At 42.9% G+C, this 72,089-nt stretch overlaps 1 protein-coding gene across 4 annotated transcripts; it reads right to left on the reverse strand.

The window, feature by feature from the left end:
* Nucleotides 1–12,850: 12,850 nt before the first annotated feature.
* PRDM1 (PR/SET domain 1) lies at nucleotides 12,851–35,488 on the reverse strand. 4 transcript variants are annotated; one of them, XM_046006554.1, is made up of 7 exons: nucleotides 35,145–35,488; nucleotides 33,297–33,536; nucleotides 26,596–26,715; nucleotides 22,990–23,242; nucleotides 16,806–17,905; nucleotides 16,219–16,347; nucleotides 12,851–15,840 (listed from the first exon to the last, which is right to left on the reverse strand). In XM_046006554.1, the coding sequence occupies exons 1-7, from the start codon at nucleotides 35,184–35,186 to the stop codon at nucleotides 15,268–15,270; spliced, it is 2,457 nt and encodes an 818-aa protein (XP_045862510.1). In that variant the 5' UTR covers nucleotides 35,187–35,488; the 3' UTR covers nucleotides 12,851–15,267. The 4 variants fall into 4 exon arrangements, with proteins under 4 accessions (XP_045862510.1, XP_045862511.1, XP_045862513.1 ...); XM_046006555.1 differs by lacking the exon at nucleotides 35,145–35,488 and adding an exon at nucleotides 33,840–33,930; XM_046006557.1 differs by lacking the exons at nucleotides 26,596–26,715; nucleotides 33,297–33,536; nucleotides 35,145–35,488 and adding an exon at nucleotides 24,339–24,482.
* Between the last annotated feature and the right edge of the window lie 36,601 nt (nucleotides 35,489–72,089).

Consider the following 72,089-nt stretch of genomic DNA (forward strand, 5'->3'; position numbering starts at 1 on the left):
GGATTTCTAAGACCTCCTAACTACCCAGAGAAATTCCAGTGTTGACATCAATGCTTTGAGGCAGGTCCTTTGCCATCAAAACGGGAAGAGTGTTGAAGGCAAGTTCTTTGCCATCAAAGTGCTGAAAAGACCGAACTCACTATGTCTAGGAAGAATACCCAGATTCACCTAACCCCAACTAATAACAGCCTTGTCGTTGGGTTTATGGGTTGGAAGTCAACAACCAAATGACACGGCACCAGGGGCAAAAAGGAAGGATGCCACATGGCACTGAAATGCAAGGATCATTTGAGGAGCATTAATTATCCACGGTGGTGGATGGTGAGGGATGGAGGTTGACACTCCTAAGCTTGAGTAAAGTGTCCTGGAATCTGAGTGGTTGTAAATGGTCTACATTTCAAGTTCCTGCCTCACCCCAAAGCTCCGGCAGCTCACTCATAACAAGGCCCACCTGGGCACCTGGAGCCCTGACCCACAGGACAGAGAGCCACGTGCCGAGTCATCAATAAATACTTCTCAAAGCTCTGGGCTAAGAGCTGCAGGGCAACACCACCCTGTTTTCCTTGGCCGCCCTGACCAAAACACCCCAGTAGGCAAAGTGGCTAGAAGGGTGTGACACCAGCTGAGGGTTCAACAAGACCTTTAATGTCAATGCAGCCTTATTAAAATAAGCTACATGCTTTTATATTCACTGATTTGTAGAAATGGACGTAGAGGGCATCTGGCTTAATGACTGCATTTTACAAACATGAAAATAGACCTAGAGAGGTTACACTCCTTGCTAAAGTCACCCAGCTGGCCAAACCAGGAATAAGCCCAAGTCCCTTGATGACCTGTCCCCCATCTACCTGCCCCTGGCAGAGTGTTCTTTGCATGTTATGATGCCAATAACTTCCCTCCCCCTGCCTTGTTGTTACTGTCCTGGGAGTAAACTCTTCTGAAATAAAATAATGTCCCAACATCATTTTATGAATCCTTGTAAGGTACTTGGGTGATTGAAGATAAAACCCAGAACGTCTCAGCACAGAGTATTTTTTCTTTTCTTTTTAAGATTTAAAGTCCTGGGATCAAGCCCTGCATCGGGCTCCCGGCTCAGCGGGGAGCCTGCTTCTCCCTCTGCCTCTGTCTGCTGCTCTGCCTATTTTGCTCTCTCTCTCTCTCTCTCAGTCTCTGCCAAATAAGTAAATAAATAATCTTTTTAAAAGGATTATTTATTTATTTTAGAGAGAGAGAAAACAAGCACACAAGCAGGGGGAAGGGAAAGGGGAGAGGGAGAGAATCTCAAGCAGGCTCCGACTCATACCACTGAGCGTGAACCTGATGTGGGGCTCGATTTTACTACCCCGAGATCATGACCTGAGTGAAAATCAAAAGTTGGCTGCTTAACTGACTGAGCCATCCAGGTGCTCCAGCACAGTATGTTATATAATGTTAAAACAAAACAAAATAAAACAAAAACAACCATGACTTAGAGCTCTTTTTGTTTATGATCTTATTAAGAAACACATTTCTGGAGATCTATATTGAAATGATACTTTAGTCCTATTTCAGGATCTGACCACTGACTCCTAAATTATTACTGATTTATAACAAAAATTTAGAAAACTTTCCTTGCAGGCATAGCCAGATTTATCAATGAGTTTTGTTGATTTTCTGTTTTATCATTGCCCCATGGGGGCTAGTACAAGTATAACAAGAGGAACGTGGAATTTTCGATTGGACATCCAAACCCAAATAAAGCCAAAATTATACACTCTTCTTACTTAAATAAACTTTTTAAGCCAAAGGTGAATTAAATACAGGAAGACGCCCCAGATACCTATAGACTTAAACACTACAAAATAAAAGCTAGGAATTATAGTTTCTATTTCAATTTGATCCCTCTTAGCAAATAATAGAAGTAATTTATTTAAAAGGGGCCAGTAATAGTGATCAGACTGTACATAGTTCTCTCTCTCTCCGGAAGCAGGTAACTCTATAGGCTCTTGGTCTTATTCATACCTGAACATCACCCCCAGCTTAGCCTGATATTGGAGATACAGAAGGCAAGCCATAGATGTCCTAAGAATGAATAAATGAGTGAAAGCATGAGTTAAAATGCGGGATTTATCTTTTAGTGTTAAGATGAAAACCCCACAATATGAGACCAAAAAACTCCCTACAAAACTCAGAATTGGGGGGCACCTGGGTGGCTCAGTGAGTTAAAGCCTCTGTCTTCAGCTCAGGTCATGATCCCAGGGTCCTGGGATCAAGCCCCGCTTCGGGCTCTCTGCGCAGCTGGAGGCCTGCTTCCCCCTCTCCCTCTCCCTGCCTCTCTGCTTACTTGTGATCTCTCTATCTCTGTGTCAAATAAATAAATAAAATCTTAAAAAAAAACCAGAACTCAGAATTGGTATGCTGGATCGCCTATCTGATGAATGGATTTAAAAATAAGAGGAACAATAAGGAAGATTTTCTAAGCATTTTTTTCTTCAAGGGAAATGGGCCGAAAATACAGGAGACTGTGTGAATTACACCTACAGAGTCTTCGACAAGCCCCCAATTCCACAGCTAGTACATGATAACGTGGAGTTTCCGGAACGTCTTGAGACCGATCTGTCTTATATCTTGTGGACTAAGGCTGCTTATGCTGAGGTGCAGAGAGAAGTGACGGCCATGGTTCAAGAAGGCTCAGGTCATAGTCATTAGCTGGGTGGCATTAAGCAAGTTACGAATAGTTAACTGTTTTGGAAGACTGTGTGCACTGGGTCAAAGTGTTTTCCTGCATCATGTAGTTTATTCGATCTCCCTGGGTCTCTGCTTTATTGTAGGTAAAACAGGGACAGTATAACCTACCTCTAAGGGTATTCATGAGGATAAAATGAGAAAATGACCCTAACAGGGCATCATAACCTATACAATATAGGCCAAATACAAGGCATTATTTTCATAATTATGAATGTATTACAGAAGCACCAAAGTTAGTATTTACCGTACATTTTTACTTTCTGTTTCTTCTGTTGGAACAATGCCATTTAAAATGAACACCATAGAGAAAAGATAGACATGACTCATGAATCATATGTTCTTTGGAACCTTAATCTGTAGCTTTCTTCATTTATCTCACGAAGGAAATGAACTGAAGAAGGAAAAAGTCAAGGTAAGAGTGAGAGGAGACAAAAAGTTAGTCTAAGAAGTGACCAGCTAATTTCTAGAAAGCTTCTTATCAGCAAAGAGCATGGTCAAATCGTTTGGTGTCTTTTAAAGTGTCTGTGTGATGACTGGAGTATGATTCGTAATCTTTCTCTGTATTTTATTCCCCTGAATTTCGCTGCTCTCAAGAGTCTCCCAGTAAGAAGTACATCATGAGGCCTGGAAGTTTTGTTCTGGGCAGGAGAAAATGGATCTATGGAAAAACAAGCCAACCTTATTCAGGCCCTTGAAGCTTCACAGTGTCATTTATGGAGTGACAGAGTCACGCTGTAAATGACTAGAGACATTCCAGAGTTCATGGCTGTTGTGTAACAAAACACTTCAAGGGTGGCTGCGGGGCGGGAGGCACAACAGGCAGGCGGGCCCTCTCCATGAGCTGAATGAGGAGGAGCCACTCCTCCTGGAATGTGCCCTTGCTCAAAGGCTGGCCTTCCTCCCCATCCCCACCACCAAGTGCTGGGGGCAGGAACTGGACGGACTGGAGGGACGACTCTATTTTCAGGGAATGACAAATTGATTGAGCTGATTGGGTGAGAGTTCTTACCCGCCTCCTGCTCCATTTCCAAGGACAACTTGCAGGGAGGATTTGTTTGGAAGCAAACGTGTATGAGGAAGTGTCTCGGGGCCACGAGAAGCCAAACAACCTGCTCCCGAAGATGACTGCAACCCAGGTTCCATTAGAAAATTGGAGACACGGGGCCTTCTCCTCCTCATGTTCCTCCAGCCACCACGTTGCTGGAGAGGACATTCCATTCCACTGAGAGAGAGAAGGAGACAAGATGGCGGCTCTAAATTACATGTGCAATAGCCCAGGAGGCTTGTAAACATTTAAGGATTTGATTGTTATTTTCATTCCTGACTGGTTTGGTGGTGCCAATAACAACTCCATAAACTGCTGAAGCCCCGCTGGAGTGCTGAGGACACGCATTTGGGAACGTGATCCGAGGGAGTGATGAATATTCATGGCAGAGTGAATCTGAACTGCTCCCCAAATGGGTTGGCTGGCGCGCCAACTCCAGACAGGGCTTGGTATGGAAGTCAAGCTTCCAGACTGAGCCAAAGAAGAGCACTTGTGACTTCGTAGCATGAGCACGGAATGTCACTTCTCAGGGGCCAAGGGGGCACTGGGAAAGGGGAGCTATCCCAAGGGCAGAGCCTCACCTTTGCGAGATGAGAAAGTTCTAGGGATTGGCAGTACCACAAAGTGCATACGTAGTTAACACAGCCGAACTGTACGTTTAAAAATGGTTAAGTTGATGAATTTTATGTTATTTTTTTTTGTCTTACCACAATTAAAAAGGAAAAGGAAAGACATGTCACCACAGAGACTTCCCTAAAACAGCTCAAAGCAAATGCAGAGCTGTGCTCTAACCTTTCCCCTTATCCTTCCAGTCCATCAGGACAGGTACTAAGAAGACAAGTACAAGCTAGTCTCAGGCTATACAGAGGTCACAGTGGCCACTCTTCGGGCTTCCCAAAACCACGGAGCTCTTGAAGTGAATATTCTTTCCTATGTCTAACGATCCCTTCCTCCCTCACCCCGAGATGATCAGGGGCATTAAAGATATGCTTTGCTCCTCTACGGATTGGAGAGCCCGGCCAGGGTGGGTACCCTGTGTAGGCCAGAGAAGAAACCTTAACTCTTTCTCCTGGTCTCCCCTCTCCCCACCACCCTCCTGCGTGGCCCCCAACACCTTCTACCCCCACATGCACCATCAAAAGGGACTTTCCCTCTCTAACCACCAGGGTCTCCAGTGGTGAGCAAAGAAGATGACAAAAGACGTGATGTGGTTTCTACTCAGTTAGAAGCACAGGAAAAACTTTCAAACACCCCTTAGAAGGGAGAAAAACCCAAGTACGGAAGGAAGTCTGTACGCCTTGGGTACAGGCTTTACCCTGCTGCTGCTGCTGCTGCTGCTGCTACTGCTGCTTTTTTGTCTTTCAGAGATAGATGCCTCTCTTGTGCGGGGATAGATGTCTGCCCCCCCCCCCCCACGCCCAGTGGCCCTCGGCAGGACCCCCAGAGAGCGGGGGCTGCAGCTCTCTCCCCGCAAACACCCGTCTCCACTCTATGCCTTTCAAGCTCTCCTTTTTCTGGTGTGAATAAGATTTGAATCTGAATTTGAAAGATGCTTCTTTCACAGCTAGTTTTAAAAGATTCCTTCCTTCCTTTTCTTCCTTATTTTTTTTTTCCAGTCAATCCTCCTAAGAGCATATAATTCTTCGGGCTCTAGATGAGCCATAATATATCATGCTCTTACACTGAAGCAGGAGGGAGGGCTGAAGCAGCTGGGACCTATCTACACCGGGCTGAACGGTTTGCTTCAGATAATGCAATTTTCAGTCTGGAATCCACGTGTAGGTCAAAGCTAGAGAGGACAAGGACTACCGATTTGAGGCAGTGGGACTATAAATCTTGCAGGGTTTCTGTTGGTTGCAAAAGCTGTACGGCAGGTGGGCGCAACACCACTCTTCAGAGAGTTCCTGGAGGAATTGTGCCTTCTGGGATGACATTGCCCGGAAACAAAAATTTGGAGCAGGCTGGTCTCTCTCAACTTTCCTCTCTGCCTTTGGGAAAGCTGGTGGACTGTGTATGGGCAACATTTAAAACACAGAGCATACCTGTGTAAACTCAGAAGCAATAAGGTTGGTTTTTGTTTGTTTGTTTTGTTTTTTAATGTGCTCTTGAAGTAGAAAATACGTTCACTTGTATGTTTCCTGTCTTGTAGAAAACATGTTCTCTGTATTTAGAAGCGGGATGAACTTAAAGTCACTTTACCCCAAGGAGCATCTGAATTTTTGCCATTGTCCGATGCCTTCTATCCAAGGATCACTGTGCCCTTCAGCTGTATTTGTCATGTCTCTCTGAGGTATGCTCTGATAGATGGGGCGGGGGGGGGGGCAGCTCGTGCCTCAGTTTCCTCTTTGGAACCCTGGTGACCTGAGGCTGACACAGAACTGCTAAAGTCTGACACCTACCCTTCTGGTAATGCACAAGGAAATGCCAACTCAATCTGGCATTTTGCAGAGGAAATGGCCAAGCCCAGGGTAATGAGAACCATCCAGGAAGGGGGCATCAGGAAGGAGGCTGGCTTCAGAGACTGAAATGGCTGTGTGGTGTTCAGAGTGGGACGGAGACAGAAAAACAGTGGGCTGTTGCAGGCACAGGTTTCCAAAATCCCATCTCTCCTCCTTTCTTTCCTAAAATGTCTGCAGAACTCGTTAAGAGTCAAGCTCCGGACAAGGCAAAAGACAGTAATTTAATGCTACAAAGCTGTGCTGTTCGGGCAGCCGGGCCTGAGTCCAGGCAATATGAGGGGGTCCTGTGGGCCCTGCCCAGCTCACAGAAGCATCACTGGAAGCAGAGTCAGGAAGCCGGGATTTGGTTTCCAGGTCCGGTAGGAACCTGTCAGGCAGCTTGGGTGTCTCTCCTAACCTTCTATGCTTTGATATTCCATTTCCCTGAAGGAGAGACTCGAAGGCCAACCCTACCTACCTCCTTCGTGAAAAAATCTCCCAAGAGGAGAGAAAGAAGGTTGCCTTCAAGCCTCCAGAGCATGAGGCCAGTTACCTTTTGCAGCAACAGCAGGAGCGAACACCGAGATCTGTGTGGGGCTTTGAGGAAAACCTCAGCCCCATTGGCCAGATGCACTGAACTGCTTTCTTGCCCTGGTTATTAAAAATGAAACATCCATTAAAATTGGACCTCATTCTTTGATTGTGCAGCAGCTGTGTGCATGGGCTAGCTGCTCCATGGGTCACTTGGGTCAAATGTTCCCCCGGGGCTGGCTTCCCTCAGCCCCCAGAACACTGGCAGGCCTGCCTCCCTGGAGTCCGCCAGAGACAAGGGTGTGCTCAAGTGGGGTGAGTGTCCCCCTCATAGAGCACCCCCACTCAAATCATCTTGCAGTGTATCCCCCCCCCCTTCCCCACCTCCTTGCTGTTGGAGCAGATCATCAAACATTTGCCGCCCGCAGAAGGCTCTGATACAGGAACATGTCCTACACGAGGCATGAGAAGGAGGGGAGAACTTGCCACTTTGGAAATGGCCATTCCTCATGCTGCTGGATCTGTCTTCTGGTGCGCCCCCCCCCCACCGCCGCCCTTCTTGGGCTCTCTTCCGGGAAGGAAGCTCCGAGGGAGGGGTTGCCCTGGGTCAACTGGTTCCTCCTGAGGCTCCCATGCTTCCTCAAGGATACAGGGGAGGAGGCCTCCCTGCTCTGATGGCTCTTCATTGGCCAGCCTGGAGCCCACGTGTGTCGCAGGGAAGGGTATTCTGTGGGCTCTCGACACACACACAAGACACTTGTGGGAGGGCCACGGTGTCCCTGTGGGAACACACCACCAGGAATGACAAGGAGCGCCCAGAGCGATGTCACGTTCTGATTTCCAGAAAAGGGCAGCGGCGGGGTGAGGCCTCGCGAGCATCCTGGCTTCTCCTTCCTTCTGAAGAAGAGCTCACCTTTCCCGCACCCCCCACCTCGGCTCCCCTTTGTCCTAGATGTCCTCCGGAGGGTCCCGCCCGCCCCAGCGTCAGCAGGTTGGAGAGATGACCAAGTCGTGTTTTCTGGGTTCAGGGCGGTGAGGTGGCCCACGGGCCCCTGGGAGGAGGGTAATCACAACGAAACTGACACTCAAGTAGAAAGCGGGGTCCGCCCACAGGACCTGCCCTGCACCTCGGGGCTCAGCCCCCCGGGCGCCGCTCAGGTCAGCCGCTGCCTTCCACGAGCTCGTGATTCAGTAATAACTGGAAGCACAAGGGCTTTTTCACTCACTCGTTTTTAACGGTTTATTCATAAAGCAATTTTTCACTTTTCACTTATTTTCAGCCCCTTTCACATCTATCGACTCACGGTTTCTGTCTTGGTGTAACCTTTCCCTCTCTCCTCCTCCTTCGCTCTGCTTCATTTTTCTTTATTCCCTTTTTTAAACCTCCAACCGTTAAAACAGTCTTGAGGCCTCCAAGGCTCTGCTAACCAAAAGGTTTCCTTTTCAACGTCTTCCTGGGTTCTCTTTCTCTCTATGGGGTTCTTATTCTCTTTTTTAGCTACCAGTGTTTGGGTCCCCCTTGCCTTCTTGTGGGGAGAGACTTAAATCCTTCCCAGTGTTCTTACATGTATGCCTTTGGTTTAAAAAAAAAAAAAAAAAAAGACGAAAACGAAGGAACAAAACCCCACAAAACTAAACATCGTAGAATTCATGGTACTTTACTCTAGCAGAGGTTTGCTTTAAGCACAACCCATTATTTCCATTAAAAGAATCTTGATTCCTTTCAGATGAGTGTATTAATTCCTAGGGAAAGTTCATGGTTCTCACAAATTAGCAGGACCTTTGCGAGCCCAATCTTTTTGCCAAAAGAAGCCACAACAGTGGTTTCCATACAAGCCTGCCCCTCATTTCCATTTTCTAGGACATCTGTTCTCTAAATTACAAATATCTGCCTATAGCAACAATCAGAGTTCCAAGGAAAACAAACGAAAAGGAAGTAAGAGAAAACGATGGAATCTTAGCATACATAGAGATATAACATTTCCACAAGAGGGGGAGACGCCCCGGGACCAACTCCTTCATCTTGTGGGTCAGGAAACTGGGGCCCAGGGAAGCCAGGACCCTGTTGAGAGCACACAGTTAACCAGGGGCTGACCCTGGCCTCGAACTCAGCGTCTCCGGTCCCAGTTCTTTCTACCAGAGTGGGCGCTCGTGATCTCAGTTTGGGTCTAATTTTAAATTCTGGCCTGGGGAACCACGGAAGGAGGAGTGACATTGTTCCATTAATGATCTTCATTAGTTGGTCTCCCACCAAGTCACTACCAGATTACTGGTACTAACCTGGGGGGCAAGAAAGGGTTACATAGAAGGGGAGGGTAGGGTGTGCCCCACCTCCTTTGCCTGCCTGGGTGAAAAATAGTACTCAAGGGAGCCAAGTTGTGCTGATGGGAGGAGTGGGAGGGGCTGGTCCCTGCTCTTCCCCAGGGCTGCTGGCCTGGAGGTAGCTGTGCAGAGTGCCAGGTGCCCAATGAGAGAGGAAATGTGTCTCGTTCTCCCCTTTCAGAATCCCTGAGAAGAACTAACTGTGGAAGGTATTTTCAAGTATTTTACAAAATAGACAGCACATTTGCTTTCATGGTGTTGTGGACTCATCCTCAGAATTCGACAAGCTCTCCAGATCTGCCTTCCATATATATTATATATATACACACAGATATATTATGTATACATATACATATGTACATATATACATATATATGTATAGTAACATATACACGTAGTGTGTATATATATGTATATGTATATAAGTGTGTGTGTGTGTATACATGTATATATATAGTTTCCTAGGAGGCCTCAAGATCATTAGGCAAGTCAAGCTCTCTACCGAAACCTTGTATCCATCTTGTTCCCAGTCATTCAGTCATTTCTAAGGTCAATAGACATCTCTGAAGGGCGCCTGGGTGGCTCAGTCGCTAAGCGTCTGCCTTCGGCTCATGTCATGATCCCAGGGTCTTGGGATGGAGCCCCGCCTTGGGCTCCCTGCTCTGAGGGAAGCCTTCTTCCCTCTCTCCCACTAACCCTGCTTGTGTTCCCTCTCTCACTGTCTCTCTCTCTCTCTCTGTCAAATAAATAAAATCTTTAAAAAAAAAAAATGGATATCTTTGAATCTTAGACCCAGAAAAGGTTAGCAAGAGCATCTTGGGCATCCTGCATTTTCAAACAAGCTGACTTCTCTCTGCGTCCTCCCAGGAAGGAGATTCTACTCCTTCCTACCCTTGGAAAGGAAGCTTTGTGAAATCAAGCCTAATGGAAAGTGTTAGTCTCTGTGATTTAAACCCAAGTCCCCTCTGCTCTGGTTTAATGGATTTCCTTTGCCCTGCTCCTCACCTGCAGCGGAGAACTGCTGGTTGCTTCCACAAGCAGGCGAGTTCTTCACATACCTCAAGGTGGGAACGTTGGCCACAATTCCATGAAAACAATCACCTTTCATTCATCCGCTGAAAAATTTGTTATGAAAATTAACCATTGGCACTTATCTGTCACGTCCTCTTTCTTCATGGGGGCAGAAGAGAACTACAAAGTGACTATGTTCACGTTTATACGAAATAAAAGCTTCTATCTTAAATTTGGAGAGAGGGAAATGTACATGCGGTTGACTCTGGTTCATCACTTGTCAAACCTGGAAGGAAGAGCACACTGGGAGAGGGCTTGTTAGTTTACGGTATTTTGTGAAACTGGGCATGGAGAGTATTTGCATAAATCAGGTTAAAAATAAATTTTGGAATCTTGCTGTGGTTTTTTTTTTCTGCCTAAATGCCTAAATTACATAATTAAGGCTGTATTGAGATTAAAATCACTTCTCATTTAAGGAGCAGCTGTCAGCAGTGCTTTGAGCAAATGGACTGGGGGGTTCTGAGGACTTGAAGTTTGGAAAAGGAAGTGATGGGAGAATTATCTGTGAGTCCTGAAACGTTTCTTGCAGCTGCTGTACACCCAGAAGTGGACTCCAGAGAGGTAGCCACTGCTCAGAGTGATCTGATTTCTTCTGGCCGGAAGCTGAAAAGGAAATGGACATGTTACGGACAAAGTTCTCATGGTCTCCTGAAGGAAGTGCAAGCATCTTCTGGACTGGTTCAAGGATCACTTTCTGTGTAACTTCTCTCCTGTTCTTTGGTTGTTTTAAGCTGCCACTCTCTGTGGTACACCCTTCCTTTCTAGACCAGATTATCCTTGAGGCCTGGTTTTACATCAGAAGTCCTGCACCATGTGCCTCCAATTACTTTCATTTCTCTGCTCTGGCCTTTGCTTATTATCTCCTTTTAGAGGAGGCTACACACACACACACACACACACACACACACACACACACACACACACACGAATGAGCTCGCTTATGCAAACTTACGGGTCCTAAATGGATTTCCTGTCCCTCAAGGGAAGAAATAATCCAGAAATGTGCCCATATACTCCCATGGAACCATATATTCTGTACATTCCCTTATGTTGGGGGGAATTGAATGTGTTATTTCAGAACAGAGCTTTTATTTTAGGGTTAAGTCTCAGAAAAAGATTACTTCTTCAGTCTTGCCTTGCCCTGAAAACAGCTGCATGAAGCCTTGATCCAACTGTGTGGATGTCAGCTGGGTAGACTTGAGCTCCTAGTGAATATTATCTTTTCATGTAATGTTTCATTAAACGGCTAAGTCCACAAGAGTTCCCAAGATACATAAGTCTCAAGAAAAAAGAGGCATGCTTTGCCAAGTAAAGAGCTATGATTTATGGTAGTAACTGTTACACTCTGAATCTTACTGGGCTTTGTTTTGAAAAATTATTACCACAATGGTTCTGTAGAATTTAGTAGTGCAACCAGCACCATTTGGCACATTTATGACAATAGGGTTCTGGTTTTCTTAACTCCACAGTTACATGTTGGCAGCATTTCAAATTCTTGGCACAGATGTGACTATAAAGAAGAAACATGAAAAAAATATATCGGGCAGTTTCGAGTATCCAAATGTAAGGAGCATTATTCCTAACATGCGGCTAGCATGGATATGGAACGATGAACTTAGTAATAGAGGACATGGCAAGCACAAACATTATTTGCAAGGGACGTTTAATTTTTTTTCATTGAGGGCACTAACAGTTTTCTAAAAGCATCTCCTGTTCATATCTACCAAACGAGAATCAAATTTGTTTTTGCCTGGGGCACCTGGGTGGCTCAGTGGGTTAAGACTCTGCATTCGGCTCAGGTCATGATCTCAGGGTCCTGGGATCGAGCCCCGCATCGGGCTCTCTGCTCAGCAGGGAGCCTGCTTCTCCCTCTCTCTGCCTGCCTCTCTGCCTACTTGTGATCTCTCTCTGTCAAATAAATAAATAAAATCTTAAAAAAAATTCTGTTTTTGCCTGGAGACAGGTTAGTTTCTGGATCCTCCACGGACAAGCAAATAAACCCTTCCCGCCACCTAACAGTTGGGACGGCATGACCATACCAGCATGTCTCTGGGTTTCATCCTAACAATGTCCAGCTTCTGGTAAAACAACAGCTGTCTTGAAATTCATTTTAAATGAACAAGTGGCAGACCTACCTTCTGAGCTAAGATGTAAAGGGGAAAAAATACCATGGGATGTAGAACAGGAAGCCTGCAAAAGCACCAAAGAACTTACTCCTTATGGCACAGTCAGTGTTAGCTACTGAAGCAAAAACGTTGTCCTCACTGGGCAGTGTTGTTCCTCAACCATTTTCCTCAGTGTCCCTTACCCCTGAGTCAGTTGGGTCTACACACACACACACACACACACCACATACATGCTGTCCTGAGGCTAGGAAGGCTAGGGATCCAAGTCTTCCTTACCTCACCACCTGATCCCCATCAACAGAGTAAAAGAGACAGACAAAATCCATTACTAATGTTTGAAATGCTTTCCTTAGAGAACACTTCTATAGCTCATAGTTGAAAAATCTTAAACTGTTCACTTCTGAGAGAAAAGAGATCAACACTTCAGATCACGCCCACGTGTGGTCCCCGATGGATGAGGGACTCACTGCTGCTGGGGAGGGTGGGAGGGGCAGGAGAGAGGCAAACACTGTCATGTTCAAAATTGTTCCCTAAGAAGATGTCACTTCACTGGCCCTTCACTGAAGACACTAGACAAGCATCGGTAAAGCATGAACATTTATATTTAATTTACATTTTGACAATTTGCACATAAATAACAATGTAAACCAGTACGTAAACATAAGATAATCTGTTGTTCTAGCAAAGTAAAAAGCCAGTAACTTTGGTCAGTTTTAACTTTGATTAGAGGAAAAAATAAAACCACTGTTGATTGTGGGCTCCACATTCACATGTAAGAGGCCTACAAGGGAAGATCAAATGGCAAAGAGAATCATGTCTCGAGCCACGCAGGTCTTGGTAAAAACTCCCACAAATAAGAAAGCACAAAAGGGAAAGAAGAGAACAAGTGAGCAGAACCGTTAATGTTTGGTGTCAATGTCAATGTGCGATGCTTTGGTTTACCTACAATTAAGGACTGTGTTGGCCCAGCACTGATCCATAAAAAATCGTCAGTTATGCCACTTAGAGGAACAGATCAGTAAGGCTCTGAGGTTTCTCTGGATTGTCCTAAGTTCGTTCTTTACTGCAGGCTGACATAGTTGCCATCAGTAAAATGCTGAATGTAGAAACCAGACTGATAAGTGATGCATCAGTTAGTGAGGAAAGAAGGAGAGAAAGAGAGAGAAAAGTTAATAGTGGTAAAGGGAGTGATGGGACTTTATTTCCATGACTTGGGTGTGACCACATAATAAAAATAAAGCCATCTTAGACTGCCCTTACTGGTGAAAGATGGTGCATCTCTCTCTCCCTGGTTGTTATGCAGTTTCCATCTTTGCACCAAGGTTTTGGGATCTCGTACAATAACAAGGAGGTGCCCAAGCTCACCAATATCTATGATGATGAGGTCCTCAAGTGTTAAGCAAAGCCTCAGAAAGGATTTTTTTCTTTTTGTCCTTAGGAAAAGTAGGTTCTTTTACATGGTTTGGCTCACAATTTAAGTGGTTATAAATATATTATATATACACATGGTATAGTGGTATAAATAGATTTATAAATATACATCATTCTTTGCTACACCTTGAATGCTGACATGTAATCTTTGGGCTTAGCAGAGTGAAAGACAGAATGGCACACATTCTGTCCTTCTGGAGCACACTTGGTTTCTCCTGCAGAGTAGCAAATCACTGCATAAGACATCACTTCCTGCACTACTGGACGCACTCAATGAGGTAATTGTTGTTGAACAGCTTTGCAATGCCCTTTCGTCTTTAATTAAATTAACCATAAATGTAAAAACACAAATACTGAGGAAAATCTGAGTTTTACAGAACAAAATACAATTGATGTGTCAGGGATAGGAATGTGCATTGCCTGCTTTTACCCTAAGACAACAAGAATACCCGTTTTTCATTTTTTTTTGTTTTTGTTTTGTTTTTAAAGTGTGGCCTGAGCCTATCTACCTCAAATCCTTCCTGGTAGAGCACCATGTTTGTGCAATTTTGACATAACAACAACAACAACAAAAAACCCCAATAACAAAAACAACACCCAGACTCAAGCCCCCAAACCTCACACATACAAAACCACCTGTGCTTTGGGAATTTTGCGGCGGTTTTAAACATGGCAGTTTGTCTCATTCACATTTTCAGATAATACACTGGGATGCAAAGGTCACGTGACCACTCTGAATGGCCATGTGACTTTGGGGTGGGGTGACCCTGCTTTTTGGAGAGGAAGACAGGTTGGCAAAGCCTTCTTATCTCCTTTCTGGTAAATCTGTGGCTAGGGGGAAAAGAATCTGAACTATCTACACAAACATACAAGATTCCCTTTCTTGCTTCTTCTACTGAAGTTATTATTGGGTAATTCTGCACACATTCCCCCCAAGGTATACAATGCTGTTCAAGTGAGATCTTATGAGTTAACACATCAACTGTCTAACTTTGGCAAAACCAAACCTCATTTTCAAACCATTATTATAGAGGGAGGTCAGCTGAAGTAATGTATTTGTTTACTAAATCATAGGTACTTAGACAGATGTGCAGAAACTATCTACAAAGAATAGCCACAAGACAAAAATATAACATTTATAACTCAAATTACAAGGAATTTTTCCAGTCATTGTAAACTTTTTTAATTATTGCTTTTTGAATGATAAATTGTATAATAAATTATGAAGGATTATCATTGAAAAAATAATTATGGCTAGGCAATAGTCTTAGCAATGGGAAGGCTATGCAAACATATCCACACAAATATTCAAAATACACAGGTTCAAATATATAGATGGGGGTGTAAATAAGTATATATAATATGTATATATATATTGTCTTTGTCTCATTTATGCCCTGAGATTTCAGTAACTTTGGAGTTCCTTCTTTAATTCCAGACAGGTGAGGGGAAACCATCTGCCGTCAGGAGAGCTTCGCAGAACTGGAATTATGTACAAGCATTTGCTACAGGCACCCTGACTTGCCAAGTCATAAGTTAAGAAACAAAACAAAACACTTTTTGTTTTCTGAAAATCTTAAGGATCCATTGGTTCAACTGTTTCCTGTTTGACCTTTACAGGCCCCAGAGGTAGTGGGTTGCTGTGAGCCAACTTCATGAGGGATGGGTCTGATGACTCATAAAGGCTACACCCTGAGAGGAGTCCATTCCCCATGTTTCTTTGCAAAGACACTTTCAGGCCAGTTTCTTCTTTCTCTTTTCTGACCACAGCCAGAATTTCTTTCTCCACCACAGAGGTCACATCAATGTTGTCCTCCATGTCCTCGAGCCGGTCGGCGTTGTCGCTGATGTCAAACTTCTCAATTTCTTCATTGATCCTGGTCAGATCCTCCAAAGGCATCCCTGTGGCTGGGGCCACAGGACAGTTCCCCTTCAGGTGGACCTTGAGGCTGCAGAGATGGATGTAGCTCTTGTGGCAATGGGCACACTTGTGGGGCCGCTCCCGGGTGTGTAGGCGCTTGTGGAGTTTCAGGTGCACAAACTGGGTGAACTTGGCAGGGCACACCTTGCACTGGTAAGGTTTCTCTCCCGAGTGGAGTCGCAGGTGGGTCTTGAGATTGCTGGTGCTGCTAAATCGCTTGTGGCAAACCTACAGTGTGGGGAAGAGGGCAGAGATGGGAGGAGGAAAGACCAGAAGATTAAGAGCTGCCGGTGGGAGGGCACGCTTACATACCAACGCCCAGCAACCTGTGAGTTGAGAAGCCTCCCCGTGGCACCTATGGCGTGGCATTAAGCAAACAGGGAGATGTGGGCACTGCACGCGAGGTGTTTACTTCCCCCTGCCATTTTCCACCCACTGGAAGCCGGCTGTGTCATCCCCTCTGCTCCTTAGCAGTTACAGGGCTATGAGACGTGGCCAGGCAGAATTCTTGTGCTGGTTTAAACTATGGGGCTATAGGACACAGGGAGACCGCTCCTGACACAGTCTTTACAAAGGTGAAAATTTCTACCGGAAAACACTGCCCACCTGGCATTCATGTGGCTTCTCTCCCGTGTGTACCAGGTAGTGTTTCTGCAGGTGGGCAAGCTGAGTAAAGCCCTTGTTGCAAGTCTGGCATTTGAAAGGCCGTTCTCCGCTGTGCACTCTGAGGTGAACCTGGAAAGAAGCCACGTGCGTTAGCCCTGCTCTCGGTCGGTGGGAAGACCTCACATCTCTGCTCAAGGGCTCAGGCATTTATGATGCAGACACTTTAGGAAACCCATCACGTGAGAACTTAAACCGAACAGACAGCCCCAGCGTTTTCAGAACGCTTCATTTTGTTTGAGCCAAAGGAACAAAAGCCGCGGGCCGAAAGGACTTTACACTGATCTTCTAGCCCAAACCCCGCATTTTCATTATTCAGAAGGAACGCAGCAGAGAATTAGTCTGAAGTCACAGAGCCATAAATGGCCAAAGGAACCCCACCAGCCCCAATCCGCTATTCCCGCCTGTCTCACATGTCGCAAAAGCGCCTCGGCACCTGCGCAGAACGAGCCACACGCAGGCGCGCAGGCGCACAGTGCGGCCCCGGCGCGCAGGCCGCCTACATCCCCCGTGCTTGCTGCGTGGCCTACCTTTAGGTTTGAGAGTTGGCCAAAGGTCTTGGCGCAGACGTTGCATTCATACTTTATCTTGCCATTCTGCTTCTTTAGGGGGTAGGGCAGGGTCTTGTAGCCTGTCATGTTTCTTTTGTTTTTAATGAGATTCATGGCTTCGTCACTGCCAGGAGCCGCAAGCGCCGCTGAGGTAGCTTTGGGCTGCACCACGTGCTCCGCCGAGGCGGCCGTGCCGGCTGTGGGCGACCCGCTGGTGGGGCTGCTCGCCCTGTCCTTCATGCTGGCGGCCGCCCCGGGGAGGGAGAAGGCACTGTGCGGCGCCGGGACGAGCACCTCGCGCGCGTGGTCGGGCTGCAGCGGCCTGCGGGCCCCGTCCGAGGGCAGCGAGCTGGGCAGGGAGGCCGGGCTGAGCAGGGGGTGCGGCAGGCCGCCACCGCCCAGGAGGCTGCCGTAGACAGGGTACAGCCTGGGGAAGAGGCTCAGGTTGCCCACGCCGCCCATGTTGCCCACGGTGCCCAGGCCGTTGCAATTCACGCCGTAGGGGGGCAGAAGGAACTTGGGGTAGTGGGCGTTGTAGGAGGGGATGAAGGCCGGGGGCAGGTGCGGGGCCGGTGCGTACCCCGGGTAGGAGCCCAAGCCTTCAGGGCCGTAAGGGCCGTTCAAGTAGGCGTACGAGTCTCGGTGGTCTGGAGGGCAGGGCGCCAGGGGCGACACCGTGTTCCCCGGGCTGCTGTGCGGGCTGCAGCTTTTGAGGCTTTGGTCGGGGCTGCTTCTCGCCGAGGGGCTCGGGGTCGCCGAAGACGGGATGGGAGAGTGAGTGATGTAGGTCGGCCTCTCCATCCCATAGGCTTTCAAAAAGTCCTCGGGCAGAGGGGCCCGGATGGGGTAGACAACCCGAGGGTAGAAGGGCATTTCGGGGCTCCCGTTTTTTCGGAAGTCGTCCGCCTCCTTTTCTGAAGCGAAGGGTGAAATGTTGGAATGGTAGCAGTCCTTTCCTTTGGAGGGGTTGGAGTCCAACTTCAGGATTTCTTTCACGCTGTACTCTCTCTTTGGAACGCTCTTGGGGCACAGTTCATTTTTCTCAGTGCTGGGCTGCTTTGGATGGCTCTGGGTTTGTGCTGAAATAAAGACAGGTCGGTTACTCAAAGGGTTATAGAGAACTGAAGTGAAAATACCAAAGCTGCTCTCTCCTTGAGGAAACCTGAGCGCCAGCTGGCCACAAGCGAGACACACCTGGCTTCTCAACGCCCTCTCATTCTAGAGGGCTCGGGGGCCACTTGCTCAAACGCACCGCTCCATTTCCTTCTGGGCAAAACGGGGACAGTGACAACACCTCGAATGAAGGGCACTGTCTGGATTATTTTGTTTCTACTAGTAAAAACTGTATGATGGAAAAGTGCTGTTCAAGCTAGAACGGGAGAGCTTCCATTAAAATGGGGTGGAAAAATCCTGGTGTGGGGGTGTCAGAGGTTAATAAAAGTCATTCTGATGTTCACAGTGTACGGAAAGGAAATCAGCACACCCTGCAAACTAGATGTGAAAGATTAAGACTCATTTCAAGTAACAAGCAGTCATCAGTTTTCGCCTTGATTCTTGTTTAATACGAATTTGATAAAGCCCTGTTCAAACTGCCTGTGCCAAATAGATTAGCAATGTGGATGCCACCCCTTCCCCTCAAGTTGCTGACAACACAAGAATGGCACCAAGGTTCTGTCTGGTCTAACCAGGCTCCCAGCAATGCTGTCCCCTGGAATCACAAGGCGTGACATACTCATCTCTGCCAAACCACAACAGGCACTTCCCAAGCCAGTTCAATTACTTAGAGCACCAAAGAAAACAGGCAGCTAAGATGAAAGCATTTATTCTGTATTATTACTCGATAAATACACTATTTAGGAACAGCAGCAATGAGGACAGTTCCAGACTCTGCAGGCCATCACCAGCCCTGCCCCTCTAAACACACGAAACAAACGATGCCTTTGGGAAAACACCAGTCAGAGCAGGGAACACCAAAAACTCCAAGCTCAGCCTTCCCTGGAAATCAAAAGTAAAACAGATGCTGCTTCGCTGGCGCTCTGGTTATCAGAGGGCAATCGCTCCAACTGAACAGCTGCCCCCACAAGGAGGAGTAGGTTGAAGGCGTGAGCCAGCCATGTGTGTGGATGCCTTGGGAGGCAGGGGAGCTTTGGCCTCGGTATCAGAAGGGGACAGGTTGGGGACCGTGCTGAAGCCTCTGTAAAAGTATCATTCGCCGTCTCAAAAAAAAAAAAAAAAAAAAAAAAAAAAATCCTTTTGATTTCACTCAGAAAGCACTCCAGGCTTGATATCTGATAGGTCTAGAAATGAAGTCTGTGGAAGTCCAGATTCTGAACTTTTCAAATCCATTCTCTGGACTGTCAGGCTTGAGGGATTCGATTCCAGTTTGAGAGGCCCTCGGAGAATGTTATCTCCTGCTAGCTGTTATCAGTTACTCCCGGGTGAGCCAGCAGCCCCAGAATAAACACAGCCAAGACACTATCAGGGAAGATGCTGATGGGAGCAGTGATGGAAAGCTTGCTGAGGGAGAGGGATTTCTGAAGCCACTAAACCAAAATAAATAACCCCTTATCGGGCCAATATCGGTCTTTCAGTGAGGCCCAGCAGGCAGGAAGTTCAAATTGTCACTTTTGTTTTTTAAAGCTGAAATGGTAAAGAGAGACAGCTAAGTTGGGAAACTGATAGGTGAGGCATCTCACAGTCACAGGAAGGAATTTTATGGAGGTGAAAAAGAACAATCTGGAGACACCCGTGTAGGCCCACATTAAAAAAAAGATGGCACCCTCATAAAACGTACAGAAACTTCACCATTTTCACATGGCAAATTATACCCCAGTCTCATAATTTTTCCAGTGACTTCAATACTCTCTTGGTTCTAAAGTTCAACAGATTGAGACCATAAGCAAGAAACGAGTGTCCATCAGCAGCCCTGTCCCTCCTATTTAGTTAGATGTTCTCACTAGGTACCTTAATAATTCGGTTATTAAACTGAAAACAAAGCTAATGACTGGGCCAACAAACAGGAAAGTCAGAATCTATAATTTTCCATGTAAAATTCTTAGCACAGGGCCCAGCACATAGTAAATTCACAATCAACGTTTGGTCTCTTTTATGCCTCCATAGAAAAAAAAATTCTATTTTCCTCCAAAACAATATCCAGAGGGAAATGTTAGCCCCCTAAGATGTTCTAAGGTGGAAGTCATGGAATCTATGTGAAGGTACATTTTAAAAAATCATCCTTCAGCAGCTGAGTAATCAGTAGAGCTGGTGTCATTTCTGACTCTCCCACTCAGCAGCAGCTTGAGTTAACATGAAGAAGAAAATCAAGATCTGTTTTTGTTCTTAAATCTTAAATGGCTGTAGGCGGACGGAGTCATTTCAAGAGTGAACTGCTTCTGAAGGCTCTGAATGGCTTAATTATGCCGACTCACATTTTCGATCTATAATAAGAACCCCCAAGACTACAAGAAAGAACCTAGAAGTTCTGCAGTAGGCAAAACAAAGTCTGTTTTCAACTGAAACTGAGAAAGCAGATTAACATTTAGAAGTCTATAATTTGGTCAACTGTTTTCTAGATGGGTTGGTTAGATACATAGGAAAAAATACCAAAAAGCCTGGGAGGGGTAAGAGTTAAATTTAATAGTTTCTACTCCTTTTCTTTTGTTCAAAATTCTACCAGTTGGACCATCACTGCCATTTAAAGTCCTCACTGAGACTCTGGCACAAACCTCTATTGTGCTGGGAGCACGGAAACCCAACACAACTCATTTGAAGACACAATCTACCTATTAGGCCTGATGAAAGAGTGGAAACTTTCCTGATCAGAGGTTCAATCATCAGTTACCACACCTAAGACAACTGGTTTCACAATCAGCATCGGGAGTCTTGGCTTTTAATGTGACTGGTTATTTGTTCACTCTCCTTTACTATGAATACTGGACAAAGAAAGCATCCCTGAAAATGTTAAGCCACCATTTAGAAAAAAAATTCTGCATAAATAAAAAGGGACTTTTGTGGGAACAAAATTGTCATTTCCACAATATACATGGAAATTGCTCTGAACACAGAATAAGCACTTGAATCTTAAATGTTGTGCAAAGCCTTTCTTCGGGGATTAAAAATGCAGGGCCTTCGAAACCACATTCGGTGAAGGATGTAGGTGAAAAAGCTTCTTTGTGGTTGGTGCAAATTCACTGGGGTGGGTCACTTCAAATGGAGTTACTGTTTGAAAAAAAAAAAAACCAAACCAAAACCAACCAAGGTCTTTCTCTGAATTCACAAATGATGAAGCTCAAGGAGTGTAAGGAGACCCTCAAGAAGAAGTGACTTGCCATGCTGAGAAAGTCAGGAGGAAGCAGCACATCTTCCCGTGAGAGGCTCTGCTAGACTATAAGCTGTCTTTTACCATGGGCCTGGCACGGCGCGTCTGGCACGTGCAAATGCCAAAACAGCTGAATGGCTCCAGGGGTGCTCAGCAATACCACAGACTCTGGGGAGCTCAGAAGAGATATGAGGGAAAAGAACTGACTCCTTTGGTCAAGACCGGACTCACCCCTCTGCTCATGTTAGTAGCCAGCTTGTTTCCAATGATTCCAAGACCTCATCCTAAAGTTCAAGGGTGCACTGAGTGTTTTGTGTGTGTGTGTGTGTGTGTGTGTGTGTGTGTGTGTGTGAGAGAGACAGAGGACCATGAATGCAAACTTGAAAGGTGATCCTGAGAGGGAGATTCATAAGCTTTCTTAGTCCCAGCTTTTCAGAAAACTGCAAATACGGTATTGAGATGGTAGGGAGATCAAGTAAACTACACAGTGTGGGATGAGCACCAACTAGCTACAGAGTTGGCTTAGCCTGACCAGGACAGGTAATGGTTTTGTTAACTGGTCCTAAAGTTGAAGTCAAAATCCTAATCTATGTTAAAATTAACATTCATTCCAAATGTTTCAAAGGCGGAAATGTGAACTAAAGCAATTGAGCCATCAGATAAAACAATTAAGCCTGCATTATCAACAATTGGTGAATCTGGGTAAGAGGTACTTGGGAATTCTTTGTGCTATTTTTGCAACTTTTCCTCAAGTTTGAAATCATATCAAAACAAAAAGTTAAAAAAATTTCAAAATTTAGATGCCAACATTTTTACATCCAAAGGACCTACTGTTAAAAACTTCCTTAAAATGTAGCAGTCTAACTGAGAACACACAACCATAATTACAACAGACTGGAGTTTTACGGTCATTCTTAAATTGTTCCTAGAGATCACTTGAGAATGACTAAAATGAGGTAGCCTTTTGCAGAGGGGTTATGGCAGTAACTTCAACCAAATAAAAAAGTAAAAGCTTATAAACCTAAGGAACTGAGAATTTTTTAAAACAAAGTATTAAGTGGCTACCGTAAAAGTGATCCAGGGGTTAGATAATTAGGTTTTTGCCTTAAAGAAGGAGGCTAAGATATAAAATCTTTAGAGTTATCCACTTAGAATAATATTTTAAAAAATTGGGGCGCCTGGGTGGCTCAGTGGGTTAAGCCTCTGCCTTCGGCTCAGGTCATGATCCCAGGGTCCTGGGATGGAGTCCCACATCCGGCTCTCTGCTCTGCAGGGAGCCTGCTTCCTCCTCTCTCTCTCTGCCTGCCTCTCTGCCTACTTGTGATCTCTGTCTGTCAAATAAATAAATAAAATCTTTAAAAAAAAAAAATTATAGCTGTGAGTTTTTCTAGAAAACAGTCTGCGGTGTTCTACATCAGACCATACATTGATAACCAAATGTGCATCTCTACAATATTCCAACACACACTGTAGTAAGCACCAACAAATCACCACAAACAAGGGCTATAGCTCGCATAATAAGCATGTCAGGACCAATCCCTTTTTATACTCCCACCTGCCCCCTTTTGGAAAGATTAGAATTAGACATCTATTTCTTCCTGTAACTTTCTGAATTAAACACTCAAAATAGCTCTTAATATTTTACACGATCAGATTTCCTAATGGGGGACAGGGACTACAAAAATTTTCTTCCCTTTTCCTGATCCCTTGTTTAAAGCCACGTACTTGGCCCCACACATGGAGCCGTATAATTAGACAACATGTTATTAGCTCCTAGGGGCAGAACTGACATTACTGGCATTTTAAATTTTTTTATTATTATTTTTTGTTCTATAATCCACTTACTGAGATTCATCATTGTTAGCTCTCCGGGATAAGGGTAGTGAAGCCTCTCTGCAAAGTCCCGACAATACCACACAAGAAGCTCCTGGTTGGCAGGGATGGGCTTAATGGTGTAGAAGTAGATGTTCATCCCGTTCTGACACGCAGCCAGGTTCTGCTCCCGGGCAGAGTGCGCCGGATTCACATAGCGCATCCAGTTGCTTTTCTCCTCATTAAAGCCATCGATGAAGTGGAGAAGCTCCCCTCTGGAATAGATCTGTCCGAACAAAAAAGACAGACGTGTAAAAGAAAGTCAGCCCCAAAGCAATGACAAGCTTCCCCGGCACCTCTGAGAAGAAACACAGCAAGGACCGTGTGTGATTTCTCATTCCCTGTTCCCCACATAGAAAAAGAATGCAATCGGTTTAGGCAGAGTAGTCTTGAATCAGCAGAAATCAGGACGGAAACAGGTAAGGCACACTGTCAGTTACCTTTTCCATTTCAGTTTTATCATCTTTTCGTGTTGGGGGAAAAATGACAGAAGAATGAAACACCACATTTCATTTAAGGAGCTGCCTCGGACGGATCAAACCACCAGAGAGTATTACTTTTGCTACAGCCGTGAACGGCAAATGGGCGAAGCTTCTAACTTTAGTTCCGATTATGCTGACTTTGAATGCTTTGAGTCACTGGGTAGAAGACCAAGCCAACCGAATACGTCAAACTGAGTCTCTCAACTTTTTCTATGGCCTCTGTACTTGCCGTTTCCTACACCCCCGCCCAAGGCTTTAACTATGCAAACATCCTCCACCCCCAAGCCTCCAAGTCCAGAAGTAACACTTGCTCATATGAATACTTGGAACCCTGCCTTTTTGTGGAAACACTGGGTGGGGCAAAGGTGAACTTCACCTGCCATAACAAAGTGAACACCGGGACAGAAGCCAGAATTTGACAGTCGACTGAGAAGTCACTTTTCCTCTTGATAAACATGTTCAGCCTTGCACTTCTCTTTCAAGCCGAAGGAGGGGAGAGGGAACCCTCTTATCTGTAAGGTGGTTGGCTAAAACACCAACTCACAGAGCCATAGGCATGTGTTTTTCGAAAAAAGAACAGGAAGAAACTATTGTCCTTTAAAGGCAACGCATAGTGAAGAATTCTCCCTCCCTCCCAGTGATACTGACACACTCAGGCTTGATTCGGTAAAAAGACAGAAGTAAGAATAGGAAAAACTAAAACATTCATTCTTGCTGAAACTACTTTATAAACCAACTCCTCACTCCTCCACAGAACGTTTCTCTCTCTCCCTCTTTTTAAGAAATTTCCTTATCCATCTTCAGACTCAAGAAATTTCCTTATCCATCTATAATCAATACCTGGTTATCTGCAACTTGTAGTCTTCAAGTAGTAGGGCACTGTTCGTAGCAGAATTTTGGCTCTAACCGGACAGCGGGGTAGGCTTTGTTCCTAGTCACATACCGACTATGATAGTCTATAAATCGCGTCTGTAGTTCACTCGCACGTTATCAGAAACAAAAAGGAACTCTGTCCCTTTAACACGGGCAGTAAACACCAGAATCACTTTCTTTTAAGAGTAACTTCCTGTAAATTGTGAAGGGGGAAATACATGTGGCTTCATCAAAGCAGCTTGTGAGAGCTTTTGCGGTGTGTTTTGTTAAGAGAAAATGGAACAAGCCTGGGTGAATTCTGCTATCAAGAGGGGTTTTCAAGTTTGTTTACTCTGATGTGCAAACTTCCAGGAACATGGGGTTCCATCGTTCTGCACTCTTCACTGGGCGGAGACTGCTTTCTAAAGCTACGGGGCGTGGGATTCCAGTCAGCCTTCCATGGACTACAATTTACTGTATCCTCATTTAAAAACAGAAACGACTGTACCATGAAGTCATACGCGCACACACATGAAAATAAAATAATGCGTACATCAAATGAACACTGCTCCTTCTCACCTCACTACACTCCCATATATTATCAGGAAGATTAAAAATGTGCTGACTCATAGTACAGTTACAAGAAATGTCACTGGTTTCTCAACTTGAACATCCCTACTCTTCTTTGACTGTGTAATTTGCATGAAACTTTTTCTTTCCTTACAACAGATGTTCATATTCCTGCCAGCAAAAATCAGGATGCTTTTGACAACATGTGGGGAGTTTTCTCCTACAATATCTTTTGTATGTGAAAGACTGATTCAAATAAATCCTCCCAGGGAAAGCATTTCAGTTACTTAGGGTGAATCTTTAATGAGCCAGGGAACTGGGACAGAAATAGGAGGTTCTTAGGTATTTCTTGCTTTTAAAAAAATGATCATACATTAAATAAGTCTTGGGCCGGGTTGTGTTAATTCAGACTTTTGACTCCAAGACTTACACACTTCTGTGGCTCACTTCTGAGAAGACTTTATTGGCAATAAAGGCAAAAATGTAGTCACTGACATTTTGCCCATTATAAGTCACAAAGTAAATATATTTTAAGCATGTGTAATTATTAAATAAAAACTGAGCACACAGTTCTTCGTGCTCTTTCGTGTTTGGAAAAATAGTAAAAAAAAAAAAAAAGCCTAAAAACACAAAACTTCCTGGATTAAGAAAAAAAAAAAAAATCCTGTTTTTATGGAACAGCTTCTGAATGATCCCCCCAAATAGAAGTCTTTTATAAAGATACGTCTCCCAAGATATAACCATGGTAGGTAAAAACTGGCCAAAATAAGTATAATCTAGTTTTTGTGGTTGTTTCTTGCAGCTGTTTTTTAAAAGAATTAAGATTCTTAAAAAATTCAAATAATGGTTCCCTGGTAATCATGTATATTTTATGCAAGTATGCATAAAAAATTACTTTTAAATTTAGTAAGCATGTTCCTATTTTCTAATTGAGAAAAATGAATATCCTAGAGAGATCTATGGGAAGAAGGAAAGCAATCTAACTTTTGTCCCTGTTCCCTTCTAATTCTGGGTCTTTTGCTCAAAAACTCCATCCAATTAGTTCATCTTTGAGGTCCTTTCTAATCCTGATATTCCAAAGGAGGTTGTATGAGCCAGACTTTAAAGCTCTCACATGATTGTAAGCACCTCTTTTACACAGGAGTAATGTACATACGGTCAAACCCAACAGTTTTATGATGCAGACGCAAGACCAGTCCCAGTCATCTCCATTCCCCTGGTGGCACCTTCTACCCATCCTTCCTTAATGGCATTTATTTTCAAGCTAATTCATTTACGATTACTCTTCCATTCAATTAAAGTTAACTCAGCAAGAAATCAAGAAGGGTGAAATCTAAGGCTTGGTGACTCATTACTACTTCCTTGCAGAGAAATGCAAATGAACTTACCCTTGAAGCAAGCAGCACACTGTTTCCTTTCATCACAAAGCTCTAATGAATTGCAAAAATTAAGATTCATATACAGTCCATATCTCCATCCTTAATCACCTAGGGGCTGCATTTCTAGAGCCAAACCTGTTTCAATCACATTTGCCTACAACTCCCTGTGTCCACAGGGGCCTGCAATAGTTGTGGTAAGCCCGAGTACAGGTTGAAAAAGGAAGTGACCCAGCACTTCTGGCTCCATCCCCCCCCCCTTAATTCTTAAGGAGTCTGAAAAAATTTTCTCTACTTACCCGCCAGAAATATTTCCTGTTGGCGTTCTTGGGAACAGTATCATTGGTGTAGATTTCACCTACTAGAGGTCCAAAACGTGTTCCCTTTGGTATGTATTCTTTACTCACCACTCCAATAACCTGAAGGGGATAAAACGTGAAATAATTACTTCAAACTGTAAAATATTAACAGAAGTTTTTACTGAATTAGAATTGGCAAGTGGTAGTACAACCAACAATGACAAAATGATGAAACAAAGAACAGATATCAATGGTGCCCACATAATTTTAACAACAATATTCATCTTAGGGGGAAACCAACTTTTACGCTCCCAGATCATAAGTAAATACCCAACCAAGCATTAAACTAGTCTAAAAGATTATTCTCTGGTGACTTTTTCATTTTTACTATTACTTTTCATACTAGAAGATCAGAGAGGGTAACCATTCTGTTTTATCTGATTTTAGAATCAGATACTACAGAATTAGATGTTCAAGATTAAATTATTTCAGCCTGCTCCTACTTTCTTATTTCTCCTTCTCCATCAAACCATAAACACAGCATGCTTGAGGGGAAAAAAATAGTTTTAGCTTCAGAAACCAAAATAATGCTGTTGGGTTATTCCACAAAGACCTAAGGAACCAGAAGAAAAACACATATTTTTTTTTCATTCCAAATGAGGTGGTTTTTTTTTTCCCCCATAACTTACAAGTTCTCTTTAATAGAAGAACAATTTTCAAGTGACTTTGTTCTTCCCTAGTATCTTCTACTCAACAGTGATCAAAATGAAATTTATACAGAGGAGAGCTGTGGGTTCTGAGAGCTGGGGTTCTAAGATCTGAGGAAATGACCTTCTCAGACTGGATGTATCACACTAGGGCCCTGCTAAAGAAACAAGTTAACTATGCTAGTTCCTCCTTGATGGTAAATTTCTTTAAGGGAGTGAAAAAAATCATCAACCACGAATCAGGAAGCAATTCATCACTATTCAAAAGAAATCCTCTTAAGGAGTCCTCTGCAACATTTCACAGTTACAGTTTTATATTGGTTTTTATTCAGTCACTTTCCCATTTTTATTTATTTATTTATTTACTTATTTTTGGTCTGAAATCACCTACAAATTACTTACTGAATACCTTATTGAAATGGACCAAGAGGGTAGGTAAAAGAATATTTACTTCCAGGTTTTACTAAGCCCGATGGCTCCTGTGTAATTGTGTACCTGCCATGGCAGGTCCAAATATATGTATCAATAAATGCGCACAGTGGAATCTCAGATTTTGGTTGTGACATACATTGATACATCAACATGTCTCATGAAGAACTTAAAACCTGTTGAAATGGATATGGAATAAGCACATCTCCATGGTTGTAACAGTCCAATCTTTCTCATGTACATTTCTTATCAGCCAATGATTTTTTAAACAATCTAGTATTTAATATACAAGCTAATAGAGCATACCCAGACTGGAAAGAGAGGGAAAAAAAAAAGAAAAAATTTCCTATACCTAACACAAGTTGAAACAACGTTGTGAGCTAAAGTGTTATTTTTGGTACTTTATGAACTTCTGGCAGAGAGCTGAAAAAAGCAGATGTTCATCTCATCCTCCTCTGCCTTCATTTACATCTATGTGCCCTTTCAATACAGTTCATCGTTACTGGTATTTGTTGGCAGTAAAACTACTGGGGACAGGAGTAGCTCAGAGCAGTCTTGAGATAAAAATATGTACTAAAGCTTAAGTAGACTTACTTATGAGGATTTCATTATTTATGATACATTATTGAACCTAATTAATTTGAAAAATTCATGGAATTGACTTCTATGACACACAAATCATTTGGCATTCACATTCGAGTGATTATTCCATAATATTAAAATGACAAACAGGAAAAACAAATAATGTCATTTGTTGGTGAGCCAATAATTAGCAGTTGATATTTTCAACATATCCACTTTAAAGCAGTAATTTAAAGAAAGGTACTCAACTGGTTCATCAACTTTGTTTTAAATTACAGTCTCTTGCAGACAGTGCCTTGGGAGTCAGAGCTTGATTACCAACAAGTAGCATTACATTGAGGTCAGGTTTTTGTTTTTGTTTTTTTTTTCCTTCCAAATTGCTCTTTTTTTTTTTTTTTTTTTTAACCCATGGGCCTCTTGGTTCTCATTTATCACTCTTATACTAAGAAAACACACAAAATTTTCTTATGGCCAAAAAGAAATCAACCTGAATTTTATTCTTACAAAAGAATTTGCAGGAGACATAACCCCCAGCACCTATTTGAGAACAACTATAAGCAAGTCACTGAGGAAGCTATAGTACAGTACTTGCCATCTATAACCTTACAAAGGCAACTAAGTAAGCAGACAGGATAACAGTTAAGAGGAGGAGGGTCTTTGGTGGAAGAGAAGTCTATGAAAATACTCAAGCCGCAAACAAATAAAAGAACCTACACTTGTCATGGTGAGCATTTCATAATTTTTTTTTTATAAAAGAGCCAAAGAGCCTCAGTAGTAGATTATCTTTACAAGTGGCACAGAACCCTATTATTTCAAGTTCCATTATACACATAAACTCACACAAAGTGGATACACAGAGACACAAAATAATAGAATTTCAAGGTTGGAAAGAATTGTTGTAGCTTAAATACCATCTCTTTCCACTCCCAGCCCAGCACTTTAGTATAGGATAAACAGCTTCATCTCAAATCCATGTCTGAGACATTAGTCAAAGAGGACACACGAGCTGCAATTCTAAGATTACAGCGCTCGGCAAGAATACAGCGCTTGGCTAGGTAACTGGAGGGGGAATAGGAACCAAGGTTGTTTTCAATGGGAGTGGAAGACCAAGTCCTATTCCTCCCCTTGCCCCAGAAAGGTCCAGATGTGAATCTTAGCCAACAATATTCTATCCCCAGAGTAAGCACATAAGACAGAGGAATCTGGTATGTGCCTTGGATTTCACAGTGCTAAAAAAACTAATTAAGAATGTGTTCACCTAAGCTTGCGAAGGAAACTTCACAGGAACTGACCAGGGTCCTAAAGAATTATTACTAGGGGCAGGCTGCTGTCTGTGTGCCTCCCATAATCCTATCTGGGAGAAGACCCTGCCTCCAGACTTGCTTGCCTCCTCTCTCGCCGCCCCTCAAGCCCTTCTACGCAGTGCCTTATGTTAGGAGAGAACCCTTCCTCCACTTGGGCAGATACGTCTCTGTCAGTGGACTCAGTTACAGCACACACCCTGATGTCTGAGGCTTCCAGACCAAAAAAAGGGGGGGGGGCCTTGTTTTTCATTGTACAAAACGAAGATTTCGCAACTTAAGATGGGGCTTGCTGAATTTAAGTCTGATATGAAGGAGAAAATGAACTTGGTTTTTTTTAAAGCAATTCCTCCTTTAGGGAATCTACAAGCACACACACATAGCAGAGGGCTTTAAGCAGAAACATTATTCAGGTTTAAATGTGGTTTGAGCATCCTCACCCCAAATTACATTAAGATGATTTTAATTACTAGCTCTCTCTTCCCCTCCCCGAATCCACCCCCCCATAGAAATGACATATTCGATTAAAATTTTATCTCGAACATAAGGATATTTACATTGAAATGACTAGAACTCTGTAGTGGACTAAGACTTCAGTTTGTAATTCACTTCATTTTTTTTTTTTTTTGAAAGGGAGTGGGGTGAATGGAGATGTTTTTGGAAGATTTCCTCCTTGATTATATTAAAGGAAACATGGTAATGTCTTGGCACATTGTCTCACAAATACAAGGCAGTAGGAAGAGGAGGGAATTGCATGTTATGGAGAGATACCTTTTACAGATGGCTTGAGTTAATAATGGACTTCAATCAAAATAGGCATTCGGTGAGTCCCCATCATGGGTCTGATGTTTATCACCACATGACTCTTGGAGGTCAGACTTAGAGCCACCGTGCCTCTTGAATATAAGCAAACTCGATACGGGCTGCTGCTTCTAAAATATAACTGTTTAAATTGATCTGCCTGTATGCACGTCTTCACAAAAGATTATTTCAGGAGGACTAGGGGAAAATCCCCCCTAAAAGAATAACCCATCAGTTAAAAAAAAAGTTTTAAAAGTTTTGAATAGTATGTCTATATTTGGTTTGAGTTCTGGAAATAGGAAGTAAGAACGGGCTCATTAAAGGTGCGGAATGATTCTAAACCAAATCTAAAAATGAGGGTCAAGATCAGAAATTCGGTTCGTATGTTTTGTTTTTAAACCAAAAGAAAAAAAAAGATGCTGACACATAGCACAAATTCATAATGAAAAATAGTCTTGTTAAAAAAAATCCCCAAGTATGTCAGCACAACAGTTCACAGTGTACCGTCTTCTGTTACTTAAATGAAAACATATAAAGAAGGGCAAGATCAACCAGTGAGATAAAAACCCCTTACAGAAAGGCTCCCCCCCGCCCCCCTTTCCATGGCTGGTGGGACTGAAAGAACTAACTGAATAGTGTCAATGTAAACCTTTCATCCATCCTGAAGGTTTCTGCTGGAGACCTGGCTGTCAGGTATCATACCCTCCACGGCTCAGTTCCATGCGCCTCTTTCCCCACCACAAGGGAGCTGTCCTTTCCCAAAGTGCAGAAAAGAAGGAGAAAGAAACAGAAAAGCGGGTACAAATTCCAGAGTGAATGTAAGACAGTGTCACATTCGAGTTGGCTTCCTGGTTGCTTTTATGATTAGGAACTGGAGATGTGTTATTCAAGTGTTTCAGTTAAATAAAACAGGGGAAAATAGACGAGGAGGACCCTGATCTCTTATTAGGTGAGTTTTGAAAGACCCTCTTTAGGGATACAGGGCACTGTAGGAACATACTGAAATAGGAAGTTATATGTTCAAAGGGAAAAAAAAAAAACACAAAAAACAAACAAGCTTAATAAAGGATCGGGGCTGAAAGACGTAAAGACGATAAATAAAACCACAGTGACACCAAGAGGGGCCAGTGTAGCATAATCAAGAAGCCCTGGCTGGGGAAGTCAGAAGAACTTTGCTCCTAGTCCTGGCTCAGGCTTCTCACTACACATCTCGAGTAAGTGACTATCTTTCTGAACCTTGGACTACTGATCTGAGGGCATTCTTTTATTTAGCTATGATTTTAAGTAGAATGATGGAAATGGAAAAACAAGCTAAGAGCCGAACGGGAGATAAGAAAGAACATTATACGAATGAAAAAGCAAAGATGACCCACAGAATAGAGGCCTTTATTTCAGTCCACTGGGCAGGACAGGGCAACACGGCACCAATGAACCCTGGGAACAGACCACTATTTGGTCAAATGTGATATGGGAAAAAACACACGACACCTTCTAAAGCCACAGCCAAACCTTAAATAGCCAAACAAATCCTACATTGATTTCACGGGCCACGTATTAGGAACTTTTCTATTGAAAAGAGTGTTACTCTCAGAAAGAGGTATAATTAAGGCCGACCTCTGGGGTTAAAATTTTAGGTTAACGTTCATGTACAACTGCAATTTAAATTTTGGTTTTTATGAAATCTGCCTCTATTCTTCCAGCAGGGGGGGGGAAAAAAAGGTTAAGCTTTAATGAAACTCAAAGCAGAGCTGCTCTATTTAATTTTAGACAGCTGTGTCTCCCCCTCACCAAAAACACTGAACTCAGACACACAAACAGGAAAGAGACAAAGTATTTTCCAAACAACGGTCTCCCCCGACTCCTTCAAATACTGTTCCTTGGGGAAGAAGAAAAAGTGATCGGACAGGGCTCTAGTGAACACTCCCAGTATCCAGTCATAGATTCCCACATCAAGGAATCACTTCTTTGTGAAGGCAGCGACAGAAATGACAGTGACCCATGGTAGTCCTGGGGGTGGGAAGTCTGTTGAGGGTCAATTCCCTCAACTCAGTAGAGACAGTTCTGCAGTAGAGACAAGCAGGAACCACTGCAGTAGCTGAATTCTCAAAACAAGAGTGGTTCTGCAAGTTATTTCACAGCTAAACATCACGCCTAGCTATAATCGTTATATAAAAGGGTAAACACAAATCCTTTGCTCATTCCAAGTTTGGGTTTCCAGCCCCTTTGAAACAACAAAGAGGGTACCCACTTCAGAGGCCAGTAAGGAATCAGCTTGCCTGCCCCAGCCAGAGCAAAGGAGCTGCGGCAGATAAACAGTGGTTAGCTCTGAAGTCATCCGGACAGAGGACACTTTTACACGAACCTCTTCTTGGTTTATACCATCACTTCGGTTCATAAACACGTCAAGGTTTTGAGTACAATTTTAGAAACCCAGCTAATAAAGCTGGCTTGTTAAAAAGAAGAAAGCCATCTAATGACCAAAAGGAGACAAAAGCAACAAGGAAAACTTTTTTTCTAAGAAAGTTCTCTCCCTTAAAAGCTCTGCTACACCTGGAGGACCAGGGTCAGCGAGTGCAGGGTGGACAGTGGCTTTCTGGAAGGCTGCTGACAATTTCGCCCACCTCGGGCTGCCGTTGGGCTATGCCAAGAGGTGTCAACTTGCCAGAAGATTTAACTGTTTGCTAATTAGGATGGAACAGTGGAAGGCTGGGGGACACGAGAAGGACAGACTGAGGGAAAGAGAAAGCAATGAAAGAAGTGAATTAAGTAATCAATTATTTACTGATACAGATTCTCCCAGAAATACGAGGCTGCAAGGGCAAGTGATAGGGAGACTGGGCACCAGGGGCCAACCTTCTTCAGCAAGAAACAAGAGGCTTACCTCTTTGCTGTTGGTGGCGTATTTGAAAAGCAGATTCCTCGGTAGGGATGCCTCTGCCTGAACTGAAGTCCCTCCATCGGCACCGCAGTCCCAGGGGTGGTCGTTCACAATATATGTGCACTTCTCCTCGAACTCAGCCTCTGCCCACAGAGTCATATCTGCGTCCTCCATGTCCATTTTCATGGTCCCGTCCGTCACCCCTTGAAACCTCACAGTGCTGGAACTACACTTCGGGGCAGCCTGGAAGAGAAGGGAAAAGGCCTTTAATCCCCATTGTCCTGTGGCTCCAGCCGAGAGGCTATGACTAATCCAGTAGTCTGAAGACTTGAAAAGCAGATGCAGAGTGCTTGGTACAGTTGAGTAAGAGCCAAAAGCTGTATAAAGAAGACCGCCTTGAAGAAGCAAGGTTTTAAAATGCTACTCTTAGCTCTTAAAAAAAGAAAGAAAGAAAGACAAGATTGGGGCAAACTCACTGGGGGGAAAAGGAAGGAGAAAAGAAAGAAAGAAGGAAAAGAACCACCTCGGAACAATCCCTGGCTTCACCTCTCACAGCAGAAGAATGCTGTGGGCGCTCAGTCCTAGGTCCTAGAGCTCCTGGGGTCATGGCCGCCAGACCCTCAGCGCTGTGGAAAAGCTGCCTCAGAAAAGTGTCACAAACAAGGAGAGGAAGAGGAAGGACCTCTGTCTGCCTCTGAATGAAGCTAAAAATGGAAAGCGCGTGTGGGGCAGGAGCGGAACCCAGCCGGCCTTTTCCAAATGGGGAAGACTGAACTTTCCCACCAGCTCCCAACGCAAAACAACTTTCAAAACAACTCGCCGCCCCCCCCCCCCTCTACTGCGCGCTCCCTTTCATCCTCTCACATGGAAGACTGAAAGGGTTGCATCCTGCCAGCATCACTGAGCTGCAGCTTTTCAGAAATGGTTCGGGTGCACAGGAAAAAGAGGAGGAAAAAATGGGCGAAGGGGAAAAACTCCTGGCAGTTTCCTTTGGTGGGCATCTCACGCCAGATTGAAAGAGCAAAAACAAAGCATAAAACTGTTCAATAGCATTCCCTGCAGAGAATTCCTTTAGGAGCCCTCAGCTACAAATAGCACTTTCCATTTAAATCTGAAAGTATACGAATTCCCAGAAGTCACTGATGTGCTTCACTTTACTGTAACTAAAGTTCTAACAAATATAGAAGACTCAGAGCACAGGCTCTTGCTTCCACTTGTAAACTGATAAGGATATTCCCGCAAAGCCCCCCTCACACACTCAGGAAAAGTGCTTTCCGGGGAGAGAGAGAGAGAGAGAGAAAAAAAAGGTAAACAACTTCTGCAACGCTTTCCCATAAATGTTTGATGAAAAGTAGGAACATGGGCATCATTTCCACGTAAGAACGTGTCCTCCTTAGAATGTAAACACAACTCTCCGTGGAAGTCCTTCCAAGTGGCTTTCACATTCTTCTCTTTCTTCCCTAAATACGATGCTCTTTTACAAAGAAGTCACATGCAAAGTTCTTTCCCGAGTGACGATTTAAACAAACTTGCTTGTTTTTATTTAGTTCCAACATGTACAGTCATGATGCCACATAAGTGTTAAAATAAAGCAAAATGTGAAGATTAAGCCAGCCTGGAGAAGTCACTTCCGCGGTGGGGAGGCAGGAGCCACTACCGAAATTTCAATGAATTGACAATTATGCCTCGAACTGAAAGGGTTAATGATTCATAAGGGAAAAAGTCTTACAAATGTTTGACAGTTCTAAGAGCCCTAAAGCAGAACCACTCCCGGTTTCTACTGCGACTACGCTAACAACAACAACCATTTCTGATCAATTTCAGAATGAAAAACAAGATCAAGTTCCTTACCAAGGTCGTACCCACACGCTTTTCCAAGCAAATATCCAACATCGGAGAAAAGTGTCGCTCATCTCTACACAGTCCACATTTCCTCCGCGTCCCCCCGCGGGCTGAGGACAGGCGCGCAGCTCGGCGGTCCCTCCTTCTCCACCGCCGCCCCGGCGCCCGCGTCCCGGCTCTCCGTGGCGGACAGGTGCCGCGCGCTGCTCTGCCTCTCCGCAGCACTGGAGGGCTGAGTGTCACCGCAGCACTTTCAGTCTGTGTTAACCAGACCGGAGGCTCCTTTCCCCTCCCTGCTGCAGATTTCCCATTCGTCTGATTCACTCCCACCAGCTGCTGAAGGGGGGCGTGGCCACACCTGGACTCGCCGGAGCCGCGCTCAGCCCAGGGCTTTCCCCCAGATCTCGAGCCGCCCCGAGCTTCCTCTCTTCGCATGTGAATTTCAACATTTACTTGGAATCTTCTTACTTCCCTTTGAAAGCACTTAACCTCAACGTTTACTCGGGCTGTATTGTATTCTAAATACTCAGCCCGCCCTCCTTCCTGCTGAGGCTTTCTAAGGGGGCGCACATTCCTTAAATTAAGGGAAAGCTAAAAATTACCTAAAAATCTTGTAGTTCCTCGGCTCAAATTCACAGTTTAAAGAATAGACAAAGGGTACCTGAAAAGATCGTGCGAAATTATTTTTGCATTTAATGTAATAAAGTGTAGCTGTCTAATCCTCCAGTTACAGCCCCAATGCACGTCGCCCCCCGCCCCCCCAAACTTGTCGCCCCCCCCCACGAACTTGTCAGCTTCCATGTCTCCCGCTAACCGAAACACATTTAGATTTGGTAGAACTAACTTCCCTCTTTTAATAAATAGGGAATTTAATAAATTCCCTATTTAATAAATAGGGAAATGTTACAATCCTACGGATTAAAAGTCCTTGCCTTTGCTCCCCTCCCCAAACCCACAGCCAGACTTCCGAGGAGGAGCGTGTAAGCAAAATGTAGAACATTAATCGTTTCACAGTTAAAGAGAATGTTGAACCGATCACTGCAAGGGGAGGGCAGACGGAGGCAGTAATTAGTGGGGCTCGCTCTACGCCCTGTCCGGCTTTTCCTCCAGCCCCAGTCAGTCCTCTGTTGAAGGAAGGACATCCTGTGATGATGGCATACAATGTCCTGTTTGTTTATTATTAAGAGCATGGACCTTGCATTCCTGCTTCTCATTACAAAACAAACCAGATGCTTTACTTCCTTCAATGGTCTTGTGCCTTCAGCAAGGAATCCTCTAATTCAGAGAAACAATGATGCAAAGGGTCATTTATAGCAGGCACCCCATTACAATTACTGTTTAGATCACTGAAATACAAAGTCTCCCACTTTTCCTGCTTGCCTCATATAGGTGGTTGTTTTTGAAACCGTCTCTCCTTCAACCTTAGGCTGCAATGTCTTTTCTAACATTTTAAATACACGTGTGCATACACACCCACGTTCCAACACACACACACACCCACATACACACACCCAGTCCCGACCTAATGATACCAACTTAGTCATACAATGAAGTGGATATTTGAGTATTTGTTTACAGGAAGAAACAAAACAAAGCCCAACAAAAGCCCAAGTGGATCATAGAAATATGTCTGTTTATCTTTAATTTTTCTTTTCCCTCTTTTAGGAAAGTTTTCTAGAATTTTTTCCCTCTCTTTTAGGAAAGTTTTCTAGAATTGCCCTGGGGGGTAGGGGGAGGCTGGTGGGAGGCAAAGATTATTTGCCATGAAATGGTTTTTGCGTCTAAAGTCCTTCCACAATCTCTGTAGTACAAAACAATTACATTCCCACTAGGGGACATAAGCAACACACACTGCCCGCTCGGCTGCCTGGAGGCTGCTATTCCACGTTTCGCCAGAGGGGACGCTAGCAGCAAGAGGAAACAGGACTTGGCCTCAGCAGATGTGCTAGGGGTATAAAACCCAATGAACAATTCCTAAGAGTTCTCAGAAAGCTCCAAGATGATCATTAAACAAGAGAAATCCAGCCTTCTCGAGAGGGTTTATTAACTGATGCTGAGTCAGCGCCACAATGGACAGAAAAACAACGTAGTCATAGCGAAGACTGGCCTGCTGTTGCAGCAGTCTCGCCAGCAGATGGTAAAGAGTATTTCACTTCCCTTTGAGAGTCAAACTGTGTTCTTGGGCCACATACACCATGCAAGTGCTCGTGAGTCAACCATGGTAGAGGGACAGGCCAGAAGTTGGATATTTGAGGTGGGAAGAGGCTATTTTAAGCCCAATATTTACTTTAATGACTGGAAGATGCCAATGAATCAACTCGCTGTTAATTAATATCAGCCTGCACTCACCTTCAGAGGTGGTGAAATGGGCTTGAGTCTAGGGGAGGACGCAAACTTCAAATACCAGTGTGGGGCTTAGCCGGGCAACCCTAAAATTAGTTCCAGGTGTCCCAGCTGAGCTGGAGAAGGCCACGAGTGGAACTTTAAGGAAATAGTGTTAGACTAGAAAATCCTTCAAATGTTTGCTTCTTGTCTAAGATAGTACCCCAATGCCCCTCCCCTCTGCCAGTCCAACCATTTCTATTGCAACGATAGCAGTCCAGGATAGGCGATAATATAATTAAAACTCAAAGATGCAAAAAAGAAAGAAGGAATAAAGGAAACATGCCCCAAAGGAACAAGCATGCTCCTCTAGTCATATTAGGTATGGTCCTGCACAAAAATGTTAAGCGGGGAGAAGAAGGGGGTGATCCCTGAGCTTCAGCCACTCCTTCGAGAAGTCTGAGTACCATATCTGGAATACGGACTCAAGCAGGGAGTTGTTGGTATTGGTACAGCTGTGCAGACAGAGCTATCTAAGGTTGCGACCGTCGGGAATCTTAAGTCTTAAAATGTTCATTTATTGATGCATTTTTCATCTCTGTATTATTTCCCTCCCCGTTAGAACACCAAAACAAAACAAAACAGCCCCAGTTACTTTTATTTATCGGCATTTGTTGTGAGACAGAGTTCTCTCACTAAGCACTTTCACATGGGCCCCTGGGTTGCTCAGCTGGTTAAGCATCTGCCTTCGGCGGGGCTCGGGTTATGATCCTGGGATGGAGTTCTGCATCAGCTCCCTGATCAGCAGGGAATCTGCTTCTCCCTCTGCCCCTCCCCCCATTCTTGTGCACAAGAACTCTCCCCTCTCTCTACACTAAATAAGTAAAATCTTTTAAAAAAATTAAAAAAAGAGTGTTCACAATGGCAACCAATCATAAATGATCCCGATAGCTCTGCTCTCAGAAACCCCCATCTGTTTATTCCCTTTGATACTCTCATGACAACGGCTCAACAAGCCCATGTTACTGGGTCTGGGCTACTGGGCCTGGCCTAGTGCTGGGGGTGGGGGGGTGGAATTACAATGTAGGTGGCCAGAGGACTGTATGGAGAAGAAGATATGGTAGAATGAAGGTAAACTGAGTACCAAATCTGGAGATCTGACTCCACTTGCTGGGGGTGGTGGGGGGGTGGGGGGAGATCTCATCCTAAAGAAAGTAAAAAATGGGATGAAATGTGCCCGAGATGAAACGTGTTTTCATTTTCTAATTCAACTCCTGCTATACCCAAACAAGGTCAATGACAGACTAACCACATCAAGAGAACACCCCCCACCCTCTTCTCCCCACTCCCTACCCACCCACCCACCCTCACCCCCCACACCCATTTCCCACTTCCTGTAAGTTAGGCATCTTCATGCTGGTAAACATTTGGGGACCAACTGCAAGCCTGAGCTCTAAAAGAGGGGCGCCACAGCTTTGAAGCCCTCCCACATGTCTCAGAGCCACGCTGAGCACTAGAGGGACACTTGGTTTTTAAACTTTAACAGCCTTTTCAACTCAATTCACTGGGCTCGGCTTTCTGGCTGCCTTCCTTTTGTAAAGCCGGACAAGAAGAGCAAGTATGTGTATGAGTGAGAGAGAATGTATGTATGACACATGCTATGTTACAATGCGGCCTGTGTGTGTCATTGGTATGATATGTGTATGATATGTTTCAATGATGTGTTGCATCAATTTAAAAATAGCACAAACCTTCCTTCTTATGACAGGGCTCACCGCCCCAACTCTTTGGACAAACATACTCAGGGCCTAAACCTTGGGCTGGGGATCCTGGGAGGCCGTGGATGTTTTGAAATGAGGTCAGTGTTTTGACTTCCTAAATAAGGGAAACAAAAATTAAGTAAATTGAAGAACCAACGTCGAGCTCCTGGCCCTCACCAGAAATAAAAAATCTGTAAGTGCCATCGAGAGGACCTTATAAAACCCACACAGTGTCTGAGGTCTTGGTATGGACAAAACCACCTGTGTATCATCACACCTAAGTGTCTCCCTCACGCTCCTTTCAGACCGACAGTTGTGTTCTTACCCCGTCTTCATAGATTTTTAAATGATTCATTGACTTTGACATCCACCAACTTAATAAATAAGCAGTTACACTCTTTTCCATAGGCTGTGTGGAAACCCACACATTAGGTTTCTAATATTTGTTTGTATTACTAATTCTGTTTTTATTTTAGAGAATATTCAGACAAGAAAGGGATTTAAGCTTCTGAAAAGGTTGCAGGGAAGGTCGTTGGAAAAGGAAGATCCTCTCTGAACCCAGAAAATATTTCAGAATCTTATATTTGGTGGGGGAAAGGGAATAAAACGAAAGTAATGAAGGCAAAAGATGTAGAGGAAAGGAGGGCATACAGTCTGCAGCTCAGCTTTCTCTGACCTCTTTGTTTAGGGAAAAGGAAGAGTAGCTTCCACACAAGAGAAGGAAGACCACGAGCAAGGGTTTGCTTCTCTCACCTTACAGTGGGTGGAGAGGCCACATGGAAAGGGGGGGAGGGCCCACGGTGGAAATAAAAAGAAAAGTTGTCGGTAGGAATGGTTTTCTAGAGGAAGAGGAAGGCGGAGGAGAGTGAGATGAGCAACCACAGCTGGGAGGCCTGGAGTCCGCAGGGAAGAGGAAAAAGTGTCCCCTAGATAGGCCTGCCACAGTGTGCTTCCCTGAAGCCACACAGTGTTAAAACAAAGGGGCAAGGAAGAACGACTTCTTCTCAAAGATGGGACTGACAATTTCTTCTCATCCTTTCTGAGGAAACATTCAAGATTGGAGAGGCCCGATTTTTATGTTCCAGGATGAATTGTGAGAGAAGAGAGAGAATTAAAAGGTTAGTAGTGAATTCATTTGAACTCCCCATCAAAGAGAGAAAAGGAGGAAAACAAGGTAAGAGCCTTGTAATTTGTTTCTAGAAAGATGCCCCCCACACTCCAGTTCTGTTGCAAAGGGAATTTAGTGTGTGGCCTGAGTGGAGGACCACAGATCCAGCCAACACCTCATTTCCTGCTGAGGAAACTGAGGGCCAGAGGTCAGGAAGCAGAAAGGTCACTTCTCCTAGGCCTCCTTTTGATACTTGGCTCTTATGTCCAACTGTCAGCCTGGCAGATGCCAGCCCACAGACATGCTCTGCTAAGGCAGAGGACAAAACCAGACTTGGCTCTCTGGATTTCCAGCCAGGAAGCCAGAGTTCTGTAGGGAATCCTCAAATATTATTGAGCACCTCCTGTGCCCGGGGTACAGTTGGCCCAGAAAGTGGGGGTAGGGGTAGGGGTGGGAGAAAGAGATGCACCTAAGTACAACTTTTCAACGTTTAGCTGGTGAAGACAGGAATACAATGAAACCAACCTCATTCAGTGTGTGGGTTTGGAGGACGGTTGGCTTGGTCCCACAAATGCCTTTTTCTCCATCCTTTAATAGGCCCTTTATCTTTTGAAAAACTCTCCAATGTTGACTCAGAACAAGCCCGGAAGCCTCTTGCAACCAGAAGATAGTATGGAGATTCTAAAGCTACGAACCCTGGTTTATCTGGTCTCCATCTAGGGCCTATTGTTTCCTGCGAGCACACACAGGAAGCTGGAGCAGAGGGGTTTAAGGTTCAATAGGTATCTTCCCCCTTAAGGTGTGCCCCTGGGGACAGAAGGGCAACACCGCATTACCCTAGAATAGGACCAATAACAGAGACTGCAACAGCTCGGGTGTTTCTTAGGCTGGCTTTCCTACAGTTCCTTTTAAAAGAACAGGCACTGTCTTTAGGAGAGATAATCCCACAATGGAGGTCCATTAAAAGTATTAGGATGTAGACTGCCACCGTGATCCTCGGGTGGGGTGGAGGGGAGAGCTCTGTCCCGACAATAGACAATTAAAGCTGTTAAATCCAAGCTACTTGTTGCTGTTCTAATTCCTCCTAATTGTGTGCTACTTGTCCCTGGCTCCTGCATTCGGGGATGAAGCCCGCTACCCTAATCTCCAAAATACCTGACCTACTTCCTACAGGATCTTTTCAGCACTCTTTTCTTCCCATCTGGACCCCCTTTCCTCTTCTACTCCCCCCTCCCCCACTTCCTTAGGAGGAGAAGGAAGGGTGTTGGCGGGGAGGGTGAGTGGAACAGAAGGCTGCATCCGAGGCATTAAATCTGGGGCCTCAGACAGTGTACTAATCGGTAACAGCTAATCATGCTCACGGGCACACCAGTAACTAAACCGCACTTGGCATTGGGCTCAACAAGTGGCAAGGGGCACACTTCGGATCCAACTGTTAGATGGCTGCTGGCTGCCAAGTCTGCGTGTGCTTATGCGTGCGGAGTGTATGCCTCAGTGAGTCTATTTGTAGCTGTCTCACTAATTATGCTGCCGCCACCAGCTGCTCAGAGCAAGGCATTCATCCTCCCCAAGCATATAATTCTACCGAAACAACAGAGCTCTAAATGCCAGTTTGGTGCCTGCCTGCATGTGTGTGCTCTCCTTGCAGAATCTTTCCAGAATCTACAAAAGGAGCAAAATGGTCTTTGCAATTCAGTGTTGGCCTCCGGGGTATATTTTTTCATGTTCAAAAATCTTTATAGAGCCTCCTCTGCGAACCCTTCCCCGGTAGCCGAAAGGGTGCGTAGCAATCTATCCTTCAAAACAATATAGCTTTGGAATTAACAGCGATCCCAGCAATCCACAATAATGGGCTGTTGGTTGTTGTTTTTCAAAGAAATCCTTATATTTCAAATACACGTCCTGAAATATCTATGGGTGACCTTATATGCTTTCTGGGATTTGCTTCAAAATCGTGAGGGGGTGAAGTTAGGGTAGAGATGAAAACCCCGTTCTTGAGTTGATAATTGTTGAACTAGGTCATAAGGTGCATTATACCTTTGTCTTTATTTATTTATTTTTTAAAAGATTCTATTTATTTATTTTTCAGACAGAGATCACAAGTAGGCAGAGAGGCAGGCAGAGAGAGAGAGAGGAGGAAGCAGGCTCTCCATTGAGCAGAGAGCCCGATGCAGGGCTCAATCCCAGGACCCTCAGACCATGACCTGAGCCGAAGGCAGAGGCTTTAACCCACTGAACCACCCAGGTGCCCCATAAACCCTTGTCTTTAGTATTAACAAAAGTTTTTTTTTATAATAAAAAGACCCAAAAATAAAACTCTAAGTTCTGCCTATCCACTCGAGTTTCTCATGCTGTTTAACTCACGTTTACCACAGCTCATTAGTGTGAATAAACGTTAAATTGAGAAGCACTCGTATATAATGAGGAAGGCACCTGTCCTGCCCCTGTCAAAAGAAGCAATCTCTGGGATCACCATCATTTGAGGGGACACAGTTCTTCAGCGCTGGTCTGATACAGGGCGTCTCCAGTCCCGTACCTTCCACGTCAGAGGTATGACAATACCCCCCGCACGGGTTTAATTTTGCCCATTTCATAAAACTGATAACTGTGTCTCATTTGACCAATTTTACAGTGGCCATACCAGGAAAGGGTTGAAAACATATGTGTTACAGGAGGCACAACTCCTCATAGACATCTGAAGGGGGTCCCTGAATAAAACACCCTCCGCTAGACGGAGGAAGGAGGTAGGAAGTACTGCAGAGAATTCAGGTTTTCTCCACCGTAGTGGGAGCCCACAGTGGACAGCACCCAGCAGGGCTGCTCAACTGATAAACTCTGTCAAACTCAAACCATTTGTCAGCTCCAAAGAGAGGGGACCAAGCTGAAAGATGGACTCGAGAAGCAGATTTATCGGGCACAATACATTAACTAGTATAAATACCAGTGGGAAAAAAGTAAACACATTTACCCAGCAAGAAGGGACCCATCATAGGTACCTCGCTGCTTAACTCAGTGTTCAAGACCCAAAGCTTTTCACTCATCAGACAAGGGACCTCAATTCATCTTGGTGCTCTACTCAGGATATATTTAAACAAATCAAAAGTTTTACTTCTCTACTGACTTCTATTTCATGAGCTACTTGTTTACACTAACATTAAAACTTTCTGCAGGACTGAAGGAAAGTTTTTAAGAGATACTGTTCTTCCATTTCTTAGGAGAGAAGGTTTTCCAAAATGCCATTAGGAATGAAAACATTGTGTGAGAAATGATTCTTAAAACTGTTAAGCCTATGAAGCTTATACATTCCTTCATGTGATTTTGGACCATCTTTGAAACATTTGTAATTTCAGAAGTCCCAAGCAGGAAAGGAAGACCAACATGATGGTCAGTAGACAATACTGGGTTACTGAAGTAACCTACCTTTGCTGGGACGTGCTGGAAGATGGTCCCAGCGCTAGGCACCTGGCTTCCAGTCCAGGCTGTGTCTCTGGGCTCTATTTCCTGGTGTGTCCCCCATGCCCCTCATGATCTGCTAATGAACCCCGGGCACCCAACGGGGATCTGTCTCTGCGGTTTGCTACTTAGTGGAACTGTGAACAATCCCAGGCATCTTTGAAAACCGACCACTCAGCGCCGTGCCTGGCTTGTTTTAGATGTTTGATTAATGTGTGATGAATGAACAGATTAAAAATGGTTCGGTCCCACCTGTGAATGAGGCATTACGTAGGCTCTGGAGATAACTTTCTCTTTTCCTAGAGAAAGTGCCAACGGGTGCCAACGGCTGTTCAACACTTGCTCAGAGAACTTAAAAAAAAAAATGTTCCCAGGTGGAAGCCACCGTCCTAAAAATGTACATATTTACGCGGGAAGGGAGGAATCTGCCTCTAACAATCGAACATGAAAATCAATTCACCCGCTAAAAACAAACATAATAGCTTTCCAAGAGTAAGTGATTTACATAGTTCTTGTGGAATCTGCTTTTGTCCATTCTCTTGCATGCGCACATCCCAGTATTGGACCTCTTCCTAAAAATTTCCCCTGCCGGTCTTTGGATCTTCCGCCCCTACACGGCCACTCCACCCCACAGTCATTAAATTTAACAAGTGCAATTAACAAAGCAAACTCCAGGCGGCTTAGTGGGCTGATAATTCTGATTGCAAAATTGTTTTAGGATATGCAAAGCAGTTGAAAACAAAGATAAATAAGTTATGCAACCATTTGCCTATAACCCATTTGTGTATAGGAGACAGAGGTCCATGTCTTAAAATAATGCAATGTAAAATTACCATTACATTTCAGCTACATTTTTTACTAAGCAGTACGCCTTCTTCATATAATATGAAGTCAGATCTAATGAGTCTAATTTGGATTATTTTTCCAGTGTTAGACTTATAAATGATTGAGACAGATGCCTCATTTTTTCTACTCATAAATAAATAGAACTTCAGTGTTTTTCGAACGGAAGATCGATGTAAAAATAATACCAACCAATTTCCCAAAAGCCTTCTTCAAAAATACTATGATTTCAAGTCTAATTTTGACACAGTCACTATAACTGTAGATTATTTTTTCTGTACACTAAACAAAAAAAATGTAGCACAATTCCAAGGCTTTGCTTATTCTTTAATAGTAGTGCCACATAAATTTCAAGGATATTTGGAGTTTTATATATTTTAACTTCACCTGTAGTGGTTTTTATGACCATCTTATACCAGTTCCCTTGACTTAGGGAATAAGAACATGGTGATGAAGGAAAAAGAAGTTTCCTGGAACTATACCTAAAAGGGAAAGCCCAGGGGTGCCTGGGTGACTCAGTGGGTTAAGCCTCTGCCTTCAGAGCAGGTCATGGTTTCAGGGTCCTTGGATAGAGCCTCTACCTGCCTCTCTGCCTACTTGTGATCTCTCTGTCAAACAAATAAATAAAATATTTAAAAAAAAATAAAGAAAAGGGAAAGCCTACATGTACTTTAAAAAGTATGCTCTCTTTTCCACTTCTGATGAGGGTCTGACCGTACTAAGATTCTCAGTGTGTTAAACTGGGATAATCCCCCAGGAAACCAAACATTTCTGAGGATGAGAGAAGAGACTTAGAGCCAGGGACATGAATGGTTAATAAAGGCTATCTATAAGCTTGCCACTGTCACCTAGTATTATGTCTTTATTCTGAATGACGTAGATCACTGGAAATAAAAATCCAGTTGTCTCAAAATGTATAGAACTAGTGAAGAGCCAGAGTGAAAATCAGGGTTAGAATATTATTTTGGCTTCTAGAAATCTAATCTAGTCTAGGAAATGAGAAGTTTTGAAATTGTTTGCTTTAGAAATGAAGCCACTGAAGGATTCCTTTAAATAGCAAACTGTCTTTGCTTTAAAAAATATGATTCAATTTATAAAAATTTGCCTTTGGAAAAAATTTCTATGTTGATGTATTAAGAGATATTCATGATACAAACCAAGTTCTCTTCTGATCAAGATTAGCTTGTTAAGGGGCGCCTGGGTGGCTCAGTAGGTTAAAGCCTCTGCCTTCAGCTCAGGTCATGGTCTCTGGGTCCTGGGATTGGGCCCCGGATCAAGCTTTCTGCTGGGCAGGGAGCCTGCTTCCTCCCTTTCTCTCTGCCTACTTGTGATCTTTGACTGTTTTCTTTCTTCTTTTTTTTCCCCTAATTTGCTGAATAGTCAGTAGAGTTCATGCTTTCTTTTTAAAAAATTTTTAAATTTTTTTTGAAGATTTTATTTATTTACTTGAAAGGGACAGAAAGAGAGTGAAAAGCATGAGTATGGGGAGGAAACAGGGAGAGGGAGAAGCAGACTCCTCACTGAGCAGGGAGCCTGATGATGCAGAGTTCCATCCCAGGACCCTGAGATCATGACTTGAGCTGAAGGCAGATGCTTAACCGACTGAGCCACACAGGGGCCCCCAATTGATGCTTTCTTAATCAATGCAACAGGGACTAAATTAAACAAATTATGCAGACAGGTAAATAGGACTTATAAAAATGGTAAATACTAATCCTAAACACCGTATTTGAAATTTACAATATATCAGTACACATCAACTTCTCTTTCTTTGATGCAGGGCCAAGGCCTCTGAGTGTGAACCTCTTCCTTCTTCAGTGTCCAGTGTCTTTTCTGAATATGCTCTCCTGTAATACATTGCCTCTCAGTCCAAGTAACTTGAGTACAAAATTCTCCTAGAATTAACTCATATCCCACTTCTCCAATATTTTATCATTTGTTCATACACATCTATCTCAATTATAGAATTTTTCAACTACTATTTATCATCTTTCCAAAGAATTCCGCTTTGTTTTAATGGAGTCAACTCTTAATACTTATATTTCACTGGTTTATATAATATTTAATTACATTACATAGTTACAACTGACATCATCAAGTTTGGGAACAAATACAAACAACTCTTGCTAAGTACACAAATCGGAAAAAGCAGAAATGTTCAAAAATGTTAGAAGCTAGCTAGACAGACATGGGGATAAAAAAGTATGTTATACAGAGAATAAGGAAACTATAAAAACATACAGCAAGTTGGTTTAATGAGGCTAGTTAAGCCTGTCTGTCTGTCTGTCTTTCTTTCTTTCTTTTTAAAATTTATTTGACAGAGAGAGATCACAAGCAGGCAGGGATGCAGGCAGAGAGAGGGAGGAGGAAAGCAGGCTCCCTGCTGAGCAGAGAGCCCAATGTGGGGCTCAATCCCAGGACCCTGGGACCATGACCCAAGCCGAAGGCAGAGGCTTTAACCCACTGAGCCACCCAGGTGCCCCTAAAAAACCTACATTTAAAAATAAGTTATCAGGGCACCTGGGTGGCTCAGTGGGTTAAGCCTCTGCCTTCGGCTCGGGTCATGATCCTGGGGTTCTGGGATCAAGCCCCTCATCGGGCTCTCTGCTCAGCAGGGAGCCTGCTTCCTCCTCTCTCTCTACTTGCTTCTCTGCCTACTTGTGATCTCTGTCTGTCAAATAAATAAATAAAATCTTTAAAAATAAATTTTCATTCTATTTTAATTCACAAGCAATCAGTGTTCATGCTAAAATTTCTATAAATAAAGAAATGACTATTTCTTATAATATCACAGCAGTTTTATTGCATTTGCTTTTAGATGCCCAGGAGATTATCTGATGTGCCTTGTTCATAAATCCTTAACAGAAAGCTTTTTACCTGAGATGGTTGAAGTGGGTTTATTATTCCTTGCTCCTAAGCGAACCTCAAGAAAACAACCATTGTTGACCTTTTGGCATAGGTTCTTAAGTATCATTTTTCAGATGGAATTATACTATAAACAGTGCCTTATAACCCACTTATAACCTTTACTACTGTGAACATCTTCCCATGTCTGCCGCATTTTTGATTGCCATTGAGTATTCCAAAGTGCATCTATTATGACATGTTTTGTTTAATCAACATCAAACACACATTACTACTACATTTTTAAACTACTTTGCAGAATGTTGTGAGCAGCTGGCAGTTTGAGTACGAAATTCAGGAGCGTCAGTCCATGCAAGTTAAATGACCCCAGGAAATCTTATCTAATTTCTTAATTTCATAAGGGAAGAAACAGTCTCCCAGACAGAAAAAGTAATTTTTCCTTTGGTGACCGAGTTACTAGTATAGGGCCAGGATCCCTCTGTAATCCCCAAATCCAAGAAGCTCTGAAAAGTAAAAGTCATTTCACTTTTTATGCCCACTACCACGCATCAACTCTCAGCACTAAGATACTACAATAGCCTTCTAATTGCTCTGTTTCCAGTTCCACTCCTGTGCAATTTTCATCAACACCCCTGTCACCAGGATTATAACTCTGGGTCAAGGCCTTCCCCCAGTCCTTCCCTCCCCCAAACCCTTGCATGGCTCCCATCGCTACCCACCAGAGACTGTCTACGTCTTTGCCTCCTTTTGTGCCCTTTGTGCTGTTTTCTGCTGCAGAGACGCTCATGTTTGAGGAAGAACACCTCACTGAGTGTATATGCATCAGTATTACCTCCCTAAAATTTGAGAAAGTCTGAATTCCAAGCCACATGGGGCCCTGAGGGACATAGACAAAGGAGTGGGGTGTGCATCAGGGTCAATCCTAGAACTAAGGCTGCTTCCTCAGACAGCCACTGCGCCTGTGACCCCATGGACATGACTGTTGATGGCCCAAACATGTATCTTCACTGAAGTCAGTTACTCAGTTTTTTTTGTTTTGTTTTTTTAAAGAATTTATTTATTTATTTGACAGAGAGAGATCACAAGTAGGCAGAGAGGCAGGCGGGGGGGGTTGGGGGAAGCAGGCTCCCCGCTGAGCAAGGAGTCCGATGCAGGAACCGATCCCAGGATCCTGAGATCATGACCTGATCTGAAGGCAGAGGCTTAACCCACTGAGCCACCCAGGCGCCCCTAGTTACTCAGTTTTAATACTTTCTCTTCTTATACAAACTAAAAAATGACAAATAATTTTTAAGCAATAATGATACTAAGCCACCTATTATCTAGACAAAACGTAAGTTGAAATAATAGTTCCTAATCATGGTTCAGCTGACCAAAAGACAAGGACAATAGAACAGCTTAATCACCGCTGGGACTGAAGAAATGGCCGGACATGCTATGATCCTATATACCGCCCTTCACACACGTGGTCAGAAGAAAATGGGGAGACCTGGTGGGTTCAGAATGGATACGGGCACGCACAAATTCCTTTACCATTGCGATTTTAGGTGTCTACTCCTCTTGGCTGGCTCTTGGTGAGGAGAAGGGCCGGCAGCCCGTTCTCATCCTCTGTACCGCACACTTCAGCAGCACCACTTCCCCCCTCCCCGGCCCACCAGAGTCAAATCCGTACACGAAACAGGCCACGTCTTCCGGGGAAGCTCAAAGGCCTGCTGGCATAAGGTTCCCTTCAAAGCATCCCCTGGAAGTCTGTGTGGGTTGAGGAGTATTGAAACCATCCCTCTTCCAGGGAAGAGCTAAACCCACCCCACCATGTTTCTGTTCTCATTTACCCAGGGCTCTCGACATAAATGGTTAGAAGGTTGTCCTGCTGCTCCCCCACGCAGACCACACCACAGACACAGGAGAAGCCCCACACACATCTGGGCAGAGCCTCCCAAATGGGACACACTGAAATATGGTTATCTGGTCTTGACTTTTATGAGGGCTGAGTTACAGAGAAAAGACTGACCCTGGGACTAAATAATCCTGGGAAAGAAGAAGGAAGCAATGTCTCCCTTTTCCTCTCCTTCCCTGTTCTCTTCCTCCCTATGCTGAACCAACACTGAAATTCTGGAGGGGGGGGGGAGGTACATGGGTGGGGGGACGGTGGAAAGATGGGGGACTGTGTTTGGGGAATGTGAAACCCCTTAATTGCAGAGAAGACACACCCAACTGTGTGAGGTGCTTCCATGCAAAGAGGACATAGGAGGTCACAATTCCCAGAACTACCTCATTTATAATTTGAAATCCCGTACGTTACTCCCCAAAGGATACCTGCAGAGCAATTTCCAGGTTAAATTAGTTGTAGCTGCCTTTTGGGATGTGAATTTACTCCTCACTTGTCTCCTCTCTTCCCATCCCCAAAGAAGCAGCTAAGAAGTATGAAGGAGAGCTTCCCCCCACAGGACGCAAAGATCAGTGCGTGGGACTTAGTGTGTACAGAATGCAAAAGCCCAGGCAGGGCATTGGCAAATGGAACACCCTCCCCCAAAGCCTTCAGTGGTCCCCAAACATTTCTATATACTAGAATAGCTGGGGGAGTTTTAAAATATGTCGCTGCCCAGGTAACACCTAATACCAATGAAAGCAGAATGCTGGTGTGGGACAGGGCACTGCTGATTTTTAAAGATCCCTGGGTGTCAGGCGATCGTGATAACCACTACACTACGGAAACTAAAGATCCCTGGGTGATTCCAATTGTACTGGCGCCTGGGTGGCTCAGTCAGTTAAGCATTGGCCTCGGGTCAGGATCCCAGAGTCCTGGGATCAAGTCCCACGTCAGGCTCCCTGCTGAGCAGGGAGTCTGCTTCTCCCTCTGTCTCAGCCTGCCACTCCCCCTGCTTGCGTGCTCTCTCTCATTATCTCACTCTCTGTGTCAATAAATAAATAATATTAAATATATATATTTTAAAAATTAAAAAATAAAGATTCTTGGGTGATTCCAATTGTACTGTCAAGTTTGGAACCAGCTGCTTTACTCAGAAGCCTGCCTATCTTTTAGATTATATCTATACTTATGGTAGTATGTTCCCCAATCCTCTCCCAAGAAAATGTACTGTGGTTGTGGAACATTCACAGGATCACCCTGTCAATGTATGGCCTGTGTTAATCACTGGGTAATAGACAGTTTGCCTCTAAGATTAGTCAAGAACTGGGGCAATGAGGCCAAGGACATGAGTTCTGTACTCACAGGGATCACGTAGGCTGGCTTGGGTCTATGACCACAGATTGTGTCCCTAATTTCAGTTGTGGATGAATATGGTGTCTGGGAGAGGAAACTACCACCAAGAATATTGATGGGTAAGCACTAAAGCAATATTCAATACTAGAAAATCAATTGAGAATTCTACATTCTACTGAAAGTGGGTCAGTCCTGTCATCTTTGTGTGTTAATTTTTTGTTGGCTCTTTATATTACTGCTCTTATCAGACTGGATTCTGATCATTGTCTGAATTAGAACATGAATGAATGGTCATATCAAGATACATTCTTAATGTAGACAGATCAGACCTAGCATTATAAATCATGATTATTTAAAGAAATGGTCTGGAGATTGTTTGAAGAATAAATATTTGAAAACAGCCAAAGCTACACTTTGAGGTATCACATGGCGCTTAGCACATAGCCAGGCCCCAAATATGTTTCTGAAATGAACTAAGGATAGAAGCACTGTACCACGGGGCAATTTTTCAAATATTAGGGACATCACCAATGTTTACATAGAGGAAAATACTAAAATATGGAAACTCTTGAAATTTCAAGCTAAATCTTAATGTCCAGATATTTACAGAATATACTGTGTTGCTCTATCTTTTCTGGAAAGAATTTAGCAATATGTACCAAGAGACTTAAAGACTCATAACCTTTGATCAGGTTATTATACTTGTGGGAATACACTGGCAAGACAATCATTTGAGCAATCTTACATAAACATGTGAATTGCAGTATTACATACAATTTATGACAAAATAAAAATAGTCGGAATATTCAAATTGACACAGAGTCCTGAACAGATTATTATGTGGCCACAGGATGTGAGTATTTGGGGCCAATACAAGTTTTTAAATAAGTGTGATAGGAGCGAAGGCCCATTATACCCCACTGGATGAAAACAGCAGCATGCAAAACTCTACGACATGATTTCATTTGTGTTCTTTTTACAACTATTGAAAACGCCCTGTCTTTAAAGTAAAAGAAAAACTCTACAACAATTAGAATATTTGAATGTTGATTCCCAATTCTATTCCTCTAATTAGTCTTAATGAAGTCAACAGTTTTGTCATAAATTACAATTAACTATAATCCTCATCTGACACACACCCACGGGTCCATATGTTGGGCCTTTTCGTCAACCAAATGTGACAGCCTTTGAAAACCGATTCGGCTAAAAAACGTGCAACAGACACACAATGACAGACACCCAGGAAATCTGAAAAGATAACATTAAAAACAAATCGAGGGGAGGTGAGATGGAAGAATTGCACTAAACCTGTTTTCCCATTTTTCTCCCTCCTTCAAGCATACGTTAATCCAATCACAGCCCGTTAAATAGCTTAGAGAAAACTGGAAGGTGAAAAAACATACACCGGGCTCTGGAAGCCAATGCCTTATTTCCCATTCTCTTCACTACGGCAAGCCCTTCCACTGAAGTCAGACAACCCGTTAAGAGTGCAGTGCACAAGGGTGCATTTTTTTATCCAGCAGAAATATTTAGCTTGGCTGTCTGCCAGGGAATGCTGGAAGGACGGACTGAATTAGGGGATTTACCTTCCACGTGTTTGGCACGCGTCATTTAGAGTATCTGAGAAGCTCGTCTCCCTTTCTCCAGGGTACCAGAGCCGCGGAGAGGGCTGCCAGACCAAGGAAGAGTAATGTCACTGTGTACATGGTTAAGAGACATGGGATCTGAATTTACAAACTGGGCATTTTACTCAGGTTCCAGTTTGCTGTCTTTCCATGACTGATACACTTGTAAAAAGGCATTCTAGCTATCTATCACGACCAGAGGAAAAACCCTATAATATTTTCCCTAAATTCTGAAGATGCTTCCATTTCCACCCCCCCTCCCCCTTTTAATACCACTTTGGAGCTGCGTAAGTCTATTCGTGATTTCGGATCACCTTGATTAAAAAGAAGCTCTGCGTCATGAGGCAGTTTTAGCATCTTCATTTATGCATTATGAGGAGCTGTTATTTTGTTTATTTTAAACAAAAACTACTGAAAGTTTTATATAATCAAGTCACTGGATTTGTGTATATTTTAAGTTTGTTCACTGGTTGGACCCTATGCTAAACTACTAACCACCTAGTGGACTCTAGATGCTGGAAGAGCCCCTACAGGTCACCGTCTTCATTTTATGAGAGAGGCTAAGTGACCCACCGAAGGTGGCAGCTGGCAGAGGCAAAACTGGTACCAGATCTGAAGTCTTTACCCCACGTGCCCGTATGATGTCTGCAACCCCAGCCGTCAGCGCATCAGTCACCGAGCTGAGTGAGTGATGGGAAGTCACTTGCTGTTAAGGAAGGCACTGTCTATGCTGATGAAACCATGGTCAAAGGTGGGGACATACTACAACCTCCAAATAGAGAAAGTTCATCAAGAACCAATTCCTAAGGAAATTGCCTATTTCCACCTGAAAACAAACTCAAGAGGATAATGTTAATTTCTTCTAGGGGAAAAGAAAATGCCTGTTTGTTTTCTCTTTGTAGGTGGTGACATGAGGTTATCACCGTATCTAGCTAGACTTGGAAAGGTTACCCCAAGACTGCACTGTGTTTCCAGGCCAGGATATCCATCTCTTGGCCCAACCCCCCCAGCTCGGTACAGCCTGTTCTATAACAGCATTCAGTTATATGACTAAGGATGAGAGAGAAAAACTTCAGTCATGTTTTAAAGCCGTGCATGAGTTGAAGTGGGAGAGGATTCTATAAATGCGAACACAAATGCCTTTGCATCTAGGGGTGCCTAGGTGGCACAGTTAAGCATCTGACTCTTGGTTTTGGCTCAGGTCATGATCTCAGGGTCATGAGATCAAGCCCCGCACTTTTGGCACATTTGGCAGGGAGCCAGCTTCAAGATTTTCTCTCTCTCCCCCTATCCGTCTGTCTCCCACTGCCCCCCACCTCTGCCGCTCTCCCCATCACTATCAACCCATCCCTCTCCCACCTCCCCTCTGGTCACCATCAGTTTGTTCTCTATAATTAAGGAAAATTTGCCATTTTAACCATTTTTAGGTATGCAGTTCAGAGGCATTAATTACGTTCACGATGTTATACAACCATCACCAATATCTACTTCCACAACGTTTTCATCACATGAAACAGAAACTCTGTACCTTTTAAACAGTAACTTCCCATTCCCCTCTACTGCCCTCCCCCAGCCTCTGATAACCTCTATTCCACTTTCTGTCTTTATGAATTTTCCCATTCTAGGTTCCTGTATGAGTGGATAACACAAAATTTATCCTTCTGTGTCTGGTTTATTTCACTTACTGTAATGTTTTCATGGCTTATCCACATGTAATATGTATCAGAACTTCATTCTTTTCATGGCTACTATTCCATTGTACAGATAGACCACATTTTGTTTACTCATCTGCCTTATCCATTTATCCATATACCACCTGTATACGCCTTTCTGTTTGTTCATCTGTTGATGGGTACTTGAGTTGTTTCTACCTTTTGACTGCGGTGAATAATGTTGCTCTGAACATTGGCATACAAGGATCTGATTTGAGTCCCTGTTTGCAATTCTTGTGGGTAGGTATCTAGGAATAGAATTGCTGAGTTATACGGTAATTCTCTGTCTAGCTTTTTGAGGAAGAAAACTCACATCATTTTAACACAGAAATTATCCTTGTAGGAATTATACTTGTAGGAATTTATTCTAAGGAGGTAATTGTAGATGTCACCGGAGAACTATCTGCTAGGTTACTGACCATAAGCACTGTTTCTAATATTGAAAAATTGTAAACAAACCAAATGATTAGTGATATGGAATAGGTTAAACATATTATTTATACAAACAAGTTGTATATGGTTGCTGGAATACTATGCAGTCATCAAAACAACTGAAATCTTGCCATTTGCAACGATGTGGATGGAACTAGAGGGTATTACGCTGAGCAAAATGAGTCAATCAGAGAAAGACAATTGTCATATGATCTCCCTGATATGAGGAATTTGAGAGGCAGAGTGGGGGGGTTTGGGGAGTAGGGAAGGAAAAAATGAAACAAGATGGGATCAGGAGGGAGACAAACCATAAGAGACCCTCAATCTTAGAAAACAGACTGAGGGTTGCTGGGGGGAGGGGGATATGGTGAGGTGGTTGGGTTATGGACATTGGGAAGGGTATGTGCTATGGTGAGTGCTATGAAGTGTGTAAGCCTGACGATTCACAGACCTGTACCCCTGGGGCAGATACTACATTATATGTTAATAAAAATAATTTTTTAAAAAATCAGCTCTGAAGTCATCCTGTCTCTCCTATTTACATGCTGACCTTAGGCAACTAAATTACGTTCTCTACTTCGCAAATTCTTCATTGGGAAAATGCACTAATAATTTATTATTATTATTTATTAATATATATTAAAGATATTAATAATATATTATTATTTTATTATATAATTATTATATATTATATTATTATTATATTATTATTGTTATTAACTAATAATAATTGCACTAAATTCGTTAGAAGATTATAAGACTAAGTCAGTTAATACACAATGAAACATCAAAACAGGGCTTGGCACATAGAAAGTGCTTTAAAAATGTCCACTTGTACAGTTAGAATACTTTACAATAAGCATGTCCTTATTCTATAACAAATAACAGTGTTGCAGAAGAAATGTTAAAATGGAGAAAATATTTGGACTTATAGCTGACATTACTATAAGGATTTCTGGTGAAAATGTGTAAGTTTATGTATCTCTAGCAAAAAAAACATTAGAAATACATACACAAAATATTAATAATCAATCGTAGCTAGGGGGTAGAAATATTATGCATTTTTTTCTTTTCTGCATTTTTCAAATATTTAAGAATAAATATTACTTTTCTAATCAGAAAAGAAGGTAAAAATTAGATAGGAGAGGAGCAAAAGACTGCTATTTTTTTGAACACCTGTCACATTTTAAATTTTGATTCCTAAAATCAGAGCAATTTTGTTGTTCTGTCATCAGAAATGCTAGATTCTAAATGCGACCTGCTTGGAGGGACAATCATGAAGCAGAAAATTCGCCTTCATGAAGCTGCCTACTTGGTTAAAATTTTATTTAAAAATCTTCATTAATATATGGTAATCATCTTTGATGGTAAAGTTCTAAGATTGACTCGACTAAGCCTTCCTCCCAGCTCCCTCCCGCCTTCGTCATGATCAGCTAGCTCCTGTTCAACAGTGTGATGAATTAAATGTATGACAGATATGACAGGTGAGGAGTGCACGGAGGGGCTTAACCAGCAGGGATAAGATAAAGCCCCCATTTAAGAATAAAGCCCCCACCAAAGCTTGCCCATTAATGACCATAAACAGAATCTCTCTTCATTTGTCCCATTTGGAAGGAGCAAGTGGAAACCGCAGACAATGTGTGGTTACACAGGGTGGCTATTTCTCCAAGGGCCTCTCAGCTAATTGAAAATCCTTGATTTTCTGCTAAACACGTCTGAAAGGGTTAGCTTTCCCCGGGTATGAGCAAGGCTGCCTTTCAATGCTATAGTAATACAATAGACTTAAATTTACAGCTGGACTAAGTGGAATTACCGTATATAAACCATAATATCTATCCACAGGGATCCAGCTAAGCCCTAGAGAGACAAGTCTAGCAGGGCAAATCCAAGGAATTTTGGAAGTCAATCCATTAGGATTACCAAACGGCCTCTGATTTTGGAAATCACAGGCTCAATCTATAGAAGCAATGAAGTCTCAATCTTCTTTTATCCTAACCTCTTATCTGAAGGTCTATTGACCTGGTTTTTATTTAAAATAAACTGATAGGGGCTCCTGGGTGGCTCAGTCACTTGGCATCTGCCTTTGCCTCCGGTCAGGATCTGAGGGTCCGGGGATCGAGCTCCCACATTGGGCTCCCTGCTCTGCGGGAAGCCTGTTCTCCCTCTCTCAATCCTCCTGCTTGTGTTCCCTCTCTCGCTGTCTCTCTCTCTGTCAAATAAATAAATATAATCTAAAATAAAATAAAATAAACTGGGGCGCCTGGGTGGCTCAGTGGGTTAAGCCTCTGCCTTCCGCTCAGGTCATGATCTCAGGGTCCTGGGATCGAGACCCGCATTGGGCTCTCTGCTCCGCAGGGAGCCTGCTTCCTCCTCTCTCTCTGCCTGCCTCTCTGCCTACTTGTGATCTCTCTCTCTGTCAAATAAATAAATATTGAAAAAAAATAAACTGATAAACTACAGATGACATTATAATTATATTCTACAATATTGACATGACATTACTGGGCAAGCAGCCTAATCACATAAGAACTTCAGTGTAGTAAATTAAAAACATATTTTCGAAAACTATTTGCATAGCAAAAGTGTAGCCTTCTTACTCCATGATCATAATAGCCTGAATATTGCGGATGATACAGGATGCTAGCAATGGACATGAGAAAAACTGGACTGCTGGTTCTGATGTCTTCCCTCAAGACTTTTAGCCAACTTTCATTTCAGTGTAACCACACAAGGCTTTGTAAAAGGAGAGAAATTATAGGATGCTCTTTGACAACGGACAGTCTTCGCACGTCTAGCTCTTATAGACTGATTTGTGCGGGGGCAAGTCTATACACGGTAGATACTCAAAAACTGCTCGTTGAATAAATAGCATATACGTTTAACAAAAAAACAAAAACAAAAACAGAACAAAACCAAAAAACCCTCTAAAGCTATAGACATCCTCCTGGTCTTCTGGAGGTGAGAATAAACCGGTTGGGAGTCCCTGACCATTCCTGCAGTCTGCCCAAGTGCAGCCACATTAACAGCAGCTGTGGCTGGCAGAGGTCCTGGTGAAGACAAGTGGAAAAAAAAAAAAAAAGAAAAGAAAATAGCGGGGAGCGTCTTCTCTTTCCTACAGGTGAGGAAACAGCAATTCAGTGAAGCAACTGCCCCAAGAGCAAGCAGTTAGTGACTGGGTCGAGAACCTCCCAAACCTGGGAGGCACCGAAGGCTCTTTCCCTCTGCTCTCCCTCTCACCCCACCCCGGTGGAAAGTTTCCCCATCAATGCAAGCTTTTATTTCGCATCTGGGAGAACTCTGGCTAAGCGAGCATTCTTTCCTTCTCACTAAGGAGAACCAGCTCTGGGAACATCTGAAACAGCAGGACCCAACTTACGCATGCACTTGCCAGGAAAACTGGACGGAGGGTTTCCTGCATGCAGAGGTCTGGGGACCGTGGCCCCGCCTGCACGTGCTCAGACAAGCTCTCCCTCTCACCCTGCTTTCTCCCTCCAGTTTCACACAGGAGAACAGTGACTCAGATGTTCCTCAAAACAGCAGATTCAAATCATTTGTTACGTCCTCCTCAGGTCTCTGTACTTGGACCCATTGTCAACAGCCCAACAGCTTTCCTGGGAGCTAAGCGGCTCACAAGGCAGGGGTGGGGAGGGCAGGCTGGGACAATCCCTGTCGGAGCCCTGTGAGCAGGCCTGGGTTTCGTCTGTCTACAGCTCAACACCTCCAGAGGACACTGTGCAGAAAAGCCAAAGAGACATTGAGGCAAGCCTCCTTGGGGCCTTATCTGCACGACAATACTCAACTTTCACCCCCACGTCCACCCCACCCGGGCTGGCCTTGCAAAAGAAATAGTCACACTCAATTACCTTCTCTTTCTCCCAGACAACTACTGTTTCCTCCTACCTCCAGCTGGTGTTAACTGGTGGAAAACACAATGCTATTTTTAGGCAGGACAGTGATTTCTCCCTTTCATCTGCAAGAAATGTACTTCCTCTCACAGTTTGGTCCATCCCTGCTGGATTTGGGGTAAAATTTTAATACGAAGGCATTACTACCCTTTGCAAAGTGAGTTCTCTGAGACAGTTTTGAATGGAAAGCTCCCTCTACACTGTGTTCTGTTAAAATGTAGAGGTAAACATAGTATATGCTAAATCACCACCAGCCACATGCTTGACACAATGACAGAAGATAAGTCACTTTAAATAAGACTAGGGCACAGGTAGGAAATTAACCAAAATAACAAAAAAGCTTTTTGACCCATTTTTGCTTCCTACTCTCCTTTTCGGGGCTCGTCCTCACCCCATTCTTTAAATCTCAGACTAACAAATGATTTGATTAAGAACTTAATTCAGCATATAGAAAACTTAAAATGGAATTTCCAGAATTGACCAATAAATATTTCTGGGTTGATCATAATGCCTTTCTTTTGTACTTTTTTCTAACTTTTAAGAAATTATTTTTCAAGGAACCAGGAATTGCTAAATGGATTCGTTATCTTTATACATGAAGTCATGTCTTAGAGGGAAAAATGTATCACACAGAGCACGTAATTGCAGCTGATTCCTGAAAATATAGGGAAAAGTCATGCCTGACGTGTTAGTAATTCCTGCCCTTGCTTTAAAATGTGTCTGTTCATTTCTTGGGTGTGGGGTGGGAGACATGTAGAGGCAGGATATAGATTAAGATCAGAAAAACTCTACCAACTTATTCCAACTTCAGATCAGACTAGTTGGTGTCAAGACCACTCGCTCTATAGACAAAATGTGAAAATGTCGGGAGTGCAAATACTTGCATAAGGCAGCTTTGGATAATTCAAGCACATTATTTCCCCAGGCAGTTTTTTGCCATTTGAAGAATGATCTGGAAAGGAGGTGTTGAGTTGGTTTACATTGACCTCAGCCTGACCTGGAGGTAGAGGTTTTAAGAGCTGAGCCGTGGCCACAGTCAGAAAGCCCTGGGAAAACACCATGAAAAAAGATTGCATTTGCGGGGACCCAAGAGTCACCCCGCCATTCCTTTTGCAGACTGAGGGCATCCTCTTCACCCTTTAGGGGTAAGGGAATTCATCCATCTTCATTAGGCTCTTTTGGGGGGGGAGTGGGGAGGGTGGAAGGAAAGGGGCCTGCCATTTCCTTTGACTCTTAAAAACAGAAGCCAGCAGTGATTATTCATTTCAACCCCAGTGCCCCCCACCAAACCCTCTTAGGGCAACCAGGGGAGGATCAACATGACCTAACACATCAGCAGCCCTTCTATTAACCAGCTGTTGCAAGGTGAGTAGCAGCAAGCCACGGTTTAGTCAAAATCTGCAATTAAAAACTGTGTATGTGTTCGGGGAGGAGAGAAGAAATGTAAAAGGTTTGAAATCGATTCATAACTTTTTCTATACAGGAATACCTTCCATCAAAACAATTCCATATCAAGGCTGTTTCCCCCTCCTGGAAATGGCCGGGAGACGCCAATATTTTTTGTCTGCACCGCACTACAATTACTCTGGTAAGATTCTGCTTTTCCACACTCCCATCAGCAATACCACCAGGAGTTGTATCTGGAGCACTGGAAATGCATCTTGAATTGTTTTGCAGTATAAATCAGTGACAAGGTCAGTTTCAAGCTATGAGTTTCAAGTGGATTAACCTCATAAAAGAAGGGGTTGCACATTTTCCTTCTCTGTGAGGAGAAAAATAAATAAATTTAAGATGAACCCTACAGGACAAAGACATTGAAAATTACTCTTGGTAATTAGATCTTAAAGAATAAGAGGAGGGGCACCTCGGTGGCTCAGTGGGTTAAAGCCTCTGCCTTCAGCTCCGGTCATGATCTCAGGGTCCTGGGATCGAGCCCCACATCGGGCTCTCTGCTCAGCGGGGAGCCTGCTTCCTTCTCTCTCTCTGCCTGCCTCTCTGCCTACTTGTGATCTCTGTCTGTCAAATAAAATAAATAAAATCTTAAAAAAAAAAGAATAAGAGGAAATACTGCACGTTAGAATGATGTGTTCCAACATCATGTAGCAAAATTTATTTTTAAGATTCTATAGTTTCAAATTTGAAATAGTCAAAAACTTCTTTATCAACAATCTGAGTTATAAAAACAAGATATGTGGACAATGGGGGCTAACAGTTTTTCTGTTTTAATAAATACATCCCACTTACTCTCCAACCCTGATGACTGTATTATTTACAAATTCACCAACAGTGGTCCCCCCCACCCCTTGCCTATCCTGGCATTTTTCAGGTATTGCCTTTCCCAATCTGATAGACAAAGTGGTATGGGATGGCTAGTTTTATATCAGGATAGATCGTCTCCTGAATATATCTTGCAACTGGGCTTTAGAACCTATCTGCTTCATTTCCAGGCTTCTTAGACAGGTCATGGTCTAAGCCCATACTCTAAGAGTAGAAACTGATCATGGATGGGCCAGGGCTAAATTTGTTGGATATCATTACAGTGTTCCATTGCCTCTGAAATGCATGAAGGCCACTCCTCTATTATGTGAAAGCTTTGAGCATATCACTCAGTATCTCTGAGCCACAATTGCCCTTTTAAGACCCTCAAATTCAACATGTCCTTACACCACAGTACTTGTTGCTGGAGGTGGCTGAATGAAGTTGAAGAACTTAGAATCCAACCACATAGTGGAAGACATATTTGAAATAACTTTGAGCTATGGGACATAATTATCATGTCCAATGCAGATGATTTCAATCAGAAGAAAAGTTAGGGACATTCTGGATGGGGTGGTAACTCCTGAGCCAGATGTTTAAGGACAAGGTGGATACGAATTGCTGGAAGACATTTAGTACAGGCTAGTAGAAACTTTGTAACTATTTGTTTGGGTTTTTTTGTTTTGTTTTGTTTTGGTCTTTTTAACACCGTATCCTTAACACTTAGACCAATGCTTGGTACTTGTAGGTACTCAAGAAATATTAGTTAGATGAGAGAATTATTAAGTGAATGAATGGGTAGAGAATATATATGCTATAAATTTAAATTTGGTTCATCGAGGGACTGTCGAACATAGTGATTCCTTGAACAGAAACACTGACAAGGCGATGTCACTAGGTGGCTCAGTTGGTTGGGTGGCCAACTCTTGGTTTGGGCTTTGCTCAAGGTCTTGGGGTCCTGGGATCAGCCCCGCCTCGGGCTCTGCACTCAGCATGAAGTCTTCTGAGGATTCTTTCTCCCTCTGCCTCTGCCCCTGCCCCCACTTGCACTCTCATGCTCTCTCACTCTCTTTCTCTCAAATAAATAAATAAATCTTAAAAGGAAAAAAAGAAAGAAAGAAAGAAAGAAAGAAACACTGACATGAAGCTGGAGCTAAAGAAATATGCCAGCTACTTGTGTGTGAAAGCAGGACTGGAAGCAAATGGAGGCCAGCATCCCTTGCTCTGAGGCTGCCCAAGAAGTGGTTGAGAGTTGAAAAGAACTTTTGCCAAATATTGGTGCAGGGTGGTACGTCATGTACAGAGGGGCCAAGGAGAGGATGAGTCACAAAACACTTCAAGAGTGTAAATCTATAAAACCAAGAGGTGCCCTTGTCCAAATGAGGAAGTCAGGAGGAACTAGTATGGGGGAAGAGAGGAAAACTATGAATTAATTTGCATCATGTTCTACCTACTTTTTTTAAAAAAAAAAAGACTTTTTTAATTTATTTGAGAAACAGAGTGCACGAGTAGGTGGCAGGGGCAGAGGGAGAAGCAGACTCCCAGCTGAATAGCTACTCTGAAGCAGGGTTCAATCCCAGGACCCCAGGATCGTGACCTGAGCTGAAGGCAGAGGCTTAACCAACTGAGTCACCCAGGTGCCCTGTTCTACCTACTTTTTTTTTTTCAAGTGTTTTTAAAGATTTTATTATTATTATTATTTATTTATTTGACAGAGATCACAAATAGGCAGAGAGACAGGCAGAGAGAGAGAGGGAGAAGCAGGCTCCCTGCTGAGCAGAGAGCCCGATGCCCCAGGACCCTGGGATCATGACCTGAGCCGAAGGCAGAGGCTTTAACCTACTGAGCCACCGAGACACTCCCCAGTTCTACCTACTTTTAAGAGCAATAGTTAAACTATGAATTTCAGAATATTCCTCTCCTTATTGTCTGGATTATCTACCTTTAAATATTTTAAAAGAACATAAGTGATCTAAGACACATTTTCTTAGAGTTAGAAAAGTAGAGAAATGAAAACTGAGTTTTATATGCAGCAACCAAATGATTATTACATCCAGTATCATTTTATTTTATTTATTTTTTCTTAAAGATTTTTTAAATTTATTTGACAGACAGAGATCACAAGTAGGCAGAGAGGGAGGAGAAAGCAGGCTCCCTTCTGAGCAGAGAGCCTGATATGAGGCTCGATTCCAGGACGCTGGGATCATGACCTGAGCCGAAGGCAGAGGCTTAACCCACTGAGCCACCCAGGCATCCCTCCAGTATCATTTTAAAAGAGGACTTATAGTTCTGGTAGGAATCCTGTCACTCCAGATTACTTAAATGGCTCTTTTTATATGCTTCCTTCTGAAATATAGTGAATTTGGCATAAATATATGTAAAATTAATTTATTTTTAAAAAGTCAGTATCATGCAATAAAACCAGTAAATTATCCTACAAATTTAGGAGAACATACACACACACACACACACACACACACACACACACATATGACTCCTATCAACTTATACACTATACAGTATGAATCCCAAACCAACAATCGAATAACTAAGGACCACTGCCTCCTCTCAAGGTGTACAGGAAAAAGCTGCATTTACGTAAATCTACATGGCAGGTGTATGAGGCAAAAAGCTTCTCTTCACCTTTCTATACAAATACAACATTAACAAGAGGGCTCGAACATGCTTTTCTCTAAACCACTCATAAAAATTCTTGAGGTTCTTAACCTTACTGGGAAAGAAAACCTCAGATGACTATAAAGTAAATACACAGCATATTCTCAATATCATGGCCATCTTCAAGCAATTTCTCACACTTATAATGCATTTATTTTTATATAAAGCAGATGCATGTCTTTGGGGCAAACCATGCCTTTTATTCTTATGTTGTGAAAGTCCCTTCTAATTAAAACAGGAAATACAAATTTCCTTGTCTAGTTCTAAGGATAAGTCCTACTTAGCACAAGCAGCTGTCTGCAATTTCAGATGAACCCTTTCTGGCTATTCTGAGTGTGCACTGCTGAATTCTTGTTTTGTGGGCACTTCTGAATCCCCATTCCAAAAATGAAAGGCACACCCAGTGTCCATGTGCTCCCCGCTTCAGGGTCTTGCCTACTTTGGGCACCTTCACAAGCTAAATTACAAATGAGCAGTGTTGCAGCTTCAAAACCTTATTCCGAACTGAGAAAGCTGAATAGGTTCTAGAGGAGGGGTTAAGTCAAAAGTGAAAAATGAGAAGACATTTCAAAGGAAAAGCTAGGCATCGAATGGCTAGAATGTAAGTGAATTCCTTTTACAAGATCCTTTTTTTTTTTAATGCTTTACATTATAACTCAAATTGCAATTAAGAAGACTGGTCCCACCCTTCTAATTAAAAAGCACAAGTAGTTCCTCTACTGACCACAACAAAGGGCGAAGAGACTCAAACCCACTTCCTCTGGAGAAGCTTCTCTTGCTTCTGAGGGGTTCTTGCGCGGCCGATAAAATGGGCTAGTGGGTCTGAGGGACGAAAATCCCAAGCCAGTTCATAGACATTGGAGGATTCGGTACAGAATCTGGTGAGTGGACAGTTTTTCCACTCTTGTCAGGCCTCGATTAATATTTCTACTAATTGCATTTTAGGAATGGCCAATTAGTTGAAGTCTGATCACCTGCACAGGAGAGATGGCCGGAAAGTGGGGAGACCAGAAACAGCCCTTTTAGGCAGTGGGTCCCAGTCCAGACTCCTTGTGCTTCTTCCATTTCAGTTAGGAAGGCCAATTCCCTAAATCCTGCTGGACTGCAACAACCAAGCGCTGGTGATGGAAGTTTGCGCTTAACTAATGAAATAAAACGGCTTTGTAGCTTCATCTGTTAAGAATTATGATACAGAAATTCTTGACTTCAAAGGGTTTTCTTTTAATCTTGAGTACCGCACTTTCTACCTTTATATCAGAAACAATGTGTTTTTACCTTGAGTGAAAAACTTGATGTTTGTTCTTAAGAATGAAACCCCTTCCCATAGAGACAACTTAAATTTTATTTGGCCCCTCTGTCAAAAGAGTCTTATTACTTCCGATTTTTGCAAATTCAGCAAAGTGATGAATTCCAAGGTCTTGGAATGACGACAGGCACACTGGCAATTGAAGTGTCAAAAATGCTGGACAGGGGTGCCTGGGTGGCTCAGTGGATTAAGCCTCTGCCTTCGGCTCAGGTCATGATCTCAGGGTACCGGAATCGGGTCCCACATCAGACTCTCTGCTCGGCAGGGAGCCTGCTTCCTCCTTTCTCTCTCTCTGCCTGGTTCTTTGCCTACTTGTGATCTCTGTCAAATAAATAAATAAAATCTTTTTTAAAAAAATGACTGGGCACTTCAAATTTCTAGTCAGGGGGTGCCTGGGTGGCTCAGTGGGTTGAGCCGGGGACTCTCGGTTTCAGCTCAGGTGATGATCTCACAGTTGGGGGATCGAGCCTCGATTTGGGCTCCCTGCTCAGTGTGCAGTCTGCTGGAGATTCTTTCTCCCTCTCCCTCCGGCCTTTCCTGCTCACGAGCTCGCTCTCTCCCTCAAAGGAATAAATAAAATATCTTAAAAAATAATCTAGTCAGGAGCCAGGAATTGCACCTATGATTCTCCATAAACATGGCAAGAAAGTTAGTTAATAAATACCAACTAACTTTTTTCAACTCTGGCAATAAATTGTTTAATTGGTGAAATGTCCACAAGTTCTGCTCAAAACACCTTATGGATTGTTGAATTAGCAAACTCTTGCAACACTCAACAAATAGATATTGGCAAGTTAGAGAGACACAAGGTCCCTGAAGTATTAACTGTGCTGATAATCTAATCTGCAGACTTCTCAAAGGGACACATGCTCCATTTTTTTTTTTTTTAAGGTTTCAGACCTACCAATGACAAACTTTTTCCATTTTAGATGTTCTAACAAGTAAATAAAACATAAGACGCACACGGACAACTAGTTACATTAGTGAACTAGGTTGTTAACCACACATTGAACCCCAACTGGATTACTAAAATGTCTCATGGATGTAATAATACTGGACATGTATGCATCCTCCTGGAGTAATGAGAGCATTTTTTTCATACGTTTAAAACAAAATCAAAGAAGAAATATTCCTCCAAAAACTAAGTCTTCTTTTTGTTTCAACAAACTGCAAAGTAGGGTATTATGAAACAAACATTTAAGGTCCCCTGTCCACTCTCCTATCAGCGGAAGTAGAGGAAGTTTCACTAGAAGGGCTGAGTGGGAAGGGTCATCTTTTGCAACAACCTTTTCTGCAAAGTTACCAACATTCAGGGGAGGATGAATATTTTGACTATGGTGAAGCGAGTCCTAACCCATTAATTGCAGGGGAAACTCATGGTGGAGCCATGTTTAGAGGGAATGTTCTCTTTCCTTAGCTCAGATAATACAGGAGAGACCACACACTGGTTAGTTGATGAAACCCAAGTCATAAATCCATTAGCAGTAAGGATCATCTCAATACATTTGTTTCAAGGGTACAGCCCAAGTGTCAGTATTCATAGTAGTGATATCTTAAATAAAATGGTGTGTATAAAAATGTCAAAACCTTATTCTTTACTACGAATTGAAAATATTATCTCGCCTTCATCAAATGTCAGTAAGTGGGGCATTTTTGCTTATAAAAGAATACATACACAGTATTCTCATAAAAAGAAGTGTGTATCTTTTCTTGGCATAAAAAAGTTTGAAAAGCATTAAATCAATCTTCTCTCTCCTTTCTCCTTAACAAGTAGAGCTAGGATTCATTACAATCACCATAAAATAATTGATTGAGCGGCACATAGCTATTCTTAGTTCTACCTGAAGAAGTTAAAACACGCGCGGTCCTTATCTTCTTAAAGCTTATATATTAATCTGACACTGATCCTCTTAGGCCGAAATGCTTAAGTCTCTCATATATTAATTTGTAAAGCACGAAAGAAAACACATAACACTTATTGATTTAGTTGAAGAGCAGTGCTTTTTTATCCATGAAAAGGTCTTTTAAATACTTGACGTATTCTTGAAAGAAAACCAAATACCATCAAAGACACGCTCCCCCACCATCCCAAAACACACACAATACAGAGTTCATTTCAAGTGACAGACAGATACAGAGAGACGGGAACAAGTAGCGATTTGATTTTCAATTTAGAGCAGAAGGATAGCCAGGCATACACATAAACGATTTCAAAATACTTGTAAGAAGAAAGAGGCGAATCATTTACTGAAGTCCCAAGGCATTTAAGAACCCTTTTACAAAATATCAGAGTTTGTACGTTCCTTCAGCTTTCTTTATACAGAACTATGGGAAACCTGTCAGACAATCTTGTTCTCTATTTGTCTGCTACAATCAAATAATGACAGCTACCTTGGGACACCATCAGTCTGGGTCAGCGCTTCATCCAGCAGTAGGCAGACTGAGGCTGCGAGCAGATGACCTCTGATCCAAGCATTTAGTCTCCATGAAAAAAAGAGACCAACCCAATGAACGCACTATGCAGTGAAACCCCAGAGGGGCTTTTATTCTGGAAGTTGTTACAAGTAGTTCATAACCTTTGTACTCTAGGCACTCATTCAAACTACCTCACCACTCTGTAAACCGGGGGTTAAGGATGCTCGAAGGCATGAACTTTCTACCCAGAGTATTGTAAACATTTGAGGGAGGCACAGAGCTACTGCTAAAATAAACCATAAAAAAGGGCATTAGCCACTACACTTTTATTCAAGGATCCTCTCTCAGTTCAGGGAACTCAGTTTACTTCAACCCTTTTACTCGAGAGCTAGGTCCCACGGAGGACAAGCAAGCCACTTGAGAGTACTGGCATTTTAAAGTTTTGTCAGCATCCTTACGTGCTGATAAAAAGTATGGTTAAAAGAGCTAAAGGACTCGGGATGCAATGGACGAGTATATTTATGTATTTATTGTCTGGGTCTCCATGGTGTGTTCTCTTTTCCTGATTGTAAGTGAAACCTATAAAAAACATGTAAGGGGAGAATATTATTCAAAAGAGATCACTTATTAGTATTTCCTCTTCCTTCTAATTTAGATGTTTTAATTTTCATTTTTGATTGAGTTTTAGCTTTCATTAAGAGATCTTCTGTCAAGTTCAAAGATATTTTGATTACAAATTCAAATTAAATGACTTGATTCTACACGGCAAAAAAGCATTTTCTTCTCTGGGGGCTAGAGAGAGAGTAGAGAAGAAGGAGATCGCCAGTGCCAAGCTCACTGACTCTCCTCCTAAAACCTGTATAAATAAAATCATCAGGGGAAGCAGGAAGTGAAAGGGAGTTTACTGAATAAAATAAAAGACTGAATGTTTTCTAAAACTCGTATTTAATTCAAGTACATTTTACTCTAACAACTACTTTAAATTAAAAAGTAAAATTGTAGGAAATAATAATATAATTTTTAGGTTTTAACAACCTCTAGACGATGACTATGGATTTTTTTAAAGTTGTATAATGAAGACACACATAGCTAAGAAGCGTATGGGTGCAAACCTGCCATCTCACTAAATGCATCATCAACCGCTAACAAGGAGACAGTCTTCCAACAGAGGATCCAAAATAATTGAATTTGATATGCCGGACATTTTATTATATCACAGTCTGATGAGGCAAATTACATAGTATTTAAATCAAGCTGATAATTATTCTTAGAATTGTTAGTTAAATGTAAAGCATATAGATATAAAAGGCATCTGTTAACTGGCAATGAAAGAAGACCATGCCTTTAACACAAAGGATGTGGAAATTTTCCCATAGAGCAAAAAATATTGCCAAAATACTCAGTTCACTTCAACGAACAAACCGGTCTATCTTAATCACGATAACCTCCAAGTCACGGGACCAAATTTTTAAAAGTTTCCTTTGGTATATCTTATAATAAAAATGTCTTTGAACATTATCATAGCTGATTTTTTTAATGTGGCAAAATATACATAAAATTTAGCATTTTAATCCTTTTTTTAAGTGCTCAGTTCAGTGGCATGAAGTACATTCACATTGTTGTGCAACTATCACTACTACCCAGAGCTTTTTCATCATCCTCAAACTCGTTCAAGAGCTCCTCGTTCCTTCCTACCCCTAGTCCTTGGTAACTTCCTTTCTACTTACTGTCTCTTTAAATTGGACTATTTCAGGTTCCCCATATGAATGGCATCATATAATAGTTAACCTTTCGCGCCTGCCTTATTTCGCTGAACATAATGTTAATTCGTTTAAAAAAGTAAATCTTACTTATCCAACTTGTACGTGAAAAAAGAAAACAAACATGGTACCCAGAATACAGAAAGGCAACACCATTCTGAAAACACAGCATAACCTTCATTGCCTACCCACTCACCTTTTCAAAAATAATTTTTGCCTTCTACTAAGAAAATTCAAGATTCAGCATCATTTCCCATGGAAGGGCTCAGACTTCAGAATCTTCCTGGACAAGCCATACTGTGGTCTACTTCTTGCCTGGAAAAGAAAGTTATGCCAGCTATCCTAAGCAACCCTTGGCTGCACCACACACCTGTTCAGACAACGGGTCAGTTAAACAAGCAAAATAACAGCTGAGAAAGCCAGGTCAGCTACCCTATGATCTGAAAGACATTTACGGAACCAGTCCCCCTTCTCTGCCTTCTTTATGTGAAAATAGCAGTTGAAGTAACATGATTCCTTCCCTTCCTGTTTGAAGAGACAGTGAAAGCCCTCCCGCTGTGAGTCCACTCTCTAAGTCTGGGGAAGAGGCCTCCTCAATCCTCCAGCTTAGTCCATAAGCCTGGGTCTACAGGGGAAAGAAGACCCATTCCACTGTGGTTATGTTTGTTGAAGGAGCCAGGTCCAACTCAAAGAGTTAACGATTAACGAGAGCCGTATTACATGTCACATTTTCTTGTTGCCATGCTTTTTAGTCCTAGGTGTCATTAAGGAGACGTTTTGTTTTCTGAGCCTTCTTAAGCTTCTCTTCAGTTGGGGTCAAAGAATCTGAACGCAAGAAAACACACAAACTAAATGGATAACATTATGGACTTATGATAGGTGAGATCTGACTTTTCTAGAAAGAATTTTTTTTTTTTAATTTGGTACAACACTATAGTTATAGCAGCAAAACCAACCAATCAGGTATAAAGATTTTATGAGCATCTTTCTTCCAAATATGTTTTTATAAAATTTTCTCCAAGTACACAATTCTTTTTTAAGGACATGACTTTTTAAAATGTTCTCCTTTACTCGTAACTTCTGAATCGTGTTTCTCTCAATCCCTTAGGTGTGAGTATATTGGTTTATTTTATTTTATCTCAAGGAAGAAAAAAAGAAAGGATGAATGACCCAAACCCACCTACGTTCCAGCTCGTGCACAATGTGTTTTTGAAGGTATAACTCGAAGACATCTATTAGACAAAACTAACAAGTCTATCAGAGCCTTTTGTCGAGAGGGAAATTTTGTCTAGGTAGGTGTAATGGAGGAAGGCAGAAAACTTAGCATGCCTGGAAACCTGACAGCTCAAGAAAATACATGATTATGAAACAATCTCATCTGGTTTTGTAATCCATCAATCAACCAATCAATAAAACTTAAAAAGAACCTCAACACCTTAAATCCCAAAGTATTATAAATAACCCTGGATAAAAACAAAATCCTTTTGGGCAATAACTCTCTTCTCGGCTTTCATTTTCATTTTAGTCAAGCTTTTTTGGTGCTCTTTAAGATCACACAATTTTTGAATGCTCTATGGAAACTTCGAGATGATGTAGAATAAATAGCATAACAGTATCCATATGGCTTTTTTTTTTAGTAGAACCACCATTGATTATCTTTCTTCTCTTCCATTAAACCTGCTGAAATCTTTTTTTTTTTAAGATTTTATTTATTTATTTGACAGAGAGATGAGAGAGGGAACACAAGCAATGGGAGGGGCAGAGGGAGAAACAGACTTCCTGCTGAGCAGGGAGCCCAGTGCAGGGCTCTATCCCAGGACTCCAGGACCATGACCTGAGCCTAAGGCAGATGCTTAACATCTGAGCCACCCAGGTGCCCCTAAACCTATTGAAATTTTAAGTAATCTGAACAAATAATATAGTAAAAGCTAAAATCTGTCTGGGAGGCAACCTGGGGATCCAAGGCTCCTGCTTGAGAACCACTGTCCGTCTGTCCAATTCCTTCATTTCACAGAAGTGGAAACAAGAGGTCCAGGGAAGTCAGGTGACTTCTCCAAATTCATATTAGAGTTGAGATTAGTATGCAAGCTCCTTACTCATCGCCTACATCACTCTCATCCAAATCTTAATATTTTGGAATTTCAAAATAATTTACTATTTTGCCCTTGGAGGAGATCTGAAGGAGTGGCAGAAAGCTTAGAGGGGAATGTGTACTTGAAATTGCTGATCACCTAAATTTGTGTTCTTAAGCCAAAGAGACGAGAAATAGAGGAAAATAGAGAAACAGGGAAAGGAGGAACCAAACTGAAATGAAGGGTAAAAGCAGCCACTCATCATTCTTTCCTATATTCATTTGCTCGGTGAAGTTACGACCGACATGGCACCAAGTACTGAGAAAGATGCCCAGATAAATTAAGACACTGTTTCTGGGCACGAGGTTCCAATCTGGCATAGCAGGTGCATGTGTGGGATGTGCGAGATGCCACAAAAATGACACAGGAGAAGCAGAGAAGAGCAGAGGAAAAGAGCAATCAGGGCAGGGGACTGGAGGAGGTGTCATCTGAGCTGAGCCTCCAAGCGTACCCTGGGGGATGACGGCACCAAGGAAGGATCCCAGCAGCCTCAGCTGGACAAACAAAGGTGGAAAGAACGCAGTTCTCTCTCTCCCGTCCACACTGGCTAAAATGAAGGACTCTTATGTAGTTGTGGGAAGTATGTCTGGAAAAGTTACTTGGGGCAGAACTTTGAAGCTGACCCCACTCTGCGGTGTGGCAAAGGAAAGGGGTTCAGAGTGGGGAGAAGAGAGGTAGCCAAGAGACGAAGTAGACACCAAGGCTTCCAACCAGTGTTATGGGACTGGGCAGCGAGGGAAGGGAAGTGCCTATGTACTAAAGGGACAATTGGAAAACACATTCTTGTAGAAATAAGATACGTAAGATCAGGTCAGCCATCTAAGGGCTGTTGATAAAGGAAGCTATGGATTTCAACATTTGTTGACAAGCTTTACTCTATAAAAACTATGGAGGCAGCAGAATCAGCTTTCAGGGCGACCCCTAGTTTGCTTCCCAGGGTCAGTTTCTTTACAACGTAACTCCCCCTTCTCCATGCTTTGCCGCCTCCAAAAGCGCGGACATGAAGTTGGAAAGCCTTTCCCTCATATTTAGACAATAGAGCTTAAAAATATTAAGGAATGGAAAAGGTTAATTCTGAAGTGAGAGATACATACCACCAAGGAAAGAGAAAAGTCTTTCCCTACGTTGCTGGCCTTCAATATTCCATAAAACGCATTTCTC

Source organism: Meles meles, chromosome 5 (assembly GCF_922984935.1).
Source record: "Meles meles chromosome 5, mMelMel3.1 paternal haplotype, whole genome shotgun sequence".
In the NCBI taxonomy this organism is placed as follows: domain Eukaryota; kingdom Metazoa; phylum Chordata; class Mammalia; order Carnivora; family Mustelidae; genus Meles; species Meles meles.

Excerpts from the sequence above, each read along its gene's own strand:
- PRDM1 (XM_046006554.1), bottom strand. The coding sequence starts at position 35,186 with ATGTTGGATATTTGCTTGGAAAAGCGTGTGGGTACGACCTTG. Across the intron at positions 17,906-22,989 it reads GCTAACAATGATGAATCTCA|CACAAACCCAGAGCCATCCA; the intron begins GTAAGTGGATTA and ends TCTTTATTTCAG. Across the intron at positions 16,348-16,805 it reads GCCAACTCTCAAACCTAAAG|GTTCACCTCAGAGTGCACAG; the intron begins GTAGGCCACGCA and ends GCTTCTTTCCAG.